The sequence below is a fragment of the Ochotona princeps genome, chromosome 9 (genome assembly GCF_030435755.1).
Source record: "Ochotona princeps isolate mOchPri1 chromosome 9, mOchPri1.hap1, whole genome shotgun sequence".
NCBI lineage: Eukaryota > Metazoa > Chordata > Mammalia > Lagomorpha > Ochotonidae > Ochotona > Ochotona princeps.
The window spans coordinates 57,007,557-57,079,645 of NC_080840.1; the positions used below are offsets into that span (position 1 = coordinate 57,007,557).

Sequence of the window (72,089 nt, forward strand, 5' to 3'; positions counted from 1 at the left end):
TGAAATTCACATGACTTGAAATCCTGTCATGTAAAGTACACAACTCAGCAGTTAACAAAAATAATCACAAAGTGTAAAACTGGACCCTTTATCTAGTTCTGAAATAATTTTAGCCCCAAAGGAAACCCACAGTGGTTGCCATCACTGCTCATTAACCACTTTCTCCATTCCTTGGCAAGAGCTAATCTATTTTTCTCTCTAAAGATTTGCCTATTGTGGCGCCTTCAAAGGGGACCACGCAATATTTTGCCTTCTGTGTGCTTTTCTTTTACTTGGCATAAAATTTACAAGGTCCATTCACTAGTAAAGGATACCATAAGTCCTTCATTACATTTTTAGGGTTCAATAATACTCTGTACCATGGATATTCTATGTTTTGTTGGTCTGTTCATCCACCAATAGACATCTAGTGTTAAAATATTATGAACAGTATATGTATGAGCACTTGTATATAACTATTTGGATATTCATGTCCAAATTAAAGCTTGAATTCCTGTAACACCTAGGAGTAAAAGTTATGGTCATATAGTGATACTATGGTTAAATTTTTGAGAAGTCACTAAACTGTGTTCTACATCATATGTTCATTTACTTATGTGGGTGTCATCCTTACCTTCTGATATGTATTTTTTTTAACCAAACCAAAGCATATAGGTATACTCTACATAAACTTTTAAAAAAAGATTTATTTTCTTTTTATTGGTAAATTAGATATGCAGAGAGGAGAGACAGAGAGGAAGATCTTCCATCCGTTGGTTCACTCCCGAAGTGACTGCAATGGCCGGAGCAGTGCCAATCTAAAGCTAGGAGTGCAGAGCCTCTTCCAGGTCTCCCACACAGGTGCAGGGTCCCAGGAGCTGGGTGGGATATGGAGATGCAGGGATTAGAATCAGTGCCCATATGTGATCCTGTCATGTGCAAGGCAGAGGCTTTAACCGCTAGGCTACAAGGCTGGGCCCCAAGATAAACCTTTGAATGATCTGCTGCCCCAATCTTTTCAGAGCAGCATAGAAGCAGCAGCAGTTTTCTGCTCCATTAGGAAAGCCTTTCCAGAGAGACTGATAATGTGGAAAGTGGTTTAATTTGCTTTGAAATTCAACAAAGATTCCAAGTGTGTCACCACAGAAGAAGACATCTGTCATACTAGGCAATTGTTTCATCAGTGAAAACTTACCACCACATGGCTTTTGAAGCCTTTGGACTAAGGTTAGAACATCTCTCTCTTCCTTCAAAATTGTGTAGATCAACAAGAAAAGTTAAGGTAGCGGAGAATGACTCAAGTCCTTGAGCTGCTGCACCCAGCTGAGGTCCCATATGGCTTCAGATCTGCTCAGCTCTGGCTATGGTGACCATTTGGGAAATGAACCAGAGGTTGGAAGATTCTCTCTCTCCTTCTTTCTATCTCTCTTCCTATCTGTAACTGTACCTTTCAAATAAATATAAAATAAATCCTTAAGAGAAACTTATGAATTAAAAACATCAAATCCCTGGGACCACTGAAATCCTTGAAATCTTTGTGATCTTGTGTTGATGTCTATGTCATATGAGGTTGTCTTCCTGCTCCTTCATTTGTCCAATGTCTGGAAGAAATAGGATGAAGCTTTCCACGTGGGCTTCAGAAGAGAGTTCCAGGCAGAGGAAATGGCTGAGAAGCAGCACATAAGTCATCAAGGGGCATAGAGGAGGAGGACTCATGAAGAAACCTGGAATGCTATCAGAACTCAATGTGAGCATTGGAATAGGAGCTCAAGTCCTATTGAGAAGCAAAAGCAAGACCCTTGGAATTCCACGTGAGGCAGGGATAGCTTTTCCTCAGTTTTACCTTTCATTTTTTTTTTTTTCATTCAAAGCTAGAAAGCTCCTCTACTTATTCAATAACCCAACATAAAACTCTGAACTTCTGAGAACTGTTCAATTCTTACATGGATAACTAGATATATGAAACCTTAATATTTTGAAAAAATCATCAAAACCATTGTTTAAATGTTGATGCCACACTTGTTGTTTTGTTTTGGTTTTTGTTCAGTGTTTCCAGAAACTATCAAATAAAAATTAGCAGTCATGAACTTTCTGTGAGACACTTGGGTTAGAAAGTGTCTCCAACCCTTAGTTTTCCAAGTGTCTATTTACTTTGCAAATGACTTTGGCACTAATATTCTCTGATCCTTTGAGTTTTCAAATGGGTTGACATTTCATGTTAAACACATGTTTAAGAAAGATTTCAGCCTCTCTGGTTTCAAATCAAAGTGATTTCTCTATCTCTGCTCAGGGATCATGGCAAAAACTTTCATCTCATCTACTTTCTTGAATCTCAAGGAATCAGATGCATGGCTGATGCTATGCTCCAGTCCATGGACTAAGAGGACCTAGGTGATACTTTCAGTTGTTTATTTATGATTAAAGGCCAAATCAGAACCCAGGGTCTTACTTATTGATTTTTATCTTAAGAATTATTTCTTTTTCTTAGCTCAACAGATCAGCTATGATTTGTACTGATAATATTTCTGTTGTCTGTGTTTACATTTTATATTTCTGTGGTAAAGTCTTTGAAAGCCATGCCTCTGAAATTCTTTCTCTCATTCAATAACTTTATTAATGAGAGCAGAAATTTCAGGTGTCATTTTTTTTCCTTAAAAAAGTGGAGCATGTATATTTGGGAGCTATGCTTCCAAAGGGATTGAAAGGAGAAAAGCATGCTCACGGATCTTCCAGAAAAAACAATGCGGTGAATTGTGTGGTTTTTGTTTTTTTTTTTTTTTTTTCCACAAGAGGAACAAAGTTGAGCTAAACCAGGAACTAAGACAGGAGAAAATACCCAATCACAAACCATCCACAGCTGAGTTCCCTAGAAGGAATTTAGTTCACTCAATTACAGACCAACCCACACTTGTTGGATATTTTAAAGTTGCAGTGCTAGATGACTTAGGCGAGGTGCTGCTGGTTGAGAGCTCTGGTCTGGGGTCACGTCCTATGTTATTACACGTTTGAAAATGTAGTTAAGAGGCCAGTGGTTTGAATAGAGAAACTACCAATCAAAGGCGAGCTCTAATGCCCAAACATGCCATCTTTGAGACTCTTTCACACACTGCTAAGTCAGGTCTTCATATGGAGTCTCTTGTGGATGGCAGACAGTCTCCTTTTATTTTAAAGGGGTCATAGATTCTATTTAGCTTTCCATGCTTTTTCCTGAATGTGTGCCATAGTGTTACTGTACCTTTCCCCAAAGTGAGTCAGATGTGCTGACCATTAGAATACCGAAGTGGTGGTTCCCATGGCAGCCAGAACCACATGGAAGCAAACAATAAAATACCAACCCTGCTCTCAAACCAAGTGGAGAACTATGGTCACTAGAGTGAGTCAAGGGGATAATCAGAAATGCTGCGCCTTTCTGAGGTTGACATTTCTTTTCCAAACTGAAAGAGTGATCCCTCCTTCTCTGAATGCATCTTCACAAAGTGAATATTAAAACTGCTCCAACATTCCATGAGAGGACACGTTTCTGTTTCCTTTTGTATGCACAGTTATGGCTAGGGGGACATTATATGGTGGACTTCCATACAAGACCCTTTTGTGGACTTTCAAAGTAAATCCAGATGTTAGCTGCTGCTTCCATAAGGTTAAATGAGGTTTCAGGTAGATCAGATATACACATGATTATAAATTGCATGGTCCATTTCATTGAAATATACACTCTGTGCAAAAGGTGATCTCTACGGGACAAACTTAGAATGTTGAGTAGAAAATATTTCCAGCTTACATAGAATTCGTCTGGATTACAATCATATTAGCAGATATCGGTCTCAGAATATTTACATTTGAAACAATGAGACGGAAGAAACGTCATATTCTTAGAAATATAACCAAAATTATTTTGATTCTCTGTAAATGAGAAATGGAAGATAACAATGACATAGCGAAAGGTAAAAAGGAATGTTTCTAAACTGATGCATTAACATGCACAGTAGGAAACAATACAGCCTAGGGGTTTAAGAGAGCAGCCTTAGACTATTTGATGCTGCTGTAAAAAAAAAAATCTTTAGTTTGAATAATGCATAAAGAAAAGATTTGCTTGGCCTGCCATTGTTTAGATTAGAATGAAAAGTCTCCCCTGGCCTAGATGGCGTGCTGGAGCACCATGCTGCTCCAATGGCCTGCGTGCTGGAGCACCTTGCTGACATGGTGGACAGCATTGTGATGGAAGAGCCCACAGAACAACAGCAGGCAGCTCAGCAGAAAGCCAGATTCAAGAGAGGTGCTGGGGTAGCCTGATGACAATCCACTCTCATTAGCTTAGTGGCTGGAGAATGAGAACTCACTCCAGAGAGGAAAACAATAACTTATCTTAAAGATCACATACTTGAATACTCTTACATTTTGACCCAAACTTTAATGTGAGTTGTGCTAAACTATGGCAGGCCAATTCAAACCTGCATAAGTTACCACTTCAACAAAGTTAGGACTTGAACAACTCCAACCTTTGCTGGACTTCCTTTAAGAGAGACTTTACAATGATAGGCATTATGTCAGGTGACTGACATTCATTATCTCATTTAATCCTGAACCCTGCTTTATGACAAATGTATTATTGTTTGAATAAAATTTAGGACACTTTAGTAAGAGAGGTCAATGAAGCTGACCAATTACCTCAAAGGATTTGCCTGTGAATTAAGCAGCTAGCATAGTGTCTGAGATATATTAACTCTTAATCAATAATCTCTACAATAAAACTGGGTACAAAAGTACAATGTCTGTCATTTAAAATTCTTATTTTGAAATGCATTTTCAAAACCAATTTTTATTTTCAAACTCATATGTGACGTCTTTGAAAATGATCCTTATAGCCACAGGAGAGAAGAGATAGATCCTCAAAAGAAAAATTTCTTATCCTAATTTTCCTCTAGCCACAGTTACCAAGGGACAGTTTCATCTTTTAAAAGATTTATTTATTTGAGAAGGAGGATAATAAAGAACAGACTGGGGTCAGGGTGGGAGGGAGAGATCCCCCAAATGCTGGTTCACTCCCCAATGGCTGCAATGAAGCTGAGAACCTGGAACTTTATCTGAGTCTCTGGCATGGCTCTCAGGTCCAAAGGACTTCCTAGGTACTCTACTGTAAAGACAAATTCTAAGCAGATAAGCTGGGGCTTGAACCAGTGTTTAGATTGGGATGCCAGCATTGCACTAAGCTTCTCAGTTCACTGAGCTGCAACAGCTTTGAGACAGCATTATTTTTAAAAGATTTTTCATTATGCTACTCAAAAACTGGTCCTCCATTTCTGAGCTGTTTGTACTTTTCCTTTGTTTGGGGGAGAGTATTTTACCATTGGTTTACAAAGATTTTCTTTCTCATCAGTTGTGGGAAAAGTATCGAAAAAACGTTTTTGAGAATTTCTTCCAGCGAAAAGCAAAGTCTACAAATAAATATGAGCAATTCAAACATCCATGAGTGTTCTAAAATATCAGAATCCTCATATTTAATATACCTGCAAGCATATACATATACATATATTCTCCAAGATTGGATAACAGCCTCAATTCTGACAGTTTCAGTAATAATGAGGACAAAAATAAATGCATATAAAGCCAGGATATTGTGAAAATTCCCATAAACCTTATTGTTTCATGCCAGATAAAACAAAAATGACTTAATTGGGAAAGGATTTCTAATAACAGCAACACCATCAAATGATTGGCTAAAATATCTTCTATTAAAATCAGGATCAAATTAGATCATCACAGACTTATTACATAAAGAATGGTCTGTCCTTCATATGTATGATTGTGACTTGTGAATCTTGGGATCATTTTTCTGGTGGTGGGGACAAATGTGCACCGACCCTTCTCAAGATCTTGCCTGGACCCTTTTAAGAGGAGGACCAGGAATTTATGGAGAATAGATGGGGCTTGAGTAAATCCAGAACACAAATACAAGGCTTGACATTCTTGTCTGTCTAAATTGCATCCTGTGATACTGTGCTGGCTATGTCTTCAGACCAGAGAGGGTATACCTAAGAAGCCGTTGAACTTGACTGGACAATAAGATGCTGGACTCTATGTTTGGTATATGCTTGCAATGGGGGAATCTCAACTGAACTTGAACTGTGGTTATGCAACAAGGTGGAGGAATCCACCATGGTGGGAGGGTTTGGGGAGGGGTGGGGAGAATCCAAGTACCTATGAAACTGTGTCACATAATACAATGTAATTAATGAATTAAAAATAATAAATAAATTTAAAAAAGAAAAAAATTGCATCCTGGCTGCCATAATATGAATCTGAGGCAAAAAGAATGACCATGGGAAATGGACAGCTTCCACATGCTTTATTTCCAGAGTTTCTAAAAAGATAGCTCTTGTCAGGGCTGACACTCAGCAGGTGTACCTAGAGATACCTATATTTCTTCTAAATAGACTATCTGTATCTGCATTTTTAATTTCATCCTATATGATTTCATTGTACAAAGCTATTTGATAAACTCCACATACCAATAAAAAGTCCTAACATAGATTGTATGTCTTATAGTCCAATGCATAACCAGACATTCAGAATTTAATACATGATTTTCTGTTGTTCTATTCAATTTCATGTAGTATTTTTCATTTTTTCCTTTATAGACAAATCTCCAAAGTTTTCTCTTGAGTGTTAGTAAACAGTTCTAATGTGAAGGCATATACGTCTGTTCTCAAAGAAGTGATTCAAATGCACCTTCCAAGATTCGAGGATCTTCCTGCTTAAACCAATCACCGAGTCTTGGAAGGACCCAGGTTTCCTAACAGTTTTTAAGTCTATACTTAGACATTTGCAATTTTGAAAAATTTCTAATACATTTGCCAAGTGCCTTCCTCCCCCATATTTGAACACATTTAAAGGAAATGTAATCCATCTGTTTCAAACTCGTTTACATTTGAATCAAAAATGTATTCTTTTCTAGGGGCATTTAATGTTCAACAGCATTTTTTTTGTCACATACACACACACACACACACACACACACACACGCCTCTCCTCAAGACAGAAAATAAACCTGAAATGAGCTAAAATATAAAATAGGTGCAATTCTAATTTGAAGTTCTTGCTTTTGAGCTCATCCAACATCTGGCATAGCAAGTTCCTTACATGTTCACAATTTGTTATGTTACTTCAGAAGCATGCCAACTTCTCATTCTTTTACCATATAATTATTAACTTCAGTACCATTGTGGTTCCTGTTAACTTATTCCACACGTTGAATATACTCTGGAGATTTTCGTATTTCGACTATCTTTAAGCTTAGGTCATTTGGGGCTTAAGGAATAAAAGAAATGGGGCGGGAGAGCAATTTGCTCGTTTTTGGAATGTGAACAATTTTTCATCAAGTCATACCTTAAAAAGGCACATACATTGTGTGATCCATAGCCAGCTCTGAGTTATTTTTCTTGATTTTGAATCTAAGTAAATAAATGCCAGACAATACAATCATTCTAGGAAAATCCAAGCAATCTAACAGACATGAATACAGTTCTTGAATTAAAAGGTGATTTAAATAGGAATCCACTATTTCCAGTGTACTCAGGTATAAAAAGGAGTGAAAAATCACTATTTTTATACTCAGGTATAAAAAGGAGTGAAAGACTGGAACCTCCAAAACTCCTGTATGGCAGCCAAAATCCGTTGTTGTTTCAGCAAATATTATTTTTTCTCTTACTCCAAAAAGTTCATCTTGGTGAATGCATTTCAGCAATGACCAGAGATATGCTTCTATTTCTCATTAAAAATGTTTCTATTAATTGCTTCCATGTGTCCGCATCTGGGTTGAAGTAAAGCAGAACATGTTGTGAAGCACTTGGTTATTTACTTTGACATGACCGTTTAGGCATCCTACCTTTCCCTTACATTGATTTAACTGCTCCATATACTTGATGTAGTGCAACTGCCGTCAGATTTAGAAATTCATCTAAAGAAATAAAATGCAACTCCAGAATCCTCAGATGAATACTTACTATTGACTCTATGAGACACATCACGCATCTTCTATTATCTGGCAACTCATCATCCAATAGATGCCTAATGTGGGGTAAGATTAACATGTGGCAAGAATATCTAGGTACTGTTAAGCTATTGAATTTGTTATTTTCAATAAAAATGAAGCCAAATGCATTCAAGTGTATCTTCAAGTAGTTGTTTTGATTAACATATACATTAAAGATTCTTAGAATAAGGAAAATAACTCAGAAAATGTCTACATGATAGACTCATTATGGTTTCATAATGGGTGAACTTATAGTAATTTGTGATAAACAAAAATAATGTAGCAAATAAATAAACGATGGAGTTGACCTTACTTGTACCCAGATCAATTGTTGATCTCATTTTAGAAGACGTTTCATCAAACCATGCATTTGAATGACAACATCTCAGGACATTCTTTCTTCACATGTTGAATTCTGTCTTTTTCTTTCTTCAACTTGTCCTAGTGTCATATCTTACTCTCTCCATTACAACTGAGACATCTTACTCTCTCCTGTAGCTCCTATAGGCATACACAGAGATCTTGGTTTGTATTGTATCTGTTCACTCATGTAGAAGAAAGTATGCTAATCTTTTAAAAGCATTCATGGTTATTGAGGAATTTTCTATCATTTTCCATAACTGATGAAAGTTGGTGAACACAGGAAATATTTAACCATCAATAAAAGTCTAATGTCATTATATCTTGTGTAGTTAAATATATTTCTTGGAGAACTGACTCTTTGTTAATCTGCCTGGTGTAGTTTCCACTAGGGAATGGATGCTTCATTTAATCACAGTATTTACATTATGCTGAAATGTGAATGGCACATCAAAGAAATCCACAATTGCCAATTGAATGATTAACCTATGTTTTAGAGCCCTGTTCTTATCATGGAAATGAAAATTACTACTTTGAGTCCTACTTGAGACTAGAGAAGCAAAAACAAATACTTTGGCAATATCGGACAGTGAGCAGGAAGTCCCCCAGCAAAAACCAACTAACTCAGGAGAGCTGACATTCTGAAGGACCCATGGGCAAATGTTCAAGGATTTACCTTCTGGAAACTGACACTTACCATTGGCTTGGAAGAGAATTTCCAGCAAGCCATCCAGATATCAAAGCTTTAGGAAAAAAAATAACATGTTAGCCTGCACGATTTAAATAATTAAGAAAATCTGAATGCAACTTCCTGTATCACATATCTGGAGAAATATGAGCACAAGAAGGTTGCTGAAGTGAAACAGCCATATTTACAGAAACAGCCAATTGCATTACTAGACAATATCGTCTCAAAGTAGAAGTCATAGAAATGACACCAATCACCTATAACAAAACAGATAAACAGATTAATGTTTCCTAATGTGAAAACACCAACTAATATACACTTCTCCCACAATAAATTTTCATGATGAATTTGCTATAGACTGACTGAGAGTCCAAAGTTATGAAATAGAAAGTTCATGGATCACACTATAAAATACCTCAGATCACCCTCTAACACAGCTATGAGTATCAGACCTGGGACGCTTGGCTTTATGATTTGACGAATACGCCTGCCCAAAGTCCCTGTTGATGACTCTAACAGATGCCCCCCGACTCACTGCAATATTGGATAATAGCAAATAGGTTAGAATCCTAAAAATGTCACAAATACAGGTATGTATGAAAAAAATGGAATTGAGAAGTGAAAATCTCAAGGTTGTTCCATGTTATGTTATCTTGAAGTAGTTACTACAATTCACTGAGATTTGGTTTTCATAATTTTAAATAGGAATAATTGTATTACCCTGTGAGATGGTTAAAATCTTCAAGAATTTGTGTTAGTTATTTATTTAACAGGTAGTGAGACCTGTCATAAACCAACAAAGTGCCATTAGGTTGCTCTAAGTATTAAAGAAGTTGTGTAGTTCCTTATCTTCACATAATTATGAGGCAATCTACCAGAGAACATAAGTGAACAAATAGGGAGATAATAAAAGAGAAAGAATAGAATAGAATAGAATAGAATAGAATAGAATAGAATAGAATAGAACGGAATAGAGAATAAAGTATGGCCAATGTTAGAACAGAATAAAGTATAGCCAATATACTTGTAGCGAGAACTATTTATTTAGAAAATCTTTAAAATTGAAGTCATAAATGGTCTATGAATTAATAGACTCTTCATTTGACACGCATCCACTGAAAGCATGCTGGATGCCAGATTCCTTTGATTCTTGGAAACTACCAGCAAATAAAAATAAGATCCTTGCTAGGGAGAAAAAAATCGCACTTAAAACAAACAAATGAACACACAACTTTGGCCAAGAGTGCAGGTTTTCTCTGTCTCTCTCTGCCCCTCTCTCTCTGTCTTTCTCTGTCTATCTTTCTCAATCTCTCTCTCTGGGTGTGGTCATTAGGGCAATCAGGATTGGAGCTACTGAGAAGTCGTGAGAAAAGACATGTAGCAAGGGAAAAAATGAAGCTTGTGACCATCTGGGAAACAACCTAGGGAAAGGCCAGCCCCAAGTCACAAGGTGAGAGTGAACTGGCACCTCTTAAGAACCACAAAGGAGCTGGCATCAGGGGGATAGAGGGGGTGAAGAGAAGGCAAGGTTTGACAGCTTATTGGTGCTCTCCAGTTGGATATTTCCAGCCTACATATTGCGGTTCTACACTGAGAAAGGAGTTGAGGAACCATGCCATGTAGTTTGAAAAGATCACTCTGGCTAGCCAGTTGCCCTCTTAAAGTGAAAAAAGGAAACTGGGTCTTTAAGGGGGGCAATAAGACAATGAGGAGCGTGTAGGATGAGAGGCAGCAGTCAGGCTCTGTGGAAGGAAGCTGGAATTGTGAAACTTACAAAATTCCCAGTTATGGGAAAGGGGTGACAATGGGCTTTTACTTTTAATTTTAGCTTTTGGTTCTACAGATTGTTACTACAGGTTGCTCTGGTAGAAGTATCTTTTCTTAAGATTTCTTTTATTTTTAGTAGAAAGAATTATAGAGAAGGAAAGACAGAGAGAAAGAGGTCTTCTACCCTCTAGATCACTCCCCAAATGACCAGAACCACCTGAGCTCAGCCTTCCAAAGCTTGGGCTTCTTCCAATTCTCCCACGTGGGTCCACATGCCTACAAACTTCAGGCATAAGCAGGGAACTGGATTAGAAGTCGAACATGAGGGATACACTAGGACCTATATGGGATGCTAGAACCACAGAGGCTTAGCCTATGACCCTAGGTGCTGACCTCATGACAGAAATTGTAATTCATACCTCTCCAGACCCTCAGGAGATTCAGAGGTCCTCGTGCACCTGAGAAGCTGGTTTAGTAGGTACCCTAAGGACCATCCCTCCCTTGTGCTGTGCAAATGAGAGGTATCCTGTCATACAGAGTCCCCTAAACTGGCCTGAGATGACCAACAGGGGAGCTCAGAGTAGGACAGTTAAGTCCCAGCTCAGAACTATAGAAGGAGGTGACCAGGGACAATGTGAAAGCAGCCTCCTAGGTATGTGACAATAATTACAACCGAAAGACTGTCAGATAAGGAATACAACTTGGGTGCTTCCTCCTGCATTGGGAAAGGCACCAACTAAGAGGTAATTTTTGAGTGAAGATCTGAGAATACAGAGACCAAAGGTTTAGGGTTTAAAAACGGTGGGGTCCAAGTGAAAGGGCAGCAAATCATCAGGCCAAGGCACAATTGCAAACGCAACAGTAAAGGAACGTGAGGCGTGAGACAGTTTACTTGGAGAGTAGCCAATGAACTGGAGCTCAATTGAAATGGAGTCTTAACCATGCTCTTGCATGTGTCCTCTTCTTCATAGCCAGACATTGACATGCTTACACAGAGGGCTGGAAATCTCACTCTGGTGACACAGTTTGTGGAGTTTGGGGTTGAGGGAAGGCCCATGGAAACCAGAAAGAGTTTGGTATTCTGCCAGGCTTGAAGGGAGGCCACCTCTTATGGCACTGCTGTATCTGGAGGCTCTCCTGACTCTCACAGTCATAAAACAGGATAAGGTCACCAGTACTGGCAATAGTTTTTTTTTTAAAATACTATTTGATTTTATTTTTGATGATGTTTACATAGCTGGTCAGGATGCAAAGGGTCAAGGGTTGGGGGAAAGTGGTTGAGAACTTTGTTTCCAAATTTTCTTTTATTTCTTCCTGTATCTGGGGGAGGGGAGGAGATAAGGGAAAAGTTGCACCCAGTCTCCCAATCACCCCAGTACCCGGGGATGGGGAATGCCCACCCACCATCATTCCAGGGTCCCCAGTAACGAGCATGTTATGAGAGTTCTGCTCAAGTGGTTTTGATAGTTCTGAAATGCTGTCCATCTCACCACACCAGGGATGAGGAAATCCTTCCAAGGTCCATTGGCTGACATAGTTCACCTTAGAATTTCCAATCACCCAGATATTTGCTGTCATTGCCTGGCTAGGGTAGTTGACCAATTCGTTCTGCCCTCCATCCTCTGCTGTTTTACCAGATGCCCCCTGAAGGCCCCAATGGACTGCTATATCCTTCAGGAATGGTTGCTATCCACTACTCCATCTAGGCATCTGAGGAGGCCCAGTTCTGACACATGCTGTCCACAGCAAGTACAGTGGCCTTTCCGATGGAAGTCCCGCAGACGTCGCTTCTCACCTGCAGCAAACTCCCTCAGCAATCCCCCTCCCACACATGCCCTTGACCTTTTCCCTGGTCAATCCACAGTCCCTGTGCCCGGGAGCACATGAGTCACCCACTGCCAATGGCACTCACATGGGCCAGCCCTAGCAAAGTTGGGGGCCCGCAGCTCCAAATCCCCTCACAAGTCTTTAAAACAATTAATAAAATAAAATAAGATAAATGAAATAGGCAACTATGCTGGCCCAGTGGTACAGTTAATGCAAATTTGGCACTAACCAGGCCCAGGATGCAGCCAACTTTTCTGCCAGCTGCGCAGCACTTGTCTAGGTACAAGGCAACCTAGGTCATTGTCTACCACTGGGGTTGCCAATAGTTTTTTAACTGGAAAATCAATTGGGAAAACTAATGGATGCATCTCCAGTGCACTACATTCTAAAGCTAGAATCCTAATCAATTAACAGTTTTTGGCATTTGATTTGCCTTTGAGACACTATTCATACCTATTAAATTGTCCAAAGTATACCAGGTGATTAGTGCTGTAAATGATTGTATTTTCTTTCAGATCATTTTTGGAAGTGAGACAAATCGTTCAAATTCTCAGCACATTTTTCAGATATCCTAATGTGACAGTGACTCTGTACACATTGCCATGGTATTAAGTCACAAATCTCTCCCATACAGCTAAGAAACTGACATAATCACGCTTTCAAATATCATTTCAAAATGCATTCCTGAACCATTCAGCATCTTCACAGTCTGTCTGGCTGTACTCTGCTTTTTTAACTGTGGCATCTGGCAAGGACCATCGGAAAACCTACGGCGGCCATAAAGGGAAAGGATAGGAGAGAGAAGTAACTTGAAATATCAAAAAAAGATCCGTTAATCTAGAAAGGGAACTTTGCTTGGGTTGGAGAGAACCAAGTTGGGCCCAGGCTGGGGAGAATAGTTTTCCTGTGGTTGTTATTACATCAGATTGTGGAGTTCCTCCTCACAGGTTAGACATTCATTTTCCACTGGAAAAACATATTTATTCCACTCACCACTCCATGGGACATGACTAATAAATAATAAATGGAAACAATAACTCCATTCGGTGCAATTTATTTCAGGGGGTCAAGGCAGCTTTTTATTGCTTGCTGTTGCAGACATTGTGTTTGGTGTGTGCTCATGCATCTATGTATCAGCAGACAGGTACTGACATTGGCGGAAGAGGGAGACCAACAGGAACTAATCAATTCCAACCTCCGTGGTTTCTTCAGTTGCCAACGCACAAGCTGCATTCAACGTCTGGAGAGCCGCGGAAACCACAAGCCTGTAAAAGCGACTTTTCTCTTGTAGTTCTATAGCCTGTGGAAGAAAAGAGTTCCCTGGCTTGGGGCACACCGTGACATTCAGTGGTGAGAGGGAGGTGGGGCCGCACAGGCTGGCACTGGTGACGGTGGAACCAGCTGTCCGGAGTCACATTACTTAGAAAATGACCTTCATTTTTCACTCCCCTGAAGATGGAGGGTGGTAATTCTTGGCCTCATTACCCTTGTCTGTAAAATACAGGAATGTGAGAATGCGCTGGAGTAAATTTCAAAGCCATTAGACTTTGTGGTGGTGACATCTCCTTGGGTGTCTGGATTTACATTTTATAGAACTATCACCTTGGCTGTTTTGCAGCTTTCAGGTGGGACAGATACTTTGCTGCTGCCAAAGCTTGGGTGGACGTGGAGTGACCAGATTATGATGTTGCCTCTAGTGAAAACTCCACTTTCATAGACATACGAATAGGCTATGGGTCAATATATTTTAAAAAACTAGATTAGAAAAGACAGACATATATCTGTACAGATAAAAATAAATGGGATATATAGAATTCACAAGGAAAAAACCTGGAAATCTGTCCAACAGCAAAATAAGGAACAATTATTTCTAACTATTAGCACTTGCGTGAGGCTTCCTATGTCCACTAACTGCATTTTCTAGCCTTGGAAGAGGGCTGACTCTAGGTTTGAGTTCTTTCTCCACCACCTAATAAATGCCTGCATGATTTTACATGTCAATATCACCAACTTTTAGGTTTTCCCTCTTGAAAAAATCTAAATAGTATTCACTTAAATGAGGTTGGATATATAAATTAGATAAGGTTGAAAATACAAAAAAAAGCTTAATTCAAGTCTTGTTACACAGTAAGTACTCAATCGTTGTTGTTCAGAGTTCTTACATAGAAGTTGTTATTGTTTTTGATGGAACTAGTAGAAGCATTTCTTCAATTCTCATATCACCTGCTTTTATGTGTGTCATTCATGCCCCTGAAGGACCAGGGAAGGCCCACGTCTCCAAAGAGGACAGGCTCAGTTAGTCCCAACAGTCCTCACACTATTTATCAGAATTGTCCCATGTTTCGTCTGAGAAAGCATGGGACAACTATCTTCATGTTTTTCCTCTTGTAAAAAGAATCTAACTTTTAAGATCCTTTAACTAGCATACGTACCAGGATCTTTTAAGTTATCTTAAACCACTTGGATGACATCGAATGCTATAGGCAACTTTATAATGGAGATTCTATGGAAATAATTCTCGAGTGAACATCTCAAATCTCTCATCTTACTGAAACAAGAAAACCAGTTCCTGGGCACTATTCTTGCAATCTGAAAAGTTCTGAGAATACTTGGACAGCAGGTGAAGGTCACAACTTGGAATGCAGGTCTAGTTGTTATACTGGCAATCTCAGCATCTTCATAAGCATCAAAGTCAAGCCATTCAAGCAGTGCTGCTGTGTCCTTGGATCAGCTTCTAGGTGTTTTGAGTTTCTATGCAAGGCTCAGGATACTTGACCTGAGTCTCCTGTATGTGGAAGCCACATGGACGAAGTACATATTTGTAAAACGGCGTTTCCTGGGAGCCTCAAGCTACTGATAAAATTCTGAAAACCTCAACCAGTCATGTGTTGCAAGATGCTTTCCTCCAGCTGGGTCTGGGATGTCATCAAAGGAATCCTTTTCTTGAACTAGATATCATCATCTCTAGAAAACTGTCAATTTAATGAGGGAAGTTAAGATTTTAACCCAGCATGGATAAGTTTACTTGATGAACTTCTTTGTTTATACAGCACTTTGAGGTGTGTGTAAAATACTTTCAACAATTGACTGTATTTGGTAGATACAGATAATACCAGGAAGTAATCACAATCAAGGTTGCTTAGACCTGGTGAGGGCAAGAAAGGGCTAAGGGTTCCAGGAGGCTGAGCCTTAGACATGGGAATGGGAGTTAGGTAGGGAAGTGTGTGTGGTGGAGTAAAAAGGCAGGGATCATGGTGGCCACTGTGCCAACAGAGAATGGGGAGAACCAAATTCAGTCTACAATAATTTCCTATTTTTTTTTTTGCCTCACACTGAATCTTCTCTCTACAACAGGATTTTTAAAAGTCTGTGGAAATGGGAATAAAAGATAAGCTTAGGTGTTGTGTCACTGCAAGGTGAGGCACCACTGTGACACACATGTCCCATATTGGAATGCCATTTCGAGTTCCAACTATTAGGTGCTCCATCCAGCTCCCTGCTAATGGGCCTGGCAAGACAGTGGAGGATTTAACAAATGCCACTCATGTGAGAGACCCTGATGGGCTTCCAGAGTCCTGGCTCTGGCCTGGCCCAGATTGGTGGTTGTGGCCATTTTGGGAACAGATCAGTAGATGAAAATTTCTCTCTTTCTCACTCTTTCTCTTTCTTTTGCTGTTCCTTTCGGGGGGGAGGGGAAGCTTTTTTAAAAGATAAGTTTATTTTGGTGAAAAAGTTTTATTTTGTTTGTTTTTATTTTTGTTTGTGTGTGTGTAATTCAGGTGTAAGTATTGGCAGTGACTGTCTAGTGCCCTCTGTCAGTCGGGAAGGGTGGGAATGCTGGTGGTTGCCAAAGGGCATCACTCAATAATAGTTTAGGTATCCCTCCTGAAAAGTCGGTTTGATTTGATACAAGAAATGTGAAGTATAATTACATGGGGAAAAATGATAACATTTACGTCATCTTTGAGACAAAACTAGGTACTTGGTCAAGGATGTCTTGTTTTCTTTATCAAGCTTAGAACCAACTACACAATCAACTTCCTTATGTCTCTTTTCTAGAACTTTTTAAAGTACACTCCTAATAATTTCATTATTGTTATCATTATTATTATCATATTTCATTATGATGAAAGGAAATAGGCTTATTTTGGCTCACTGTTTTGGAGGTGTACCATCTAAGGGCAGAGCCGTGGGGAGGCACAGAATACTGGGCAACAGGAAAGAAGACACATCTGCCTAGGTCTCTATTTAAAAACCACCATCAACTCATCACAGGGGCACCACCCCCTAGCAACCTAATCTCATTTAATCACTTCCAAATGCCACAATTGGATTACACGCCCATGGTCTTTGTGCCCTAATGGAAGAACCTTAGCAACACAATCTTTGACTATGGCTACCTGGGGATAGCCAAAGGAATTTCTAGAACCCCGTCATGTGGTGTAGCACCCTCAGCTTCAGCTCCTCTCTGAGGTAGATGTTGACCAGCGACAACTCTGCAGGTTTTCTATTTTTATCCAAATTGTGGTAAAAAAAACACCCTGGTCCTCAGACAAGGCTGTCAGGGCATGATTTAAATCATCCCACATATTTTGCCCCTCTCTGATGTCTCCCAGGCAGGAGGGGCTTTCCTGCGGTTGCTCAGCACATTGGCTTGGGCCCCACAAACTCCCCACGGAGAGATCGCGGCCTCAAAGATTCCAAGTGAGAAGACCTCGAGGTCCATGGTGAGGCTGCAAGACCCATAGTATGGGAGCTTGGCCTTGCTCATTCTCTGAAAGGCCTTCTGAAGCCTGTGGGGTCCCAGGTGAATCTGAAAAGTAGATGATAGCTCCTTAGCTCATTCAGCCCAGGGCTCTCAACCTCCAAGATCTTAGACTTGGCTCAGGCTAAGTTAGAGTGGCAGGTATGATTGGAAGTTTCACTGTCCATCTCCAGGTCTCTTGAGGGAAACCTCACCTTGAAAGTATAAAACTTTGCCAGTGGCATAATAAAAATGTATAAATAGTATAAATAGTTTTCAAAGAGAAACCCTCCAAGTACAGATCCAGGTAAATGAGGGTCGGTGTTGTGGCATAGCGGGTTAAGCCATCATCTGTGACAAAGTTGTCCCATTGAGGAGTGCAGGTTAGAGTATTGGCTACTCTGTTAATCCAGCTCCCTGTTCATCTTCCTGGGAAGGCAATGGAAGAAAGTCCAAGTACTTGGGTTCCTGCCACCCATGTGGGAGACCTGGGGAGTTCCTGCATCTTGGCTTCAGCTTGGCACATCCCCATTGCAGACATTTGGAGAGTGAACCCATGGATGGAAGACCTCACTGTTTCTGTGTTTGCCTCTCCATCTCTCTTTCCTGCACTCTACCTTTCAAATAAATACATTGTCTTTATTAACAAAGAAGTTAAAGATCTGACATTGTGGCACAGCAGGTGAAGTTGCCACCAGCAACAGCAGCATCCCACATACGTCTTCCACTTTAGATCCAAATCCCTGCTGATGTAAATAGGAAAGCAACAGAAGATGTCCCAGACAGGGAGCCTAGACGGAGTTCCTGGCACCTGCTATCCATGTGGGAAATCCAGATTGCATTTCAGCCTCCTGCCTTCGGCTTGGCCCTACCCAGGCCGTTGCAATCATTTGTGGACAGAACTAAGCGATGACTCTCTTGCTTTCCCCCTCTATAACTCTGCTTTACAGTAAATAAAATGAAACCTTCTTAAAAATGAAGTTGAAATGATAAGCTATCAGAAGATATTATAAAAACAAAATGAAATCTTCTGTTCACAGATTTCCATATTTGGCTGCCAATCTTACCATTCTAATTGTCATGCAGATCAACAGAATTGAGAACCGAAACATAATCATGCTTTCCTTTGTTCTTTGTTCTTCATTATAGAGATATTTTACCATGTTGAGAGACTGGTTTGCTCAGGGATTTAATACACGTTAAAGCTGATGACAGAATATTAAGGTACCTAATTCTCAGACACTGGCAGAATTCTCCCTCCTCCTTTCATCCATGCCTTGGTTGATTTCTTAATCTTACACTTACCTGTTCACCTGCTAACGGAGGTCTAGGTGCTACATCCCATTCCAAAGTAACTTTAACCTGCCTTATCTGTCTTCTTCTCCAATGTTGGCCATCTCTGTTAGGGGTATTAATACCCTGTGCTTTCCTGGCTGACTCACTGGTCCCCAAACACTCTTCAAAATCTAAGTCGGGATCCACCTCCACTGTGGGTAAGAATGCACACATTTCTCCTTGAATTCTCCTTGAGCCTTATATTAGGTCAGAAAACACGTTCAATAGAGATAGAATGAATGGGATATTCCTCCTCTAGTCCCTCACACATCTGTATCTTCCATTGACCCCCCCACTGTAAGTCAGATCTGTAACACTCAGGGGTGGAGCTGATGGCATTGTTGACCTGGTCTTACATTCCTATTGGCGTTCCAGGCTGCCTGCTACACTGTCTTCTTAGGATTGCTATCAACTCCCCACTCCCTCTTGAACTTAAAGCCCTCACCTTGCCCTTCAAAGCCCTCCACGACTTGGCATCAACTTGTCTTCAGTTCTGCCTCCTGCTGAATTCTACCGTACACTCCCCAGTCCACAATACTGACCTTGGCAGGTCCTTACCTCTTCTCTATGTCCGGAATGTTTCATTCACACTCCAGGCTCACTCCACTTCATCTCAACCAAACTATGCCCACCTTTGACACTTCACTTGTACAGAGCCTTAATGAGCATTTTCCCATCCCCTCAGGGGAAATTATACTTGCAGGTTATCTTGTCACATTCTTACTCACATGTTGCCTATTTTGCTACCACATTTTATGAAAAAAGAAAAAATTCATGAAACCAGAACTGAAAAAAACAAATTGATTTGGATACTAAATAATTTTGAAGTCAAGCGTAGCTTTTCCATAATATGTATTTTCCGTGGATTTAATTTCTGCAAATTTACTGAAGACTTCATTACACAATGAGAGAGAGGGAGGGAGGGAGAGAGAGAGAGAGAGAGTGAGAGAGAGAGAGAGAGGTGCTCCCATCTTCACAACAGCAGAAACTGTGCTGGGGCTCAAGCCAGAAGCCAGTAATGCTACCCTGCTTTCCACATGAGTGACAGGCCCATCTCCACTGCCTCCCAGTCTAGCAGGAAGCTGCAGTCACAAGCCAAGGAAGGGAACTGAGAACATTAGGATCTTAGGTGCTAAGCTAAAGCTCACCTCATAAAGTTTTCAAGACCCCTTGTGAATAAGTAAATTTCTTAATTTTAAATCATATTTAAATCCATTTTCCCACCAACACGATGAAGTTCCTTAATGTCTCGCTCCACTAGGTGACAGTCCCAGCTATCCTGCCCTTCAGGGGCCAGCAACTGGCCTGTATGTTTCGGGTGTGCATTAAATGGCTTCAGTTGAGCAGAGTGGAACATAGAATCGCAAAAGAGAATCCTTACTCACAAGAGAAGTGGGGGGGAAAGGAGAAACGTGAAAGAATGTGATAGTCTAACTTTCCGTTTATGGACCTGGAAATATTTCACTACAAGTTCAAAAATGAAGCTTTATACCTGCTGCTGCTGTTGATCCTCATGTTAGAGATGGAGACGACGGGATTCTCTGAGATACAGGCTGTGGCACACATAGGTGCACCCATACAATTTTCAGTTCATGGTGGACCTCTTTCAAGGACCTCTCATTTCAAACAAAAGTTGAACAAAACCCGGGGTAGTTAGTAACATGCTTCTCCATTCGTCACGCGCCAGGCGCTGTGCTAAACGCTTTAGATGAGATTTACCTGGGACTCTAATCGCCCCATCAGGCAGACAGTGTTATTAATCTACATTTCTTAGGTGAGAAACATCGGGCTCAAAATTCTGAAGGCCTTCCCAATATACATACAGTAACAACAAGCAGATTAAATGTCTTTATCTCCAGATGCAACAATATCTTTTTTTACGTGGTTAAAAGAATATCTCCAGGACCTTTCAGTGGGTAAGCAATAAGCCCTAGATGGCAACCCCAGACTCCCAACTTCGGTTCTAAGACTCCTTCATGCACTGCCTGCAGTAGACTGTTGGCAGGTGGCACTAGCTTCCCAGTGCTACAGAAGTGCAACTTAAAATTCCATACAATTTGCTGTCACATCTCTGAGTGGGACAAACTCTTCTTTATCTGATTTTATGTCTTCATGGCTTTTTTTGATGTTTGTAGTTTTCTGTAATTTAAACATATCTATGACAAAAAATAAAGCAACATGGATTGACCATCCTTTAACACTTGAGAATCATTCTGCAGAGGAAGGACAATTCCCAGAAAGCTTTTATTTGTTCTAAAAGCAATTTCCGGCAAGATTATTTCCTACTGAGATCTGTCTAACAATACAATTGCAAGTTCAGGTATTGCGTTTTCCGGCCCATACATCTGAAAGAAGAACGGAGGGGGTCTGTGATCCGCTTTTTTCCCCTGAGATTTGGCTGAAGCAAGCGGAGCGGGCGATCTGTTCCTTTCACAGGCACAGGCTGCCCCCTGCTGTTCAAAATAGGTTTTTACAACTGTTTGAAAAGGACCCGTCTGTTTCAGCCGTGTCACGTAAAATGAAGAGCCTAACGTACGAAGTGCAACATTTAGTCATTAGGTAGCATTATTTTTGCTTTAGGGGGTAGAATTTGGAGAGCCAGTCTGGTGAGTGAAGGGAATGAGATGAATTTCAGATGCGCTTTATAAAATAACTCCCTTTACTTCTTCCTGACTCCTTAATTAAGCAAATCTCATTTCATGAGATCAGAGCCATTAGCTAAAGCACTACTTGTATGCCTTTCTCAGAAATGTGGTAACTTTTTCAAAAAGATTTATTTATTTTTATTGCAAAGTCAGATATACAGAAAGGGGGAGAGACAGAGAGGAAGATCTGTCCGATGATTCACTCCCCAAGTGACTGTAGTGGTCAGAGCTGAGCCGATCCAAAGTCAGGAGCCAGGAACTTCTTTCCGGGTCTCCCACGCGGGTGCAGGGTCCCAAGACTTTGGACCGTCCTTGACTGCTTTCCCAGGCCACAAACAGGGAGCTGCATGGAAAGTGGGGCTGCTGGGATTAGAACTGGTGTCCATATGGGTCCTGAAATTCTAGGTGAGGACTTTAGCCTCTATGCTACCGCACTGGGCCCAGAAATGAGGTAGCTTTGAGACAAGTTCCCAGAACTTGAACCAGGGTCTAGGTTAAGCGGTATGCAAGCGCTCTCACGCACAAAGAGAGTATGTAGTGACTGTTCAGTAACCAAACCTTCTCATCCCAATCTTTGTTATGATCCTATATAAAGGAGAACATCTAAGCACATCTGGAGTGCCCAGACAGCCTGCCTGCCTCTTCCCACCGTGTAGATCTGCAGCTGAGGAAAAGGAGAATTTGGGTAAGATTGAATGGCCCTGATTCGGTTATGATTCACTAGTGTTCCTGGCAGAGGACTGAGGGGTCTGGCATTTCATTTACAGAAAGATTTTCAATAAGGCATAGAGCAAATGATGCCTACTGCAGAGTGGGGTTGGAGAAGCCCTGATTCAAATCAAAGCAAATAAGCAAACAAAGGTCCTCGATTCTCACAACCTTTTGGCCAACTGAACTTCCACTTTTTAATTTGCTGGTGATTTCATCTCACGTCTTTGGGCTCAGAGGATCCTCGCACTGCTGAGCAGCAGGAGGCAGCACGCCCTTCATCCTTCCAGCACACCAAGGACATCAAGGCGACCCCCATCCTAGGCAGGAGGTCACCCCGTACTGCGAATCAATGTTATATTAAACCCACAGGATTATTTTTTTGTCCTCCCAAATTGTTTTTCCTTCTCAGATCACTAAAAATCTAAAACACTCTTGGAATATTGCAAGAACTACAATACAAACCACGGTTTTTTAATATCTTTATGGATTTCATAAGAATAACAAGTGCAAGTAGCTTGGCCAGAACTTCCACTTTCACCAGGCCCCACTGTTCCACTTCTGTTCAAAGAAAAGTTCAGGAGAATGGAGCAAACATCTGTATCATTGCTGCTTAATTAGTCGGGATTTGCTCTTGCCTTTGGGGGCAAGCAATCGCGATTGGAAGGGGAATACAGTCAGAGTGGAGACGTGAACGCTGCGCTTAGATCAGCAGGCACTGTCTTCTGCCACTTCCTTTCCCTAACACTGGAAAATACTTCATCCGCAAGCAAAGTCTCAGTTTGATGCTGTAGCATACTTCTCTTTTGAAAAATAACCATCTATGGAGTTGTAGAAATACTTTTTATTCGCCCCAAAGGATTCCCATCACTGTTGTAAAATGTGGCACAAACCTTGGAAAGCCCATACAGTCAGTAACCTCCTGGTACAAGTTCCAGCTGCTCTACTCTCTGTCCAGGTCCTCCATGAAAGCACCTGCTGCGGCAGCAGAAGATGGCTCACGCGTTTGGGCCCCTGCACCCACATGGGAGAACCAGAAGAAGCTCTGGCTCCTGGCTTTCAGCTGGCCTAACCCCAGCTGCTGTAGAATTGTGGCAAGAAAACCAGCAAATGAAAGATGTCTGTTTTTCCCTGTCTGTTTGTAACCCTGCTTTTCAAACAAATAAATAAGTAAATCTTTACCAAAAAAAACCCAACAAGCCAAGTGAGCATGTTTCGACCATAAACAGTGTTTATTGAGAATAGATGAAAAGAAGGAAAGGAAGATACATTATATGCAGATTTCCATAAATTTATGAGCAACTAAACACTTTAACTTGTATGGTAGAAATACTGCCGATAAATGTCGATAAATGTAAAATTCCTGTAGACCAAAATGGCAATGTTTCTATTCTTTTTCTATATTCTTTCTTCACTATGCCTTCCTCTAGGAAACAATCATGAAGTTAGTGCATTTTTTATGCATAATCAATATTGACAGAGACTTCTTGGATGTTTCCTACATAAACCGATACTAAGCTTCAACGTGACATGAGTGATTGGTAATGTGAGACATTCCTCCAAAGTAGAAAAAGCCCAGCAAGAGGAAGAGATCCAGACATTTGTAATCTTTGTGTCTGCCACTCAGTTGAAACATGAAAACCATTTTGGATAAACTAGCCTTTGTATTTCCTGCATAAATCCCATCCATGTCTTTCTCACAAAGGATAACTACTAACCTGGTTTGGTGCGTAGGATCCTGCTGCTTTTTAAGATTTTTTTTTTTTTATTATTATTATTGGAAAGCCGGATATACAGAGAGGAGGAGAGACAGAGAGACAGAGAGGAAGATCTTCCATCCGATGATTCACTCCCCAAGTGAGCCTCAACGGGCCGGTACGCGCCGATCCGAAGCCGGGAACCAGGAACCTCCTCCGGGTCTCCCACGCGGGTGCAGTGTCCCAATGCATTGGGCCGTCCTCGACTGCTTTCCCAGGCCACAAGCAGGGAGCTGGATGGGAAGTGGAGCCGCCGGGATTAGAACTGGCGCCCATATGGGATCCCGGGGCCTTCAAGGCGAGGACTTTAGCCGCCAGGCCACGCCGCCGGGCCCCCTGCTGCTTTTTAAATATTCATGCTACATGCTAGCGTGCATCACCACGTCATACCATTAACTTTGCTTGCCTTTAAACCTTGTAGCAGGATCATTCTGTGCAGAAATGTGCTGTCTGTAGCCTATCAATAAAAAGTTTGACCACATTAAAATTAAAAACTGGGGCTGACACGGTGGTGCAGGGGTTTTAGCCTCTGTCTTCAGTGCCAGGACCCCATATGGGACCCAGTTCAAGCCTCAGCTGCTCTACTTCTGATGCAGCTCCCTGGTAATGGCCTGGGACAATAGCAGAGGATGGCCCAAGCGTTCAGGTCCCTGCGCTCATGTGGGGGCCCTGGAGGAAGCCGCTGGCTCCTGGCTTTGGCCTAGCTCAGTCATAGCGACTCAGGAATTGAACTAGCAAATGAAAGATTCCCCGCCCCCCCGCCTACCTAGCCCTCCTTTTCAAATAAATCTTAAAAAAAAATTCTATTCATCCAGAGAAACCCCTCAGAAGAAAGCGAAGTACTAAGGGGGAAATGGAAAAATACCAGATGGGAGAACATTTTAGCAGAACTCACAATTAATAGAGGTTCATCATCCAGAAATGAAATGCATCATTTACACTGGGGTGAAACTTGAAGCTGTGGTATTAAATTCTTCAGCTCTGTTCCCATCATAATATCGTTAGCAGTCGATCTTTCAACACATTCACTGTCACACCCTAGCTGTTCAGTGACTGGCAGGGGTGGGTGGGGAATCCGAATTTAAGACTGAGGTTGGATAATATGTCTGTCCTATAAATGTATTGTCTGTGAGGCAGGGTGAAAAAATCGGAAGTGACGGATGGGGTTAAACAGCAAAACTAAGTAGCCAGCGGGAGCATCAGGGCCTTGTGGCCTGCGCTGGAAGGCTGAAGTGGACCCCCAAAACGTATGCTCACATCCTGCTTCCTGGTACTTGGCAGTACAACCTAATTAAACTTATGATAATAATCATTTGAAACTCTTTTAAAATATATATATGATTCGGTAAATTAGAGACAGTTGAAGATGTCATTTGTATTTTTGGAAGTGTCTTCTGAGACATGTAAAGATCTGCAAAGCCTGGCTCCCACGCATAGGAAGAAAAAGGAAATGTTTATTTGAGGACAAGGACATCACAGTTATTATGTAAAAAAAATTTTTTTTCCTGTTATAAACTACTAAGAAGAACAATGTCTGGTTTGTTTATGAATTTTGGAAACTTTAAAGCTCATGCGTGCATTTGTGTTCAGAGAGAACTAGAATTTTTTCGCATGTGCAGCTACACACGTCTGCATGATGTGACAGTGGGATCCAGAAAGAATTAAGTTCTGTCCCAGGGCAATCACAACCGTGTTACATGCAGCTTTCCAACAAACCTGCGTTTCTGGTGTACAAGCATTCCTGTGATAACACTGTCGACCAGCAGAGGGCAGTGTACTTACGGATTGCAAACACCTGCTGCCAACCGCCCAGCTCATCCATCAGAACTAGAGCGCAAGAATACAGGCTCGCGGCATTGCCCACACTTCTGCATCCCTCACCGTGGGTAGCTTGGCAATGAAGAACCGACCAGGAAGAGGTGAAGAGGCTGGAGCCAGCTTGTGGATTTGCGTTTTTAAACTCAGACACGGACTTCTTATGACAAGGTCTAGAAACACCCTAATAGGTTTCAGAAAGATCCGCAAGTGAACGCCTTCCATTCTCACACAAAGGCAAGGTGTGGTTCATCATCGCGCCCCTCCCTCGCATGGGGAACCAGCGACTGGCTGTGCGATGGAGTCTGTTTAGCAAGAAAGGTTCTTGTAGTGACTTTGCGGAGCTCGGTTCTAGAGGCGCCAGGAGGCCGACAGGTGCTCGGGGCGTGGGGGGGGGGGGGGGGCTCCGCAGGAGGAAGACTCGACATCCCCGAGCGTGAGTGTCCCTTACCGCTGGCAGGCGTCTCTGCTCCCGGAAGACCCTTGCTTGCAGCCCAGCAAGTGACTCCCCGAGAAACAGCCAGCCGAGGGAGGCCGTCCGCACCCCACCCGACGCGGAGCTCCTGCTGATCGCGGCCGCGCTCCGGTTCCCCTTTCCTAGGGAGGCGGGCGAGCTATACACGCGCTTTGCACCAGGCTCCGATTCTTAGGGAATTCAAAAGAAAACAAACTATTGGATGGTAAAGCTGAGGTCAGGACGCGCAAACCAATGTTTGTGCTTGTGCCCAGCGACCTAAACCGCTTGAACCTGAAGTAGTCTGCGCTTCACCGGCGCGGCAGGAGGGTTTAGCGCAGTTTGTATAGTGACCACCAGATGGCGAGCCAGTGACGTCCTGCTCTGACCCTTGCAGGCAGGCTGCAAGGAGAGCTGCTAACCCAGTGTGGCACTCAAAGGAGACAGTTGCTCTTTTCCTGTCTTTCGTAAAGATAACGGAAAGCAGATTAGCCATCGCGAGGAGAAAGTCATTTCTTCCTACAAGCTTTTGCTTAAGAGCACATAGGAATGGCAGCTGCGGTAGGCGGAGTGGACAGACAAGAGGGGCACACAGTCATGGCTTTCTTTGGCTCTTTGAGCTAGAAGCCCTAACTGAATAAGGTTAAGTCAGGTCTCTGCTCATCTCAGCATGTACGCACTGGGTATTTTTCAAATCATCCTGCTTAGGAGGTCAAGAGGAAAACTAGAAACAGCAGCCAGTGTTCCTAGTTGAGTGCCTTCCCTGGGTGGCTTCGCCTGGTGTCACCAGCTCGCTTCTTCACCTCTGCTGCCCTGGAGGCTCCCGGAGCTGGGCCGATTCTGGGCCTCCCCGTGGTCCCAGCGTGACACCTGAGGCTGAGCTAATCCTGCTGATGGGCTCATTTTCCCCACTCCTGCCTTTCACCCTTGCCTGCATGCATCTCTTGGAAGAAGCATTGAAGAGGAGTTGGTTGCAGGCTCTGTGAACTAGAAAGAATCAGGCTTCTACTCAGTTACACTGAGTGACTTTGAGCAAGTTACCGAAACTTGGGGTCGGGGGGAGAGGACTAATTTTTCAATCTGTAGTGAATGAAGATAATTTCAGACCTACTGGTGGTTCTAATGAGAGGCTTAAAATGGGGTATGTGTGGAATATATTGATTGTATGGGGTTCAGCCTGTCTACTATCTTAATTCACCCCTTCCTATCTCAAAGCTTTTGTCCAGTGAGCTTCATTTTGGCCTGAGGGATCTCTTGAATCATCAGGGTGTGTGCAGAGTTGGTTTAAGCCGTGTGGGATGACTAATAACATCAAGCAGTGGTTAAACACAGTTTTCCAGGGTGTCTGTGATGACCATGTGTCTCACGTGGCTCCAAATTCAATCACCACCATTTTACAAGAGAGAAGAAACTTAGACCAAAAACTAGAATTATAAAGAGTAACTCATCAAACATTTATTAAGTGCTTCGTATCAGACAGGATTATGATTTCAGAAGATGCAAAATGAAAAACCGTGATCCCTGCACGTTAAGATGTTTAGAATTTCATATTCACATGCAATTGAGGCACTTCTTTGTGTCCAAGCTTTTGATTGCTGTGGTCCTAACTCTCCATTCAAGTGTTTAGTTGTTGGTATATTCATCCCCCTTCAAATGAATTTAAACCCACAGAACAAGTCCGTGAAAAGCAGAATTCCAAAATGAATAATATAGTTTCCAAATCCTGCACTCTTCTAAAATTTGCCCTTTTAAGCTTTGGTGATAAATGGTGATTCATGATGGGTTTGCTGCCTACTGTCTAGCCCAGATTAGAAACCCTGTATCATCATTACCTTATTCTGGTCTTTTATCACAGACTCTGTGAGTCGGGCAGTTAAATGTATCTTGATTGTATCATTGGGATCCCACCACCACCTTCCATCAGTCTCTCTTCTGGTCTGTGGAGTTCATGCCCTCTTCTGTCAGCTCTGTTCATTGCAAGCCAAAGTGGGATTTACATGAGTTCATGTTCCAGCAGGTGAATTACATCTGAATCACTCTGGAGGAGCAAAATTTATAGGGATGATCCAGGAAGGGTCAATAGTGTATTTTTTTTATTTCATTTTATGACACAGTTTCGTAGGCTCTGGGATTCTCCCAACCCCTTCCGACGCCCTCCCCCAATGTTGGATTCATCCACATTGTTGCAGTAGTACAGTTCATATCCATTCATGATTCCTTCATTACGAGCATGAACCATGTATACAGTCCAGCATCTTATTGTCCAGATAAATTCAACAGTCAACAGTATATTTTGAGAAATATTGGATGAAGATGCAAAGTGCCACAGAAACACTGGAATTCTCCTACCTAAAGAGAGAAAACTCACTAGGTTCTTGAAATATTCGATCACATGTTAGCATTTCCCAGGCATCCACAAGTTTAAGAAAACCGGTAGTTGTTTATACATCATAATTTTTGCTGTGAGTTCCTTCATTTGTGCATGGTGTTATCCCACTATGATTTTATCCCTGGGTTGACCGGGTCCAATCATAGAAAATTATTCAAGTCTGAAAATAGTTCTTGTTTTATGAGTTTTAATACTGACAAAATTTATTTATAGAATGAAATAACTTTACGTACAATACTTTCTGTGCTTACTTCCTGTAGCATGTTGAAGCTTTCCTTTATAAGATTATGTACTAAAAACAATCTGTGGTGAAGTTTATAACTAATAATAAAATCACATAAAACTATCACTGATCTTTTGTAGAACAAATAAGAGAGCATCTGAGAGGTTATTCTAAACTAAAACATGCAAGTGTAGGTTAATTTTGGTGTTGAGTTGAATGTGTCCACTCAAAAATATGTTGGGAACTTAATGCTGTAACACAGTGCTGGGAAGTTCCCAGGGCTAGGCCACAACGTTGGGAAGAGGAGTCCAATGGAAGGTGTGTGCTTCTCTCTCAAAGTCTCTACTCTCTTGAATAGATGAATTCCAAGTGTAAGTGAGCTGAAGACTACAGGTGCATTGCCTCTCTCCTCTCAATACAAGACACTTTCCGCTATAGGGTGACACATCACAAAAGTCTGGCCACCAAGGGACAATTACACAAGTGGCAAACAGACAGATATTCCAGGGGAGTTGGAAAGCAGCAGAGCATCATGGGGGTAAACCAGATTTGGTGCCTATTGTTGATGCTATTTTGAAGCCTGGTATGTTATAAAGTCCAAATCATTTATACACATACAGCTTTTCCCCATTCATTCCATTCAACTCTTCTATCTACACATTTTTTTTTAAGATTTATTCATTGGGTCCAGCATGATGGCTCATTCTCACCTTGCATGTGTCAGGATCTCAAATGGGTGCTGGTTCATGTCCTGACTGCTCCACTTCACATCCAGCTCCCTGCTTGTTGTCTGAAAAAACAAAAACAAAAACAAAAACAAAAAAACAGAGGAGAATGACCCAAAGTCTTGGGACCTTGCATTCACGTAGAATATCTGTAAGAAATTCCTGGCTCTTGACTGTAGATTGGCTCAGCTCTGGTCATTGCGGCCACTTGTGAGGTAAATCAAAGGACAAAAGAGCTTTCTGTCTCTCCTCTTTATAAATATGCCTTTCCAAGTAAGTAAATACATAAATCTTTGGAAAAAGTGATTCATTGACCTCCTTGGAAAGACACACATATATATTCATTTTCTTTTTTTGGAAAGGCAGATATAGAGAGGAAGATCTCCCATCCGATGATTCACTCCCCAAGCAGCCACAACGGCTGGAACTGAGCCAATCCGAAGCCAGGAGCTCTTCTGGATCTCTCACGCCGGTACAGGGTCCCAAAGCTTTGGGCCGTCCTCAACTGCTTTCCCAGGCCACAGGCAGGGGAGCTGGATGGGAAGCGGGGCTGCTGGGACTAGAACTGGCGCCCATATGGGATCCTGGCATGTGCAAGGTGAAGACTTTAGTCGCTACGCTATCGCGCCGGGCACGGAAAGGCAGATTTACAAAAAGAAGTATACACAGAGAAAGATCTTCCATCAGCTGGTTCACTCCCTGAAAGGCCACAGGAGCCGGAGCTGAGTCAATCTGAAAACAGAAACCAGAAGCTTCTGGTTCTCCCACATGGGGAGTAAACCGGTGAATGGATAATCTTTCTGTCCGTCTCTCCTTCTCCATGTAGATTTGCCTTCTCAATATAAAAATAAGCAAACCCTTAGAAGTTAGAGATTCTCATAGAGCATTGTGCACGTCAAGGTTAAGGGTACACAGTGTTTTCAGAAATACCTAGGATGTGTTATTTAGGAGGATGAATTGGTCTCTCTGGTCAGGCAACAGGTATACTCTTCCTATGGCCTCCCTGCTCCCCTCAGCTCTTTCTTCTTCTGAGTGTATCTGGTTACCCATTCCTCTTTCTGATGTCCAGAGCTTTGCTTCCATTGCTTAGGGCATTATCATTGGCTGTTTCAGTGCTCCTTACTGGGAGTTAGCTTAAGCCGTCCCCGCTGTCGTTTTTGCACAGGGGAGATTCCTTTCTCGCCTCAAGTTCTGGGACAGTTTTCTAAAGGATCATCCCAACTCTTTGGACCTCCTGTCACTGATCTTGTTATTGGATGTCAGGGACCAAAATACCTGGGCCATCCTCTGCTGCCTTCCCAGCTGCTTCAGGCAGGAGCTGTCAGAGCAGGAGCAACCTGCACTGCTATCACCATCCCACAGATAACACCAGTGTCACAGGCTGTGCCACAGTGCTGGCCCCTGTGTCAATGTTAATGATTAAAAACTCTAAAAGCTTTTCTTTACATTACTGGCTTATGCTTAATTCTATTTACCAGATTAAAATTCAATAACCAAATAAAAATATTTTTACTTAAAAATAATGGTGGTGGCCCAGTGGCTAAATCCTTGCTTTGAACATGTCAGGATCCCATATGGGTGCCAGTTTGTGTCTCAATTGCTCCACTTCCCATTCAACTCCCTGCTGGTGCCCTGGGAAAGCAGTAGAGGACAGGCCAAAGCCTTGGGAACCTGCACTCATGTTGGAGACCCGGAAGGAGCTCCTGGCACTTGTCTTTGAATTGGCTCAGCTCTGATTGTTGCAGCCACTTAGGGAGTGAACCAGTAAATATATCTTTCCTTCTGTCTCTTATCATTGTACATCTGACTTTCCAAGAAAAATGAATAAATCTTTTTAAAAATGCAGGTAAGCATTTTTTTAATGAAAAATAACTATGTTGTTCATAACATTGTGGTGGGAAGAAAGATACAGTATCATGTTTGCAAATCTCTTTACTATCTGACTTAATAGGAGATAGTTGGCTTCTCATATGTGATTTCTACTTTAGTCAGTTGTGATACTGAAAGTCAAGTTTCGTATGGACTTTCATAAAGGACAGGAATATCTTAGTGGTCATTGCAAGTGCTGGTGAATATTTTTTGATATCTCAGCAAAATTTTACAAGCGAGATTTGGAAAAGCTTGGCTGCGGCATGGATTCTGAAATCATGGCAATAGACACTTTGTATTCCATAACATCAAAATCTCTCAGTCTGTTCATGCACTCTGCAGTGAATTTGTGTTTTATCTTATGCAAAATTTTCGTGACAAATTTTTAAAGAGGAAACTGAATGACATTTTCTTGTTAGTGGCAAAAGCAAGTGATGGGGCACTTATACAGACAAGGATCAAGGAAACTTAGACCATTCTAAGAGGAAAAGAAAATCAAGAATTTTTAAAAGATTTTTAAAATTTTATCGAAAGGTAGAATTACAAACAGAAATGAAGAAACACACACACACATACACAGAGATGAAAGCCTCTGTGCCTTTAATTACTCTATAACCTCCTTGCCAACGTTGATAAAGGATCTTCCGGGTGAGTCAGAACTTTCTTACTGACAGTAAAAGCATTAAGGGACAATGCTGAGGCAATTCCACATCATTGCACCTCTGTGATGTGCACTTTTACAAGATTAATATGTGGATTTCTGGCTTTGGCTCCTTCTTGAACCTTCACAAAATCTCTCTGGGTTAGCTAGCATTCACTATGGTGGGAGAAAGAAGAAAAACAACACTGAAGGGGAATAGAATAGAGAAAAATATGGATGGTCAGTGGGGAGTGTACAATGCAAGTAGCCTGTGTGCCTGCAGGTGAGCAAGCCACCTTCCTCCACGGAAAGACAGTACAGACCAGGTGCTCAGTTGCAAAGGAGAGTCACCCTGGTTACTCCTGGGGTATTCGTCTTGTTAAATAGAAGCTAGGGCATGAAAAGCCAATTATAAATTGATTTTATTTTGTTCTTCTAAATGTAACTAAAATTACTATTAATTTTTATTTTTTTCAGAAGTAGACATGGAATTATCAGCTTATTTTTCTCTCTTAAAATAAGTTATAGTCCACTTGGTTTTTTTATGGGTGGAAAAAATTTTTCTTAACGTATTTATTTAGTTAGGAGAGAGAGAAGGGCTAGCACCATGGCTTAATGGTTAAATTCTCACCTTGGAAGCACGGGGATCCCATATAGGCACCAGTCCCTGCTGCCCTACTTCCCATTCAGCTCATTGATAATAGCCTGGGAAAGCAGTTGAGGATGGGAACGCCTTGGGACCCTGCACCCACACAGGAGACTCCAGAGAAGCTCCTGGCTCCTGCTGCAGATTGGCTCAGCTCTGGCTGTTCTGACCACTTGGAAAGTGAATCTTGGAAGGGAAGAGCTTTCACTCTTCGCCCTCCTTCCTGTAAATCTGATCTGCCTTTCCAATAAAAATAAATACATCTTGAAATAGAGAGAGAGAAACAGAGACAGCCAGACAGTGATCTCACTTCAGCCAGTTCACTCCCCTAGTCCCTGCAGCGGCTGGGGCTGGGCCAGCTAAGGTCAGGAAGCCAGTCCTTCAGTCCAGGTCTCCACATCGGTGGCAAGGACTCAAGTATTTGAGTCATCACAGAGACCTTGTAGAAACTGCATTAGCAGGAAGCAGAGTCAGGTTCAGAGCCAGGACCCAAACTCAGGAACTCCAAGGTGGGCCAGGGGTGTCTCAGCCACGGTGTTAATCACTACGCCAACTTCCTGCCCTGTCTCCTAACATTTTGGTTGTTAACTTTGAAGCATTTGTTATCAGCATTTTTAAAAAAGAGTCTCTACAAACCCGTTTGTAAATTGCAAAGGTCAATGTTATTATCTTGAAGGAACCAGCAGATGAAAATGAAATCATAGCTTGAAGCTCAGTGCACAAAATTCGTGCAAAATCAATTCAACAGCTACCATCAAGACAAACGCCCGAGTGTTTCAAAATTACAGTACCGAAAAGCGTTTCTTTTAAACCATTCATGTTATGAAGAGTCTGTGGAGGGGGATTTTCGTTCTCTTTGGTTGAGTCAGTCTCACTAATAAAAATGCTTTGGTCGCTCAAAAAACCCCCAGGGATGTATTTTTCAATTACTCATTTTGTTTACTCATTTGTTAGTAAGTCTTTTAACACTCTAGGCTTTAGTTTAGTCCTCCTTTCTCTCCCAGCCAACGTGCAGCAACCCTAAGTGTATACTGGTCCTGTCCTCTGAGCAGCTCCACCCCCACCTCTGCTCCTCCAATCCCAGAGGAAAATGATGCCGGCTCTGAGACGATTTTACTACATACAGCTCATTCCAGTTATAGGAGACGAAGAAATGCCTGTTGTGAGGTGCTTCCATGCTTCCCAGACAATAGCTTTTGTCCAGAAGTTTCAGCAATTTACACTGACTCACTGGGACCTCACTAAAAAGAACAATAACATTATTCTTGACATTGGACTTGTTGCAGAAATCACGGAGCAGAACATTTTTAAGAAACTTCTTTTTTTACTTCTTAAATTATAGGATTATCTGGTGGTCATAAAATGAGTTTATAAGGTGTAGGATTTATGCAACCATCTATATACACAAGAGCCCCAGAACAAGGGAGGAGAGGAAAAAAAAATTCTGAGCCTCCTGAAACACTCCTGGGGAATGTTATTACAGAAGCAAATAGTTTGAATTTTTCTTTTGCTTATGAAAGTTTGCCCAACCGTTTCCTTGTTTCTTCAGAGGCTTGATTTTCTTCTTGAATTTGTGACAAGTAAATGCATTCTTTCTGTTTTCTTTTGCAGGTAAAGCCTAGGGGACACTTCCCTTTCTTCCTTGTAGTTCCAGCTCCACCACAACAGAGTACATCTTCAAGGCTGGACCCCCAACAATGCCCCATCTGGCTGAAGTGCCTCCCTTTGCCAAGATGTTTTCCTCTGATTTCCTTTAAGTGGCCAGCCATTGGTGTAGTGCTCATTACGTACCAGAAGGCTGGCTTACCTAGGCATCTGTGCTTCCTCCAGAGACACTGCCCTGGGTGGGCACTGTTACAGCCTCCATGTCTGATAAGGGAATGAAGCTTTAGAGGGACTAGGTACCGTGCCCACGGTCACCAATCTTGTGGTAGAGCTTGGATGTGTAGTGGGGTGATTAGACATTAATGTTTTCCTTCATCATCAGAATCAACCGAAGTTTACCAGGAAAAATGACCTAATTTGCTAGAAGCTTTGGAAATGTCTTTGACTAAGATTTGGCCTCTACCAGACACCCTACTTTCATCCCAGGGTCAATCTCACCCCTGGAGTGTCTTTGTTGGTGCTAGGGTTTCCCAGTACTATCTCCAACCAGTTCCCTCTTCCAGGGAGCCCCAGGGCTCCCTCCCTTCCAGCCTGGCTTCTCCAGATTGCATCCTGGATCCTGGTTCCCCATATATAAACAAAAACCCTGGAGTGTGGTGTCTGAGAGTTCCCCTTTAGAGTTTAGGGTCACTTGTGAGCAAAAGGAAGTTATTCTTCCCATCTCTTCACTTCCTAACTAAAACCCAGCCACGCTAGTAGTTGCTCTCTCAGCCCAAGAAACCCGCTAATTTGGTAAAATAACAGACAGAATCTCAAGCTCCGGCAGTTGTTTAGGTAGTTTCTTCTCGGTTTTTATATTCTCTTAAGAAAAGTATCTGCTTTTGGAAGTATGGAAGTATCTTTAAACATTACATTGTGAGTTTTCATTGTTAATATAATTTGCAAAAATTGCAGTAAAAGTATAGTGTGTGGGGGTGTCATTCCACGCTGGAAATGGGATGACCTATATTAAAGACAGAAAAGATAAGAGAAAAACTGCTGGAATATACACAGGCTTTTTATATTGCGGCCTTATTCCATGAGATCTGAGCCTAGAATGTGGGGCGTGTTAAGCAGGCTGGAGAAGGCACGGGGTGGGGGTTGGAGAAGAGCTTGTAGGCAAAAAAGGTGGTCATCTTTATCAATGACTCAGTGTAGCTTTGGCCTAGGAAGACTTTTAGGGCATAATTAGGTATTCGGTTCTTGCCTTCCAGGGACCTTTGTACAAGAAACAGACTTGGGGAAATGAACAAAAATGCAGCGTCCGGAATGTGGTCGTTGTCTTCCGCCAGGCATGAGCCAACGCCTTGCCCAGAGCCAGGGACAGCACTGGGAGGGCAATTCTCAGACACAAACTCTTTCAGTTTTAGGGCAACAAAGACTTCTCATATCGCCGCACCACACGGTTTCACACTCGTTTTATTATTAATAAAAAAATAAATTTATTTACATATGTTCATTATCATGGTATAGGACAGCCTCATGATAGCTGCTGGCGCCTCCCCAGCGGGGTTTCCAGGTACCGACCGAAGGGGGCCGGCGGCTCACCTGTGGCAAGGGGAAGAACTTGGGCGCCGGAAGAAAGGGGTTGGAGATGGGTCGACCACAGGCAGCTGCAGGGCCAGAAAGAAGAGCCAGGGAGCCGTGTTGGGGCTCCTGGAGGTCAGGGAGTGCTTATAACTTGGGTCTAAAAAGGCAGGGGGGGAGGTTGAATTGGGTCCTGAACCTGGGCGGAGTAGGAAGCACTGGGGCCCCGGGAAGGGAAGGATGCTGCACAAGGGTGGAACTGGCCTAGGAAGGTCTGGGAAGCGGGTCTCAGCCGCACCCATTGCACCACCAACATTGCTGGAGCCGGTTCGCCAAGCTCGTCTCTCCGTACAGTCGCGCGCCCCTACGTGGACCTCACGTCCTGGGTATTCAAAGCGGATGAGAAGGCGCTCTAACCTCGCAGTTTGTGCACAGCTCAGCCACTGCGGTGGCTGTGCCTCTGGCTCCGCTGGGCTCCCACGGCGGGGCCGGACTTAGCGTCCAGAGCGCAAGCCACAGGTTGGCTCCAGGTTCGCGTCGTCCAGGAAAAAGGAGCTCTTTTCTGCAGAGGCGAAGGTCGTGAACTAGCTCCGGCGGCCTCCCGCCCGCCCCTCCCCGTGGTGTCCGCAGTTCTGGAGACCCGGAGAAGGCTTGGCAGAATCCTCTGCCCGCCATGTGGCAGTGCTCTCCCTCTCTGCCTTCCGTCCGCAGCCTCCACAAATTTGGGATGAACGTATAATCCCAGGAAGTGAGTTCCAGTGCGATCTAAGCGGTGGTTCCACAGAGTCTGCCGGCAGCAGCAACTTCCTTGGTGTCGGGGTCAGGTCGTCCAGAGACTACGAATGGCCACGTCTGTGCAAACAGAAAAGAGAGTAAACCAAGAGAGGAGAAACTGGTGTCCCAAACGGAAATCGTGCTGGTAAGTGAACCCCAAAAGTCTCGTCTTGGAGTGAACTCAGATTATATCCGCCTGCAGGGAACTTGCATGACTTATCTCTAAAGCGGGATTTTAATTGCACTGCAAGCTGATTATGCCAATCGGTCCATGCATCCTCCTGGACTTTGCCCACAGGATGATTAGGGCGAAACTTGGAAGCTTTGAGGATTTCGTTTCATTTGCTTCCCCTTCCCCCCCTCCACCACCACACACACACACACACCACACTTGTTTCCAAGCAGGAATCAGAGCTTCCATAAGCTTGGATGTGATCTTTCCCAAGCTGAGAGATTTGGCAGGCCAGAGAGGGACTTTCCAAACAAACCCCGGCTGGGGACACCCTGCTATTCTACAGCCATTAGAAACCCCAGAGCTGGGCCTTCCCTTCCCCTTGCAAAAGTGTCGGACTTGCTGATGCAAATCATCAGACTCCTGGCTGGAAAAGTTGAGCCAGTGAGCCTTGTCCGGCAATCTACAACGGGAAAGCAGACTCCGTTGGGGCCAAGGTTTGGCCCGGAAGTAGGATATCAGCTAGTTGCTGTCCCTGGACGAAGAACCATGTGAAATCATCACAAGGATGCAAATCCAGAAAAGTGGATGGTTGTGCTGCAGGAAAATGGATGGGCCTCCTTCCTTGATTTAGCGAACACTCACCTGGCCTCCGCACCTACACCTCCCGTTATAGGCTTCTCCTTGGCCTTCCCACCCGTTTGAGTTCCTCCCCACCTGTGGAGCCTATCAGGCTCCCGGTCCCCAGGCTCTCGCGCGATGCCCCTACCAGGTTCACCGGGTGCACGTAGCCATTCTCGTAGCGGTCCTCCTGCAGCAGCTGCCGCAGGTGCGCAATGTAACTGGAAGCCAGCCGCAGCGTGTCCAGCTTGGAGAGCTTGGTGTCCGGGGGCACCCAGGGCAGGCTGGTCTTGAGCCTGGAGAAGGCTTTGCTCAGCACGCGCATCCGGGCGCGCTCGCGGGCATTGGCCGCGTTCCGTTGAGACTGCTTGCACTCGGCGGCCGAACTTTTGGCCGGGAGGGGCTTCTTGCCACCGGCGCCGCCAGCACCGCCACTTGCGCCGCTACCTCCAGTGGCACGAGACCGTTTCCTTTTGCAGCCTCCTGCGCCGCGCTCCTCTTCACCGTCCGGGTCCTCTTCCTCCGCGGACGAGTTGTCACTAGGCGAGGCGTAGCTGCGTTCGGATCCGCGCAAGGGCGGCCTCTTGGAGGCGGGGACCGGGTACCCCCGCTTCAGTACCCGCACTTCCATCTCCTCCGGGTCGCTCACGGAGCCCGTGGACATTGTGTCGTCCACGCGCGTCCACCTTCCTCCCCCAGGGCCAGTCTCCCGGTCTCCGCCTTCCGCTCCCCAGCGGAGGCGGGGACCTGGGAGAGCTCGCAGGGGGACAGGAGACCTGGGTCCCCGGGTGCCAAGAAGCGAGGAGTGTAAGGTGGGTAGTGAGAGCAAGCGCGCCCTGCCTCTGACCCCGGGGGAGGGAAACCCAGAAGTTGGCGCAGGGTCTCGGGCTCTGTGTGCAAGCACCACGACTGAGCTGAGCCTTTTGACAGAACTATTTATCTACACTCCTTGGAACAAACCACCCGGGGAAGACAAGAGGGGGTTACAAAGGGGGGCAAGAGGTGGGGCAGGGGCGTGGAAGGGGTGGGGAACACTCTGAGAGCCCAGAGGAGTGGTTGGTGGAGGCGGGGCGGGTGGGGGGAGGAAGAGTCTCTGCAGAGCTGAGATCTGGGGCGCTGATACCTGATGGCCCTTGGGGGTGTTTGTGCGGGACTGAGTGTTGCAGAAGTGAGGGGAGGGGACCTTGCTAACCACCCGCAAAGCAAGCACCTCCTCCATTGGCTACTGTAAATGGTGGCAAAAATGCCCAGACACTTGGATTCTCCCCCTTCCCCCATTCATACTTCTGTCTGATTATTTTCAGCAGGTATGTCTTTTCACATTGCTTCCACAGGAACGACACATCCAAGGTTTGCCCTAAGTAAGGCAACCGGAGAACCAACAGTAAACAATGCACCCCATAGACACCTCTCATTGTTCCTTGATCCTTCTTCAGTATCTCCTTGTGATTTAGGAAACCCTGTTACCTCCATTGGTTCCTAGCCTTGTAAAGCAGCATCTGTAACCTACATGCTGTTTTCGCATTCCAGATTCTGAGGTTGAGCTGAGTACTAGATGGGAAGTAAAGGCCCCAGAACAACAGGTTAGTGAGTAGTAAAAAGACTTTAAAAATCCATGTTTAGGATCCCAGCCCTGTTGGTGCCCCTGCCCTAGACACTACTGAATATTTTATCAGGTGCTTTCTGTTGTCTTCATAGTTCTTTATCGTTCTCATTATTATAACAAATATGATAGAGGGTCCTGCCTAACGCTTTGAGTTTCCCGATGACGAATCCGTTGCTATTTTAGATCATGTTTTGGTGGACTGGTCCCTAGATGTCTAATGTTCAATCAGAACAGTCGTCACAGCAGTAGAAAGTGACAACGCAGAACTCTGTCCTTTGCCAACCAATCACAAAACACCCTGCCCATCTCCCCAAAGTAAGCAAAAGGGAGCTTAGCTAGGAGGGACTGTGTTGCACAACCTTCAGGGGCTGAGTGCTTTGTTTTGGAAATGGACACCAAGAGCAGCCGCGGGTCTCCTGCTGTGCTTGGAGCGCAGGCCTCTGAGCTCCTGAACGGCTCTGCTTCCCTGCCCCCTGGGTTCTTTCTCTAACTCCCCACAGGCTCCCAAGCTGAGCAAAGTCCAAAAGGATGCTTGTGGAGCTAGTGGGCTTAAAGCTGCGGGGCTTCTCTCGCTCTGCGGGTTCTTGCAGCACAACAAACACTGCCGACTTGGCGTCTGAAGTGCTACAACAGGTGGCTGGCTGGCTGGGATTGACTTCATCACTCAGGCACCATTCCGCCTTGGTCTCCCCCAAGCCTCTCTCCTGGGGGATGTTTCATGCAGCCCCTCCCATTCGCTTCCGCGGGTTAAAGTTTTTTCTCTGTGTAAGTTGTGTTTGTCTTTAGTTAGGGGTTGGACTCAGTTCTGGGACAATCTGATTAACACGATCAGAGTTCTCTCTGGATTAGGGAAAGGCAGGGAGCATTGACCAAGTGTGGACATCCTTCTTGAAGAGCTTGAACTTGAACTTGACTCTAGGTGTGACTTGCCAGGCAAAGCAAGAAAAGAGACAGGGAGTATAGGGACATGTCAGCTTAGCTTTTTTTGCATTGCCTATTGATGACTCGCAGCTATCAGAATAAATACATAGTCTCACACATTAGGGGCAGGCATATAGGTTTTTAAAATCTGGCTTGTTTATACAGGTGCAGAACAAAGTCTTTCTTGGAAAAGATTAATGGTGGGGAGAGCGCTAGATTTCTCTAAACAGTCGCAAAAACTATAGCCAGCCTCAACACTGAGGGTCATGGCCAGTTTCTTTTCCTTGAAGAAACTGGCTGACCCCAATCCTATTAGCTTATTTTTCATAGCACTTGCCCTCTCTCGTTCTTTTTCTCTCTAACCCTCCCTTTCTCTTCCTATCTTTTTTCCTCTTCCCTACCCCCATCTATTCGCTTTCAAGACATTCATCTATTTTATTTTTGTTTCCTCATTTCTATTTTTCTTATTTAATTATTTATTCTTTTTTTCCCCAAATTGCCGCTTGGCAATGAAAATTGAGACATGTAATTATTTTATATTAGCATGTAGTTTGCTGTGACGTGTTTTTATTATCTAACATCAGACATTGATTTACACTTTCAAAGCACTTTTACTTTCCCTTTTGCTTCAATAACTGCAGTAGCACACACCATCCTCTCCTGCCCCAACAGCTAACACATGTAAGTTTAACAATCTCTTTTGAAAGTGCAGTTTCTAAAAATTATTTTAAAAAGTTACTATGTATTGCAAATGAATGATAGAACCTTTATTTCTGTGTTTAAAAAACTACACTGATTTCCAATTTGCCTATGCTTAACATAGTTTTAAATTTGTGACAGGTATCTGCTGTTCTGTATCAGCCACAGTAATGGCCATGTAGCCTTTTAGAGATATGCTTTGTAGACATTTGATGACATTGCAGCTAAAGTCACAAACCTCAGTACAGCATTTCCTCCTCCTGGATTTCCTGCTTACTGGGGTGTTTTGGGCAATGTGCTTTTTTTGAGTCTCGGTTTTCTAATCTGCAGTTTGAATTTATCTTTTTGTGAAGAAGATACATTTATATACATATTACATGTATAAGATATATTTGGAAGAAGGCATATTTTATATATATTATATGAGAAACATATATAGTATACTACACATGTATGGGTATACTATATGTCATATACACTATATAAAAATTATATACCATATCACATATAAACATACAATATATTTTATAATATTATATATGATATTAGATAATATAAAGTTATATATGAAGTCATACAATTATAATAAATATATGTTTACATGTATTGTATGTTTATATATAATATGTTTCTATTATAATTATATACACTATATATTGTGCACTATATATTATATATGTGTCATATGTTGTGTATGTTATATATTACATATTGTGTGTATATATGTATATAATATATATGTGTACCATATATTATATATTATGTAGAATAAATATACACCATCATAAGTCCATCATTCTGTTATTTAAGTGTATCCTAACGTTGTAGGTATGGGCACCGATTTCATTCCTCCAAGCTCCTTGTCACCTTAAAACTTTCACTTTCCATCTTGCCCCAGATAGCCAATATCTAAAATATATCTGAGACGTATTAGATGCTATATCTATCTATGTATCTATCTATATTATATGCCCTAGGTCATAGGAGACCTGGTTGCATAGCTAGACCTTTGCAGGTAGATCTCTCTTGATAGCAGGTTAATGATTTGTTTTGCCTTATGGGCTGGAGGAATTGCCCATATGCATTTTCAAATTGTCTGTGCCCCTGGTTTAATAAAACAGAGTTCATATCAGCCCTGGCTGACATGGAAGTCAAGTAGAACATAATATTACTGAGAGCTGGAAATGTGGCTACTCATGTACTGTAGTGTAAACACAGTATGAATAAAATTATTAAATTATAAAATATTTTATTAAATATTTGAAATGTTAATTATATGTCAAACAATGATTATACTTTGGATATACTAGGATAAATGAAATGCTTTAATCAATTTTACCTTTTCTTTATATATATATTTCTTTTTATTTGAAAGAGAGTTACAGAGCGAAGGAGAAACAGAGAGGGATGTTTTTTCTGCCAGCTCACTCCCCAGACGAGCAAAATGGCTGGAATTGGGCTTATTTGAAGCCAGGAGCCAGCAGCTTCTTTCAGTTCTTCCACACGGATGCAGCTGGCCTAACATTTTGGGCCATTCTCTTCCACTTTCACAGGTCAGGTTAGACTGTGACCAGACCAGGAAGACAGAGGCTCTCATTTACAAGTCACATTGTGAATCAGTCACATGATGTGCTGGTAAAACACAGAACTTCTCATATGCATGGCACAATGTCAAGTCAAGGTCTACCTCCTTCATCTGAACAAAGACCTGGACCCTGATCCTTGTTGAAGGCTACTTCTAGCGTGAGATCACCCACCATGTCATTTTTCTCTGGGTTAGGGAATGAAGGGAATTATTTTTACCCTCTCCCCAGAATCCAGAGTCCCCTGTCATTCCCCCACAACCAGTTCTCTGTAGATGGTTTAAGCATCCAAGAGTTTGTGACAAGTTTGCATCTCTGTCTCCTCATCTTGTGTGGGTATAACGATCAGTTAGATCAGTGCTTGGACACCTCAGGTCAGAGGAGGCTGAAGGTAGGACAACCTGTGTGGAGAATGAAGAATGAGAGGCTATTGACCCAGCATAGTGGTTAAAACCGCTACTTGCAATTACAGTATTCCAAATGGGTGTCTGGTGTCCTGTGGCTCCACTTCCCATCTTGCTCCTGTTAGTGGTCTCAGAAAGCAGTGGAAGATGGCCCAAGTGTTTGGATTCCTGCAATGATGTGAAAGATCTGGAGAAAGCTTCTAGCTCCTGACTTCTGAGTAGTGAACCAGAGGAAAGAAGTTCTCTTTTTCCGTTTCTCTACCACCTTTCTAGTACTGACTTTCACATAAATAAACACTTTCAAAAAAAAAAAAAAAGAATGAAGTTGGTGGAGGGACAATGAGGGAGGAGAACTCCATCTGCGTCTCCCCTATGGGTGTCAGAGACCCAACTTCAGCTGCTTTTTAAAGCTCATTAGCAGAGAGCTTCATCAGAAGTCAGTGGCTGGGGCTGATACTGCTACTCTTATACTGGATTTGGGCATCGTAAGTGCTGGCTTACACCATAACACTGGCCTTCTTTTGCTGCAGCTTTTCCCAATATTGGGTCCTGTTCACCTGCCTTCCTAAGCCCATCTCTATCCTCATCCTTATGGTATCCCCTGTGGGACATCATGTCAGAACTCAATGACTTCCTGGCACCAGAAAGCAGTCCTCATTTAATAGATATCTTGTCGTATGGGAGAACAGGGATTATGTACTCTTTGAGAATCTGTCCCTTAACCAACTCTTCTTGGTTGAAACTATGATGGGTCCTTAATACTCTTCACCATCTCCTGGAGACTGTGCTTTCTGAAAAGCATGCTATCTTTCACAACACTCAAGCAGCACTTGACTATTTCATGTTGCAAGTGATGAGGATGCCTTGTAACTCAAGCTTGCTGGGCCTGCATGGACTGTGCCTTGCCATATTGGAGGGGTTGTTGGACAGAGTCTGCATAAGTTGAGAAAAGGAGAAATGTTTCCTCACAGTGGTTGGAGTCCTTCTAATCAACTCCTCTGAAAAAGAAAAGTTATTTATATATGAACTTTATTTCCCTAGTTCCCCACCTCCACTGGCTTTGGATTCAAAAATGAGTTGTCACTGACGATAAGGGGGAAATATTGTGAAATGTGTTCATTTTTTTCTTGAGGTCCTCTCCCTTCTTTGGCGTATGTGTGCTACTGTGCCCAATTATCAGAGAAAGTTCAAACATGATCCTGCTATATTCCTCTTTAGGTTTTAGTCTTAAAGGAGAACTCCTTGAGGACAATGGAAAGAGAACTAGATAAGGTATCTCCATGCCTTGTTTTATTACCTTGCCCCTATTTCTTCTTAGATTGCCTTGCTTACGCAGTATTCTTTATTAGGATAGACAGGAACAGGGTAAAAACAGGACATAAAATGAAGACCATACTAAAAAGTCAATTCAGGCAACAAAACAGCATCTTGTTCTAGAAACTTATGACAGGTACTACCTACAGATATTATAGTTGAAAACATCCATAAAAACATAAACATGATCTAATCTACACCCATGATTAATGTTATAAACTTAACCCTAATCCCTTATTTGCTCTTTTTTGCTCTTTTTTTTAACCAACTAACTCTTTGGCTATGTACCCATCTTTACTGTCAGCACTCATGAGGACCCAGTCAGATTTCTCAGTAACCTGATGGGTTTCTGAAGATCACTTTCCATTTTCATGTGACACTTAATCTGTCTACTGATCATGTACTGTACTCACCACAACTCCCAGTAATTATAAATAACCAGAGATATATTTGTTATAAATATCCCCAAACACTGCTTTTTTCCTTATAAAAAGGAATTCAGTTTTTAAACACTATTTGTAATTTGCACTCCCCGCTTGAAAAACATTCTAAATTTTTGTAACATTCCAAGGGATCACAGACTTGCAGCATCACATTTCAGAATCTTTAGCATAGAGTAAGGAGGAGAAAGGGCCAAGTGTGGAGTCGTTTAGTTGGTGAACCAACATGGGGTGCAGAGAAAGAAAGCCAGTGGTCAGGGTGTGAATGTTCGTGAAAGCAACAGACATGTTCCAGGAAATAGTGGTAGGGACTTCAAGTCAGGGTTTTCTGCAAGATCACAAATTTAAGTTATGCCTGTCCTCCAGACTCATTGCAGTGAAAGTTTCAATGCAGAAATACAAAACTAAAATGATAGAACCATGTTTCACAGCAAGAAAGGTATCTGCAGGACAGAAAGTGGATGCTCAGTGGGGCTCAAGATTCTTTGAGGCTGCCCTGACAGAAGCATTCAGGCGGGGAGTCTCTTTGCAGGTATAGCAATCGAATGGATCCATGTGTGGACATGGAGTGAGCTATGCCACAGTTTAATTTAGGATGTTAGAGTCAGGCAGGAAGCAAAAGGAAAGCAGGCCAAGGCCGGCTGGCATTTCAGCTCTGTGACTGTGTCACAGTTCCAATAGATTTCTTTTTCTTAATTGTAGATAATGTGGTCTCACTTCTTTGCATGCCTGGTTGTTCTGGTTAAATTCAAAATATTGTGAATTTTGTCTGTGGAGTGCTGGGTGTTTCTCTGTCCATCGAATATATTTGTCTTTGTTCTGGGATGCAGTTATTGCTTAACTTTTGGATTTTGCTTTTAGGATATATGGAAGGAATCAGAGTAACCCTCAGACGAGAGATAATTAGTCTTCACAACAGAGGCAGTGCTCTTCTGAACACTTGGGTGATTTTCTCTAGCTTGGCCAAGCAGGTGTTATTCCTAGATTTGTGTGAATATTGGCTATGGTTTCCTTTCAAACTTTCCGGTAATTTTTTTTCTTTCAGTTGCTATAGAAAATGCTCAAAACTTTTAGAAAGAATTGCTGTAAACTTTTAAGCCTGAAGCCACCTACCTGACAAACTGCAAGGCAGTTACTTATGTTGGGGTGCTGAAAGAAAGAGGCTATTTATTGCACAGAGCAGGCAACTGTTTCTGAGTTCCCTGAGTGTTGGAGTAATTGTTCTACAAATTGAAATTGAGGTGCTTGTTCAGTTTGTACACAAGCCTCTGGATGCTCTGCAGTGAGCATGACCCATATATGTTGGGTGTTTTTTTTTTTTTCAGGGAATTTGGTGATAGCAAAGCAGGCTTGAGTTAGTGTAGGAGCTATGTTTAAGTGATAGTTACTTTTTATTATAGGCTTGGGGAACCTGGAGAAGAAACCAGGTTTGGGGACAAGTGTCATGGCAAACTCAAGAATGAACATCAGTGTGCTTCTCTATGGGGAGATAAATGACCCCATAAAATGAGGAACTCTATAGGCATGGATGCACCACCCCGTCAACTCAATGACGTTGGTTGCTATGGTTTAGATTTGTTTGCTCGAAGAGTGAGAGCTGCTTCTGCGTACGTGTATTCTGAGGGGAAGTGTCTGTAGAAGAGACAGAGATTAAAGGTGTTATAATATGGGAAAGAAAGGAATAAGTATGGGTCAAAATGCCACCAAAGGTAGGCAAGAGTTATCTTGGAGAAAGAAGATATACACTTGTTTATCAGAAATAGAAGAAAATAAATAATGCACAATATCACTGCATGTAAATAGAGGTTTGTGATAAGGATTTAAAGAGAGAAGCCATTGATACTTCCTGTTTTATCTTTGGTATAATAATTAAGTGATCCACCTAGAACATTAGACAAGCATAAGCCCTTAGAATCAATAGAAATGGGAAATGTGACAGAGACACCAATCTGGAGAATACAAAAAGGATCTGGCCATGGATAGGGGAAGCTATTTCAAATCAGGGTGAGTGGCCCATTGAGGTTGGGAAATAACCATTTACACTCACTACTATGAGTAGGCACAGTGGTTGACGTTCAGTTCTCCATTACAAATAGCTGAATTTTGATGAGATGACTGATTTACATGTTTGATGACAAGAAATTGCAAGACTGAGTCATAAATAGATTCATTAGGTTTTGATCAGGAAGGGAAACAAGTTAGGAGCAGAGTTCAGCAGAAATACTTAGAGCTTTAGGTGAAGTTTATGTGGTATTGTGGTTCACTTTCTAAATGGCTACAATGGTTGTGGCTGAACCAGACTGAAGCCAGCAGCCAGGAACTCTATTGGGTCTCTCACATGGGTTTCAGGGGCCCAGTAACTTGGGCTTTGCTCTGCTGCTTTATCAGGTGCATTTGCAAAGAGCTGGATTGGAAGTGGAGCTAGAACTAGCACTCAAATGGGATGCTGACATTATAGGCTGCAGATCAACCCACTCTGGCATAACACTTGTCCCCAAATTAGTCTATAAAATTTAGATTGCAAGTCTGGCATGTTGTTGTAGCAAACAAAGCTACCACCTACTGCACCAGCATCCTACTTATGTACCCGTTTGAGTCCTGGCTGCTCCACTTCTGATCCAGCTCTCTGCTAATGTACCTGGGAAGGTGGCGGAGGATGATCCAAGTGCTTGAGCCTCTGTAACCACATGGGAGATCCAGGTGAAGCTCCTGGCTCCTGGCTTTGGATTGACGCAGTTCTGACTACTAGTGCCATTTGGAAAGTGATGAAAGACCTTTCTTTCTGTCTCTGTTACTCTATAACTGCTTTTTAGTATTAAGTATGTGTCAAATAAATAAATAAATAAATACATTAAAAAATAAAATGTATCTTATATTACAAAACTGTATAATGAAAAATAAGAATAAAAAAAGCAGAAAATGGCATGTGATGAGTGATGACAGAGGACCTTCCAGGCCCGTATTTTCTCATTCTGGACTCCAACCTTCAATATCCCTACACTGAACATCTCTTCAAACTTAACAAGGCAGGAGATGAATTTCTTGCTGAAAGTGGCAAAGATAGTGAGTTAAAGGAGTTTTCAAATATCCAGAATTAGAACCCAGTACTCTTATTAGGACTGTATGATGTTTCCATGTTTTATATGTTATGTGGTTATCGTGACTCTAATAGCCAGCACTTTATGTGCTGCTTAAGCCATAATACTAGATACTTTCTCAATTCTTTTTCTAGCTGTTTCTAGGTGTTTCTATGACGCACTGTGGTATAGTTGGATAGGGTTCCACCCGCAACTCGTACATTCCCCATCAGGGTGGTAACTTGAGTTCTACCTCTTCTGAGCTTATCAGCTATTTAGGAAGTGAACTAGCAAAGGGAAGACCTCTCTGTATCCACCCCTCTTCCATTTCACAGCTTTCTCTCCCTTTCTCTTTCTACCCCTCTCCTTCTCTGTTACTTTGCTCTTTAAATCCATAAAAATAGATAAACACTCTAAAAAGAATTATGTCACAGTTCAAAGTGGCATGTTGGGCTCCTTTCAGCTCCTTCACTACCAGACTTGGCAGGTCTGCTTTCCTTTTTCTGCCTTCCCTTTGTGGTCACCAAGGTATAAAGTTATTTGATGCAATGAGCTTTAACTTTACATTATCATTACTTTTTTTGTGAACTTGACATACATGGCATTCTTTTGTCTGACTGTTAGTAGGGCATTTTTGATTTTCTCAACTTTTCACTGCATGGCAAAGAGTCTTGGAACAAAACCATGGACTGGCATAGCAAGAGATAGAAAAGCGAAGGCAGAAAAAAAAAACAGTGAAGATATTTTTAAATGATGAGACTAATATTTGAATTATTAGACTTTCATAGTGTGTGGAGGTCTCATCCACTCAGTTGAAATCCTCAGTAGAACAAGATTAACTGCACAGGAAAAAGAGGGAGTTCTGCTGGCAGAATGGACTTCTGACTGGATCTGGAATCTTTTTCCAGGGTCTCTCAGACTGCCATTATGCCTTATGGATTTTCGTTTACAGATGAGCCAATTCTTAAAAGAAATCTCTCTTTCTCTCCATACAGATATATGATATGGTGTGGTATTTATCTGTGAAGGATTTTTCAAAAGTTCATGGAAAATGCATATTAAAAAAATAGTGTGAATGGATTTCAAAGCTTTTTCACATCAAAATAAACTTGTCCTTTAATTCTATTTTCCTCACAAACTTTTTCAAGTACCCTTATAGATAACCCTGCCCTCTCCCCCTCCTCATGCACACAGATGCATGTTCTGTTAGTTGAGTCTCTGTAAAGGACCTACACTAATACAATGCTCATGGACCAAGAATGCTAAATCTTAAACAGGCCTGTGAGCACGACAATGTGCAAAGCCCGGCACTCTGTGAGGTCAGGAGTATTCTATTTAGGTGAGGGCAGAACCGTTCTCAAAGTTTTTGAAACTGAATACACTTTAAAGGTAATGGAAAAACACGTTTTTTTTCAAAGAAAATACTATGAATATGCAAATCAACATATTGATTTTTCATATTTTATTTTACTATTATGTACTTTATTGAACAGTATTTTAATTATGTTTTTTCGCTTCATTTCATTTGGGTGGATTTTTTCTTTTTATTGAAATGTAATTCTCATTCCTTAAAGCTTGTCTTTTATGTATGCAATTTAACGGTTTTACGTATATTTAAAAAGTTACACAACTGTCATGACTATTAATTCCCAAGTATTTTTATCATTCAAAACCCCATGAACATTCAGTCATTGCCCATTCCTATTTCCCTGCAAGCTTTTCTGGAAACCACTAATCTTATTGTTTTCAGTGAGCTGCCCATTCTAGATAATACTGCATAATTGAAACCACAGCATTCCATTCAAAAGCCATCTGTATAATAAGTCATATATATATTTTGGACCTCATTAAGTTCATTGGATGTAATTTTTTCAAGGTTCATCCATATTTTTAAAATGTATTAGCACTTTATTTTTAGATGGCTATATAATATCCTGTTGTATGTATATACCAAATTTTGCTTGACCACCCATTATCTTGTGTATATTAAGGTTGCTTCCAGTCTTTAGTCATTAGAAATAATGCTGATATAAATGTTTGCATATGTTTTTGTGTGAGCATATGACTTTAATTTTCTTGGTTGTATATTTGGCCAAAGAAATGGTGGATCACATAGTAACTATATTGTTAACAGTTTGAGAATGTATTGGCACAGCGACTGTACCATTTTTTTTTTAAAGATTTATTCATTTTAGCACAGCCAGATATACACAGAGGAGGAGAGACAGAGAGGAAGATCTTCCGTCCGATGATTCACTCCCCAAGTGAGCGCAACGGCCAGAGCTGCGCCAATCCAAAGCTAGGAGCCAGGAACTTCCTCCAGGTCTCCCACACGGGTGCAGGGTCCCAAAGCCTTGGGCCGTCCTGGACTGCTTTCCCAGGCCACAAGCAGGGAGCTGGATGGGAAGTGGAGCTGCTGGGATAAGAACCGGCGCCCATATGGGATCCCGGGGCTTTCAAGGCGAGGACTTTAGCCGCTAGGCCACACTGCTGGGCCCGCGACTGTACCATTTTACATTCCAAGCAGCAGGGTAAGAAGGTTTCAAGTTCTGTATTTCCTTACCAACACTTATTGTTCTTTATCTGGTTACTTAGGTAAAATCAGTGGCCCTTGTCAGGCAGAGGGAGTATCACCTATTCCTGGTTTGCTTAATACTTTTAGTATGAAATGTTGAATTCTACGAAATATTTTTTATGCATTTTTTGAGATAATCGTGTGTTTTTATCCTTTGTTAATACAGTGTATTACATTAATCGGCATTTGGATATTAAGTCAATGTTGCATTCTTAAAATAAATCACAATTGTTCATGGTGGATAATCATTTTACATGGTGTTAGATTTTTTTCAGTAGTTTCTTTATTGAGGAGATATGTTAATATTAATATATCTGTCATTACAGGAGATTGGTTTTCTTACATGGTGGTGTTTTTCTGTGGTTTTGGTGATGGAGTGACGTTGGCATCACAGGATGAGTTAGGAAGCGTTCCTTTCTTTTATGATTTTTATTATTTTTTTTACATTTGTAAAAGGTACAAAACTTATTATAAAACAGATAAAGGTCCAACATTTAAACATTAATTAAACTTATTTTCTTTTCAATCATGAATACATGATTATATATTAACTCAGGTTATTAATAAAATCTAATAATTTTATTCAAATAACTTTCTTCTGCATTTTATTCAAATAACTGTTTATTCAAATGACTTTTGTATTCAAATAACTTTCTTTTTTTGTCTGTAAACATCTTTATTTTACTTTTTAACCACTTTGATATGTTATTTTTTCATGTTAATATGATATAAGCACAAAGAGATACAGGTCACATACCAATTCTAAGAATATAACATCTTCCTCCCCTCAATATATATATATATATTTAATAATCTCACTTAGTTGATTAGGGTACAAAGGGTCAAGGGCTACAGGGTGAAAGTGGGTAATACCATTGTTTTCACACTAATATTATTTTTCCCTGTGTATGGGGTCAGGGGAGAAACAAAGGGAAAAGCCCTTCCCAGCTTCCCACCCATCTCAGATCCCCAACGTGAGGCGCGCTCTGAGGGTCGTGCTCAAGCAGTTTTGATAGTTCACCAGTTCTGGATTGCTGCCAATCTCACCGTTCCAATTGCGATGAAACCTATTCAGAATCCACTGGCTGACATAGTCTCTTCATGGTTGGGGTTCTGAGATCAGCAGTTCAGTTGGAGGGATCTGCAAAGAAACTTCATCTGAGATGATCCCAGACCTGATTCTTGAGTGAGTTTGCTAGTACAAGGTCGAACACTGTCGCTCAATCAGCTTTTGCAAATGCTGGTCGTTGCTATTGCTGGGTCAGTTCTGTTTCCAGCCGTGTGTTCCTCGATCCTACCCACTTGATACTCGGTCCTCACACAAACCAGTGAGAGCTGCAGTGAAGAACCGGTGTCAATTGGGTTTTTAATGTTAAGTAAAATTCACTAATGCACTGATTGGCTTTTCACAGTGGGCAATTTTTAAGTTAAACTACATATGATAGGTATATTCATAATCTTATTTCATCTTGAGTCAATTTGACTAGTCAGTGAGTATCTGAATTAATGCACTTTATTTTTTTTAATCTAATTTGTCCACACATACTACATCCCTTTATGTATTCTGCATTTCTGTAATGCTGAAGTGATGTTTTTCTTTAATTGCTGTTATTAGTCACTTCAATCCTTTATCTTTCTTACTTTTTTTGTTTGTTTGTTTTGTTTTGGCCAGTTGACCCAAAGGTTTATTAATTTTGTTAATCCTTTCAACGAATCAACTCTGGTTTCCATCTTAAAGGAAATATTCCCCTGACCCCTTCTTTATTTCTCTGTGTAGCACACCTTAAGTATCATTTGTAGGCTGGATGGTGGATTTGCCTGTCTTGGAAGGTTTTTATGTCATCTTAATTTATGAATGAGAATTTTGCTAGATGAAGTATTCTTTTTTTTTTTTTTTTTTAATTTGGGGACTACATCCCTTCATTTTTCCTGGGCTGTAGAGTTTCTGTGGAGAAAGTTGCTATCAGTCTGATGGGAATTCCTTTAAATGTGATCTGATATTTCCTCTCTTACGGTTTTAGGATATTGTGTTGATGCATTACTTTTGCAACTTGGACTAAAATGTGTTGTAGTGAACGTCTACTTTGAGGTTCCATGAACTTACTGTATTTGGATATCTATAGGTTTGTGGATATGGGGAACTTGTCTGAAGTTATTTCACTAAATACATTTTCTAAGCTATTTTTTTTTTCTATACTTTCAGAAACTCCTAAGATTTGTAAGTTTGGTTTTTTGATGCCATCTTATAAATCTGAAGCACTATCTTTGGTGTTTCTAATCATCATCATCTTGTAGTCATTAATATTGTTATTGTCCTTCTTTTTCTTCCTCTTCTTTTTGCTTTTCCTCCCCTTTCTCCTCTGTGTTCTAGATCAATTATTGTTTATTCGGACTCACCAAGTCTGTTAAGACTTTCCATTTTATTTTTTATTTGAATTATGGAGTATTTCATTTCTACTAATTCTGTTTGGTTTTTCTTTAGTATCTCAATGTCTTTGAAGAATTTCTCATCAATGTCAGATATAAATTTCCTTAGTTCATTTAATTGTTACTGTGTATTATTTTTTATGTTTTATTTTTTTTATTGGAAAGGCAAATATACAGAGAGAAGGAGAGACAGAGAGAAAGACAGGAAGATCTTTTATTTTCTGGTTACTCCCCAGACAGATGCAGTGGCCGGAGTTGAGCTGATGCAAAGCCGGGAGCCAGAAGCTTCTTCCAGGTCTCCCAGATTGGTGCAGGGTCCCAAGGCTTTGGACCATCCTCTACTACTTTCCCAGGCCACAGCAAGGAGCTGGATGGGAAGTGGAGCAGCTGGGAGACAAAACGGTACCATATGGCATCCCAAGCATGCAAGATGAGGATTTAGCCACTAGACTATCACACCGGCTATTTTACTGTGTATTTTTAAGTAACTTTATAATCATTCTTTGGAATGCCTTTTCAGGCATTTCACTGGTTTTTCTTTACAATTCAATATTGATGTATTATTAAGTTCTTTTTGGGGAGGCATATTGCCTTCCTTGTTCATGTTTGTTCTGTTTCTGTGATTATCTTAATACATCTGGATGATTGCTTGCTAGTATTTTATTTCCTCTGGGAAGTTTGGTTTGTTTGTTCATTTGTTTTTAATTGAAAAATTCTTGTACATGTGTGTATGTGGCAGAGCGTAATGCCTGAGACTTACATGGGAGTTCAAGGCTGTGTACTGTTTGTATGTGGCACGAAAGGGTTCTGGTCACAGTTTGTGTAAGACTCCAGAGTTACATCTAAGCTGCTTGTGGTAGAGCATCACTGGTTACAGTCAGTAGGGGAAGAGGGTATTGGAAATGGCTGGCATGTCTACCACGCCATTAGAGCAAGCTCACTGTACATTCATACTCCATCTACGCAGGCATGCACCCTATACAGTGAGCAAACCCATTCTGTATTGTTTCTCCTGAACCCCTATGAAATGTGTCTAGAACACTCAGGGAGTTGTGTGAATTTCTCCAGTCAAATAGGGCACACATGCACAGACCCAGCCCTAATCCGTCTCCCTGTCAGCTCTGCAGCCTTTGCCTGGAACTCCCATGGTCACAAAGTACAGTGTGTCTGCTCTCCACCCTGCACACTTATCCTTTTGCAACATAGGCTGCCTGCTGTTCCTCAAGGCAGAAGGGATTTGAATGTAGCTCCACTTCGGCAAATTGGGTTCGATGCTTTCAATAGGAGAGGGAAGGGAAGTAACATGGCTTTCTTTCTCAGACCAAAATAGTGTCCCAGCCTCTCATGGACTCCCATGGCTGGACTCAAAGGCAGGGGGAACAGTGAATATGTCCCTCAGTCACTCTGCAGTAACAGGTCACAGCAGCCTTTTTTCACCTTGCCCAGGGAAAATGATGCTTCCCAGCCAGGTGCGGACTGTGTATATGCAGGAGTGGCTGGCAATGAGCAGCCAGTGGCTGTGTGTCTGTCTTCTCTCCTCACTGCTGTGGTGAGTCTCTGCCATTCTGTCCATTTTCTGCTGATAGTTTCTCTCAACATCTCCTGTTGGGATGTAGTCCTTTCCCCCCCACACTTTTTTTTGGTAGTGTTTTCTAGTATCTTTCAGGGATTGTCCTGTTGATTGTGAGACAAGTGTGGTTTCTCACTAGTCAGCTTGGATCCCCTGTGTTATTTCAGTCTGTTTTTTTTTCTCTGCCTCTTAGATATGACTCTTTAGATTGCCTTTCATTGGATCATATTTGTTTATTCACTATGTCAATCTCTTCTTTTGAAAGTTAAGCTATTTTCATGGGATTAAGTGAGCAGTGAGGTAGCTAATGTGATTGCCACTTTGCTGTTTGTTTTTTTTACACATCTTTTAATAAATTTTCCATCCATGTATTACTGCCTTATTTTGTTTTAAATGCATGTTTTCTCAAATTATTCAATATTTTGTTTTCCCCTACCCCGAATGCGATGGAGAAACTACATGAAAAACTGGGACATTAAGTGACAATAACCTTTTTTTTTTTTGCAGTTCACACTACTTCCTAGAATAAGACAGGTCACAATAGAAAATGGCTGTCAGTTTTTTATCTTTCTCCTTCACTGTTTTATTCATAAAGCAGAGATATGTATGCTCAGATACTCACGTGGGTTATTGTTATTCTGGACAAATTTCCCCCTGAAAGTTTCCATCTCTATAATAAATATGAGCATGGTATCATTTTCAAAAACATTCCATCAATTTTCTTTGTGGCGCTCACAATGTCCTGGGTTGGTCCTCAAGGTGGAGAGATTGCTAAGATTTGCCTGTTTACCGTGTGTCACTTTGTTTCCTCTTTTTACACAAGCAGGCATACTCAGCATGTAGCTTGATACTCCCAGTTCTGTGCGGGAGGGTGGGAACATCGACAGCTGCCCAGAACTGTTGCAGGGGTGGATGGCTGGATGCAGGTGCATGGACTCTCTCAATTTGACAGGCTTAAAGGCTTGCATTATCTCTAGCGATATCCAATATCCTATCCAATGAGGTACTTAGAAACAACAGAAATAACGCAGTTATGCATATTCACTAGGGCTTATGGTTGCATAGCATTCACTCAGATCTATGTGGATAAAACATCTGTAATGTGTTATTTTTGTGATTTTTATGATCATAGTGTCACAACATCTTAGGAATTGAATCACACCTGATATAATAATACTTCCTTATACACAGATTTCGACTTTGCCTGTACTCTGTAAGCTATACAAATATTGGAATTATTACATTTTTTATAACAATTTCTCGCAGAAGAACTTAAAGATATATAGTAACTACTGCATGAGTAACTCTTCTGGTTATATTTGGAAAATGGAATATGTTGATATTCCTCCAATATTTAGATTCTACTCTTAGTTTCTAATTATCTTGGATTAGAATCACCCTATTAGTAACTAATTATAACATATTAGGTTACTTGAATTTCTGTTTCTCTTGGCTTTAATTTGATTGTATAATAATTTCCCAGCAGTTATCCCAGAGTAATTTTACAAATTAAGTGATAAGGATGCATATGAAAATGACTGATTTATACCAGTATCATGCAAATCAGAAACTTACCTCTACCAGGTTCTAACTTATAAAAAAGATTAGTTGTCAAAGGAAAGCTTGAAATATATATGTTTGTTGGACGAGGGGGGAACAGCCAGTAAAATTCAGGAATATGTGACATGTATATTGAAATGTGTAACTTAGACATGAATTCAAATCAGATTCTACTCCCTCCTACCCTGCCCCTTATCCCAGATTAAAGCCTCTGTATTTGCAGTTAGCTGAGTCTACTGTGTCACCTAACAGACCACCCACTGCAGGCTCAAGAGCTGCTTGGAAAAAAGGAGAAATGAACATACTGGGAGCAGCAGTGGAGCAGGTGCTTGCTTTCTTTCTTTCTTTCTTTCTTTCTTTCTTTCTTTCTTTCTTTTGTCTTATTTTGCTTTAAAGCAGTTACAGAGAGAGAAAAAGAAGGGGTGGAGGATGGGGAAGAGAGAGAGAGAGAGAGAGAGAGAGAGAGAAAATGTTCCATCCACTGATTGACTCCCCAAATGACCCACAATGGCTGGGTCAGTCTGAAGCCAGAAGCCAGAAGCCAGAAGTTAATTCTGGTTTCTCCATTTGGGGTATAGGGGCTCACGGACTTGAACCATTCTTTGCTGCTTTCCCAGGTCATAAGCAGGGAGTTGGGTTGGAAGTGGAGCAACAGTCGGGACTCAAACCAGCATCACAGGAGGAGGCTTGGTTGCTGTGCCACAGTGCTGCCTTCTGGAGCAGGCCCTTTTAAGAGAGGTTAGTGCCTACAGACAAGAAGTATAAGTATACACCAGCACAGAAGAGGGATCTTTTTGCATGAGCAAAGCGACCATCAAAGGGACCAGACACCAAGCTGCTGGTGAGCAATGAGCTGTAATTCTAGCAAGTAAAGAAATAGGCTGCTTTGGTGGTCAGCCTGCTGCAAGCAGTTTAATGCTTCCCATGTCTGTGCAGAGGAAAAGGAAAGAGATAGAGAGACTGGAAGTGGGGCTGGTATTATGGTTCAGTGGATTAAGCTTCCACTTGCAATGGCAACATTCCATATCTGTGTGCCAGTTAGAGTCCTACCTGTTCTGTTTCTGACCCAGCATACCTGCTAGTGTACCAGGGAAAGCAGTTGAAGATGGCCTGTATACTTGGGTTCCTGCCACCCATGCAGGATATCTGGATGTCATTCCTGGCTTCTGGTTTTGGCCTGGCCCAGCCTTGGCCATTGCAGCCATTTGCAGTATAGTCAAGATTACTCTTTCTGTCTCTCCTTTTGTCTCTTGCATTCTGATTTCCCTCAGTGTTCAGAGTGAGAAAGAGACTGAAGTTTCTCCTTCTATATATGGGTTTATGAACAAAAGCCAGTCTCTCCTATTCACTGCAATGGGAAACATGAATGGTTTAGGGTTTGCCTTTATACTATTTGTTTCAGTAGAAAGTTTAAAGAAACTGATTCTATCAGGTGCCCTCTTTAGAAGAAGAAGGGGTCTAGGGCAAATTGCTGCCTGGGTCATACAGCTGATGACCCAGCTCTCAGAAATCAGGACAATCACCAAGAAAGAGAACCCTTTAAGAGGGTCATGCTCAGAAACAGGAGAGTCGAGAACAGGAGGGTGTGGAGGGGATGATGATCATCATTTTGTTTGCAAAATTTTTCTTACAATATTGAGGTATGGCTCTCATTTAGACTACCATGATAAAACAGGTAACGAGAGGGAATTCAACTGCATGAAGAAACAAAAGGTGTTTTCTTCCTCACTTTCTGTTACCCTCTGGTTCTGCTGATGGTCTTGGAACTCTCAGTCTGCTTGGTGAGGATTCTGACCTGGCCAGCAAGAACATCTCACTTCCCTGACCACAGGGACTGGTTCAGGAAAGAGCATGTGATACATTCCAAGTAAGTGGCAGTCTCCCCTGGATCTGATAGAAGCTCAAATTCCCCTTCCTGGGAGCAGTGGCTGAATCCTCACCTTGTATCACACCTCTGGGATCCCATGTTGGCACTGGTTTGTGTCCCAACTGTTCCACTTTCCATCCAGCTCCCTGCTTGTGGCCTGGGAAAACAGTAGAGGATGGCCCAAAGCCTTGGGACCCTGCACCCATGTGGGAGACCCAGAAGAATCTCCTGGCTCCTTGCTTCTTTCGAATCAGCTCAACTCCAACCCTTGCAGCCAACTGGGGAATAAGCCAGGGGATGACAGAGCTTTCTCTCTGTATCTCCTCTCTGCAAATTTGCCTTTCCAATAAAAATTAAGAAAAAAATATTTTTAAAAACTCCCTTTCTTGGAAACTTTGTAGCTAAGACGATCTGATAGAAACTTGGAGATGCAGTAGACCATCTTGTTAAGAGGAAGATGCTGGTTTGCAAATAAAGCCAGTGCAGTGAAAAGAAGGTGGAAAAAGGCGGAAGCTAATTTTTTTGAAGACTATTTATTTTTATTTGAAAGACAGAGGTCAAGAGAAACACACACACGCACACACACACATCTTCCATCTGCTAATTCACTCTCCACTGGCTGTAATGGCAAGAGCGGAGCTGGTAGAAAGCTGGGAGCCAAGAGCTTCTTCTAGATCTCTAACCTGGATGTAAGTTCCATGGACTTGAGCCATCCTTTGCTGCTCTCCCAGGCCATAAGCAAGGAACTGGATCATAAGTGGAGCAGTGGGAACTTGAATTGGTGACCAAATGGGATGCTGGTGCCTTGCAGGGGAAGCTTAGCTCACTACCCCATGTTGCTGGGCCCTGGAGCAAGCTGATTCAAATGTTGTTGTTTGCATCTTAATCAAGCCTGTCTAAAGTCAGAATCCCACTACAATTTTCAGTTGCATAGACCAATAAATCTCCTAATCTTATTTATTTGTATTTGAAACAGTCAAATCAAGTTTTATGTAAGTTGAAGTCAAAAGAATTTTAACAAATATACATTTTCTTTCTCTTTGGTACATCTTAAACATGAGTCTTTTGTATTCGCTATCTGCTTTCTCCTCTATATTCATACTCTGATAAATCCTGGCTAATACGTTCTAGTATAAATACTAGATACCATAGTAGAAATTCACTTCCTTTTTCAAAGATCAGGAGATTTTTGTACCTTCCCACTGTTTATGAACCTCTTCTCAATCCTCTCTTTATACTTACAGTATGGTATTAATGCAGGAGAATTTTTTCCCATTATTTATTGTGGCATTACTGCCTAAAGATATTATGGCTCACAGCAGGAATCATGTTTATCATGTCTCATGATGTTATCTGTGAGGAATTCAGTCAGGGATTCGATGGATCATTTTCCTTCTCCACGTGGCTTCAAGAGCAGTTACTGAGAGGCATTTCACTGCAGACTGGCCTGGTGTGTGTCCAAGAAGGTTGACACCTGGTGTCTTAGTCCGTCATGTACTGGTGTCATAGAATATGGATTGGATCATTTATAGAGAAAAGAAATTTCTGTCTCATCATTTGGGAAGTTAGGAAAGTCTATGTCAAAGGACCGGCAACTGATGAAAGCCTTGTTTCTGTGTCATCTCATGGAAGGACATAAGAGGATGGGAGAAGAGAGCAAGAGTGAAAGAGAGAGAAAGAGAGAGAGAGAGAGATAGAGAGAGAGAGAGAGAGAGAGAAAGCTAGCACACTCACAACCTTAACTACTTTAATATTCGGTATTAATCCCTTCATGAGAGTGTGGCCTTCCTGGTTCAGTCTCCCATAGGTCTCTTCTCTTGCTCTGTTGCATTGGGAATCAAGCTCTTAACACATGAACTTTGGAGGATACAATCACAACTTCCGATCATAGCTTAGAAGGGTATATTTACATTTAAATGTTCCAGGGAGGAAGTGGTGTGCAAGTCTGTTTCTCTTTGAAAAAAAAAATTGAGATGTCAGAATTTAACAGCATTCACTGGAAGAACTAGAGACATGTGTGTTGTGAAATTGTGATTGAAGAGGAATGTGATTCAAGATTTGAAATCAATGGGATGAATGCAGCATCCTAGTTTTTTGGATTTCACCACCTAAGTCTTTGATTTAGGTTTTATGTTTTTAGTTGTATTTGTTTAATAAAACCAAGTACTACTAAAAATGTATTAATTCTTCCAATAAACAAACACAGGTTGTCTTTAAAAATAAATAAAAGGGTGTGTTCAACTGTAACCCCTTTCCCATCTAGTGTCAGGACTTCTCTTCATGTATTATTTCTTCATGGCTTAGGGTTACATGAATGAATGATTAGTCACAGAGGTCTTGGGTGTAAGCTACATGAACACTTATGACCTTGACTCAAACGTCTCAGGATGTCCTTTCCATGCCATTTTATCAGTGAAGCAAATCACAGAAGCCAACTAACCTTCAAGGGCACAAGGAAATAGCTTGTAAACAAATAGCAGGTAAGACTTGTGGCCATTTGTAATCTACCACAAGGTAATATACTGCACTTCAAAGAGCTTGACCTCTGGAGTTAGAGGAACCTGACTGAGGAGGATCTCATCCTGACCAGGCTACGATTGCTTTGCCTCATTTTGTAAAATAGGACAGCGCCTGGTTCATAGCACTCAGTAGATTGCCGTTTAATATTTTTAGGGAGATTTATCTTTTTAATAAATGTAAGTTCTCTTTCTGTTGAGAGTAGAATCCTTTTCAACTGTACCACATCCTTGCCTTGCTGAGATTTTATCACTGTTTATTAACTCTCACTGTGTGGAAGCATTTTGGGTGGTCAGCACCTAGTTCATGAGTCTTGAGTGTCTTATCTCACTTCCAGAGCGAACATTATTGCTGTTAATACTCTTCAGATTTTGTTATGGGTAATATCAATCTGCAGTAAGAATAATCTATTTGGTAGAGAAATGGTTTCATAGAAAATTAAATTCAGTTTTTTTTTTTTTTTTTTTTTTTGCTAGAGTCAAGTTCTCATTCAGTATAGGGTTTATTGGTTCACTAGTGCCCCTGCCACTCACTAGACACAGCAATATTAAGTACAATTCAACTGTGGACTATGATTGAAAGCTAGTAGAACATCAGTTGATACCTCAACAGTCTACCTGTATTGAAATATCATCGGTAACACCTGGGATCCCCAGCCGGCTTTAGGATTCCTTTGCTATTGACATCCACACAAAGAACTTGTACTACTTTTGAGAAGTCCCTTCTTCTTCACCCACAAACTCCCTTCCTTTATGTCATTGCACTTGTAATATGTTGGCAGTGAATGCTGGTTGCCTGAAATGGAAATAAACTTTATGATTACAGCATAATGGAAAAAAAGAAGAGACATGCATAATACTCATATTTAGAATTACTAGACTCTGGAAACCATCAATATTATGCCACAGCCAAGTCTGTGGTTTTGTACTTGGCATATAAATTCCTAAATGCTACTGCTGAAAGTTGTATGTGTGGGTGGGTGCTGTTCATAAATGTTGAGTCTTCTATACTAGTAGGCTTAATATGTTGTTCAGCATTTTTCATAATATTGCTGAAAAGTGTCACAAGTCTTCCCACTTTTACAGTGGTTTGGACAAACTCGCAACTTTCAAATGCTTCCCATCTAATAGTTTGTACAGGATTTTCTTTGATCATCTTTTAAGATATTTATGTTTTCACTTCTTCAAGTCATCTCATGTTGCAATATTGAGGCAATCTGGAATGTGGATTTGCAAACTCTGCCCTGAGCTGTTGGCCAGCTGGGAGCCTGGCACAGAGAGCATGCTGCACTGCTGTGGGAAAATAAAAACCCCTCCTGCTACTAATGACCCCTAGAACATCCAAAAATTCAAATAAAAGTATTCTTTTTAATGATAACTATTGAAATCTCACTGTGCTTTACAGGAAAATGTTCCAACTCAACCAGAGAAAGATGATAAGTCATTGCATTAGAATTGATAAAAATACTAGGGGATCTGCAATAAATTTTCTTATAATATTTTCTTGATAAAGTTTTGCAAGTACAGAAATTCATTCCTCTTCCTCTTTTCTAAAGATTAAGAGAAGAAGGAAAAAGAAGAGAAAAGAACCTTGCACCCATTGGTTCACACACAAGATGACCGCAAAGGACTGGACTAGGTTGGTTGAAACCAAACGCTTTAACCTGGTCTCCCACGTCAGTGCAGGGTCAGGAGACTTGGGCCATCCTCTTGCTTTCTCAGGTACATTAACAAGGAAGCTGGGTCAGAAGTAGAGCAGTGAGGACTCTCAGACCAGCACCCATATGCGATGCCAGTGTTGCAGTTGGTGCCTTAATCTGTTACTGCATTGCACTGGCCCCAGTACATTGTTAAACAACCTATTATATGTCTCATTCATACAACTTCACATTTTAATGTGAGTTTAGACAAGGATGTTGCTTTGAGAGGGCAGATATTAGATTGACATGATATTCATTTACCAACTGATGTACTACCACATTATTTTTATGACAGTTCAGGCATAAAATAAATTTTCAAGAAGGAGAAAAATCCAGACTTTGTTTCACCTCATGAAGTGCTTCATAGGCATCAAGTCATTTGAATTGTATTTACTCTGAGATCTATGAATATAGAAATATTTTCCTCTTATTATTACACATGGAAATATTCACTGGCAGATATTTATACAGTACTTTGAATTCCTAAAAAACATTGCTTCCCATATTTAAACATGCACTAAAAAGTCTCATAGTGAGCAAAAAATAATTTCCTTCATGACTCCTTTGCAATATCATATTGTTGAATAGATAATGAATCTTTTTAAGTGAGCTACCTACCTATTTGCATGTTGTCAATATTCCCACTTTCCATTCATTTTCTTTGGGAACATTTTTATCACACAGATATAGTATGTATTTGTACAATAATGGAAAATGTCATACTGAACCAATTAAAGCAAGTAAAGAAAAGAATTAACTGAGAAAATCCATGGCGTTTTATGGATGAGATGGCATGTACAATGTTGTACCTCACATTATCATAACTTACAGACTTTCTTAATGAATGACAATAGCAAATCTGGAAAACATCTGCCTTGGAAAAGAACACTAACTACTCTCAACATAAAAAATGTTGTTTTTGCTATTACCGTATGACAGCCATGCATATCATATTGTAGTATGAAATGTCTTGCTTGCAAAATATAATATTCTCATGTTTGATTTCAAATCATCCAGAACAGGATCTTGGCATAATTCAAATTATTGCAAAATTATAGTTGGAATATAGATCATGATTTATTATTAGCAAATCTTCAACATTGCTGCTCAATTCCCCACCCCCAATCCTTATGTGGGTGAAGAAAATCTAGCAAACTACTGCTAGTTTTGTGCTATCCTAAAATCAACTCTTCAATAGGAAACAAAAATCTGAAAACCACCACTCACTTATATAGATGACATTTGCAATTAGCAAGCATGTTTTGGGTGTGGAATGAAATATATTACTTTAAATTTAATGACTACTGTAGGTGCAGGTACAGCCAAAATCAGTTTATCAACATCCCCACTTATGTTTCTATCATGGGCAATGATATTCTTTGTTTCTTCTCATTACCAGTTTGTAGGTGTTTGAAAGATGAAAGATTGAGATGTTTAAAAAAAGGAACAAGAGATAATTCCAACATTTATGTTAATCACCCCTAACTTTCCCAAGTTACTAAGAAGTAGGTCTTGAGGTTGTTTCATTCATGCTTAGTTTCCCTTAACCTGGGAGATTAAGTAACAGTGAATACATCACAATGGATGTAGTGGAAACACATGTTCCTATTGCACTAGGACTGTATCTTAAATTTCTAAACTCTGGCAAAAAGCATTGAGTTTGGCAAGATGTTAGTAATTTCTTTTCTGGCTTGAAAGATAATTTTAACCATGAAAAAGAATTCATTTCCAGCCTGTCTCTCATATTTGTCATCATCATCTTATTTTATTTATTTATTTATTTTCATTTCAGTAGTGATACATTATTATTTCAAAGTATGAACATTTTTATTCAAGGGTGATCTTTTTGAACATGTTATGTAATAGAACTGCTGGTACTCTTGTTCAGTTTGACCATAGAAAGGTTTGCATGCTTTACAGATCTTTGATTTTCCATTTTGATAAGCAGATCGGGGTCTGGGTTATTTATTTTAACCATTAACCCTGTCTTCCATAGTTACAGTCAATCAAAATAATACACATAAATGGAAAATAGAGTTTTTCCAAATACCAAATTAACTTTGACTTACACATTTGGTTTAATCTCAGGAACTTTTAAACTATCCGGAATGCTTTCAAATCCTGTAGTTCATGATTTTATTTATGCATTTCTGTTTCTAGGTTATTCTACTGTTTATCCCCAAACTGACGCAGAATCGAATTTGTAATCTTTTTAGTTCCAGAAGAAAAGTCTAGCATTGTATACAATAAACTCAGCCAAGTTTGATGATAGCTTGTGAACATTTCCGATTCCAAGCAGAACCCTTTAGTGTTTACAGTTGTCTTTTGCAGGCAGGTGCATTGTGGGAAAGTACTCCACCACTAAAGTCACACGAATCCTTTGCTTCAAGTCCTTTAGTTCCATAGTAAGAAATTAACAATGCTGTATTTGTATTTTTTTCAAATATTTCTCATATTTCTTATTCTCATTCTGCAGGAATGCAATCTAATCCAAGGACACATTCTCATACATTCATTAATCCTTGTGCTCCGAAACGATTCACATGGAAATCGAAAATCAGATGGTTTCATGTGTTCCAACTTAGCTTTTGCGAAAACAGGCATCATCCTTGAACTTGTCATCTGCTGAGGTATTGAATTCCCTATTTCACTCAATTATATGATCTTAAGAATGTGGCCATTTGCCATATCTGTCCCAACTTTGAACACATGTTTTTGCATCTAGCAGTTGAGCTTTACGATCCCCTCAATAACAAATGACTCACTGGAAGAAAGAGTAAATCATTTAAGGAGCTACCTAAATAATACATAAAACTGTTGTTTATGTGTAAAAAATAAAATACTTTTAATGCAATCTTCCTGAAGATAACTTGCAACTCATTAAATCATGTCACTGCAGTATCTAACATACAAATTGTTTAGTGAGTAAAATATTGTTTTGTGGCAAAAAATAAACAGTTCAAACAAAAAGTAAAACCAAAATTCAAGGGGGATATAGGTAAGAGTTATGAATAATAATCAAATGAAAAATGTCTCTTTCACAAACATACAGTAAATTTTTAGATAATCATAGATCACTAAAACTATAATAGTGCATTATTCTTTTTTTTCTTTTTATTGTATTGTTGTTGACAATTTTTACATAGTTAATTACAGTTAAAGGAAAAAGAAGAAAAAGAAAAAAAAAGGTTCAGGGGGATAGGAAAGTGGGTAATGCTATTATGTCCATATTGTTTCCATCATGTATCTGAGGTAAAGGGGGATTTGAGGGAGAAACCCCACCCAAATTCCCACCCACCCAATTTCCCATGTGGGGCATGCTCTGAGATATGTGCTCGAGTGGTGTTAATAGTTCTCCAGTTATGAATCGCTGCCAGTTTCGCTCGATGAGGTCGTCCACCGATTGATATGGTCCATCATAAAGTCTCCGTTTGCCCCATAATTTGCTGCCAACATATAGCTGAGATGAATGATTGTCTTGTTCTGTCTTCTGTCTTTTCTTGGTTAGAGTTCTGAGTCCAGCAGTTCGATTGGGGAGATCTCCAAAGATACTTTGAGGTATTCCCAGACTAGATTCTTATATGTTCTAGCAAGCACAGGGCCCGGCACAGTCCATCACCCCGATCAGCTGGTGGTTTCAATTGCTGGGTTGTTTCTGTTTTCAGTCCCGAGTTGCACTCGAACCAATGGGTGTTGCAGTCCAGTCTGGTTCGGCCCTTACATCAACCAGTGGGAGCTGCAGCCTAGTTGGGGTGACCCATAATAACCCCCACCAAGCCTGCCCCCTACCCTGGTTTGCCAGTATGTGTAGCAGAAGACCAGTCTGTCCCCCATCCCATTTGGCTCTGGTACTTGTCAATGGGTATTAAAGCTTAGTTCTATCTAACCAACTCAACCATCCAGCCCTCACAGATGTTGTTGAGTGCCTCTCTATCTAGCCATCCCAGCCCCCGTCCTAGTTTTCATGCCCTCCCACGGGAATAGTGACCCAAGAAGGGGGAACCCACTTTTCCCTCCCAGGTCTCTCTGTCCCGGTTTATGCACTCTTTAGGTGGTCCTGAGATTTGACTCGACAGAATTAGTCCCCAGTGCCAGCTTCTGCCAGCTGATGCTGCGGCCCTGATCTAGTCCACATGCAGCGCACAGGTGTTATAGCCTTGCTTAGTCGGGTCTGTCTCTATCCCAGCCAAAACTCTCCAGTGGGAGTAGCTGACCGGTGAGGGGACCAGCCCCTTAATCCCCCCGCCAGCTCTGCCCCTTCCTTCCTGGATCTCACGTGTGCTGGATGGGTGCTGCATTCACATCCAGTACAGGCAACCACGCCCTGGCATTCCATAATGTGTACTGGTTTTGTCGCAACCAAACCTGGCCCATCCCACACTCTGTTCTGGCGATCGGATTTGCCAGTGGTTGACATGAACTGATTCAGCCCGGTCTGCTCCTGACCCATGCCGAATGTATGCCAGTGGGAAACTTTCCATGGCCTATTCTGGGCTGTTTCCTATCATGCTTCTTGCGCTTACCTGCAGGGACTGTGTCCTGCCAGAGGGGTTGCCCAGGCTCCTCCATCAGAACCCCTCCCAATGCCAGATTTTGCGCTTGCCAGGGAGTCCATGAGCGAGACCTACTCAGTTCGCCTCCTGTCCTAGCAGGAACAGTGGTTTTTCCTGGCTGGCTTTCACCCCATTCTGGTTCTTGATGTTGGATGTTTCAGCCCAGCCATGGCTCATCCATACCCACATACAACTCACACATGGCTCAGAAGAGGAGTGAGACCCAGCCTAGTCAGTCCCACATCTACCCTGGTTCTCCATAACACCAGATGGTGTTGGGATCTGAACCGGCCTGGTGCATCCAATCCCAGCCCACACTAGTGCTTCGGGTGACTACAACTGTTTCCTAGATAGAACGCAGCCCCCATTCCAGCACATACACTCCTTGGTGGGAGCCTCATCCAAGTTGTGGTGTCCCCTTACCTCCCAGATTGGGCCTGTTCCTAGCCTGCCCATGGTTGCTCTGAGGGCAGGTGCGAGATCATTCTTTTTTTTTAAGATTTTTTTTTTTTTTTATTGCAAAGTCAGATTACAGAGAGGAGGAGAGACAGAGAGGAAAATCTTCCATTCATTGATACACTCTCCAAGTGACCACAATGGCCAAAGCTGAGTGAATCCAAAGCCAAGAGCTTCTTCCTGGTCTCCCACACAGGTGCTGGGTCCCAAGGCTTTGGGCCATCTTGGACTGCTTTCCAAGGCCACAAGCAGCGAGCTGGATGGGAAGCGGGGCTGCTGGGATTAGAACTAGCACTCACATAGGATCATGGCACACTCGAGGTGAGGACTTTAGCTGCCCTGCCTGTAATGTTTATTTTCAAAAATATGTTTTGTAAACATAAAAATGGTTTTAAAATGTATTTGTCTTAGGTCAAACTATGGCCATAAAATGTCAGAATGGATGCTTTAATGATTGATTAACTTTGCACAGTTCTGAACACTGAAAGTTGGAGATGAGGACGCCAGCATTGTCAAGTTGTTGAGATCTTTGTTTCTGGCTAGTGGCAGCTTCCTTTTTCCTCTACTGTCATACACAGAGTGAAAGAAGAATGGAGGGAGGCAGGTGGAAAGGAGGGAGGGTCAAGGAAAGGAAAAGCTCTCTGGTCTTGCCTTCAAGTGATGTCGTTCTGAGTACGTCACTATCATGAGCTCATCTAAATTAACTGCCCAAAATCTGTATCCTCCCAAACCACCACTTCAGGAGTTCATAGTTTCAATATTCAATTTGTCCTATCTTATACACTATGCTCAATTTCTTTTTTTTTTTAAAAAAGGATTTATTTATTTTTATTGGAAAGGCAGATATACAGAAAGGAGGAGAGGAGAGACAGAGAGGAAGATCTTCCATCTGCTGGTTCACTCCTCAAGTGGCCGCAACAGCTGGAGCTGAGCCAACCTGAAGCCAGGAGCCAGGAGCTTCTTCTGGGTCTCCTACACAGATACAGGGGCCCAAGACTTTGGGCCGTCCTCAACCGCTTTGCCATGCCACAAGCAGGGAGCTGGATGGGAAGTAGGGCTGCTGGGACTAGAACCGGTGCCCATATAGGATCCCGGTGCGTTCAAGTTGAGGACTTTAACAACTATGCTACCACGCTGGGCCCACTATGTTTAACTTTCAGCAAACATTCTATAAGGTTTACAAAGAAGTAAGCAAAAATTAACCTGAAGCAACAAAAGAGTTGATGGGGCCAGAGCATGATTGGATCTTGATGTTGGAAATATCTGATAAGAATTTTAGAATTCCTATGGCTAAAATGTTTGTTAATGGCATAAACAGAAAAAGTAGACAGCATACATGATCACATAGATGTTTTAAAGGGATTTATTTATTTTTACCCGAAAGGCAGATATTATACACAGAGAGAAGGAAGGACAGACAGATCTTTCATCTGCTGTTTCACTCCCCAAATGGCTGCAGTGGCCGGAGCTGAGTTGATCCAAAGCCAGGAGCCAAGAAACAGGAATTTGTCCCATGTCTTCCACTTGGGTCCTGAGGACCTGGGCCAGTCCCCTGTTGACTTCCCAGACAGGCCTTAGATATGGAGGAAATATGGGGGGAACTTGATGGGAGCAGAGCTGCCCAGGCACAAATGGCGCACATATGCAATGTTAGAAATTGAAGCTGGAGGATTAGCCTGTTGAGCCACTGCGCCAACGCTCAGGTAGAGTCATGGAAAGTTTTGTTTTTTGTGTTTTGCTTTTTGTTAAGATTTATTTATTTATTTTTTTATTGGAAAGGCGGATATACAGAGAGGAGAGAGAGAGAGGAAGATCTTCTGTCCAGTGGTTCACTCCCCAAGCGCGGAAACGGCTGGAGCTGAGCCTGTCTGAAGCCAGGAGCCTCCTACGGGTCTCCCCATGGGTGCAGGGTCCCAAAGTCTTGGGCCGTCCTCAGTTGCTTTCTCAGGCCACAGGCAGGGAGCTGGATGGGAAGTGGGGCCACCGGGATTAGAATCAGCACCCATATAGGATCCCGGAGCGTTCAAGGCGAGGACTTTGACTGCTACCCTATCACGCCGGGCTTGAGTCATGGAAAGTTTTTAAAATCCTAGGAAAGAATATTCATTAACAGAGATGAAGAGTTCAATCAGTAATTTCATCAGTAGATTTGAATTTGGGAAAATAAGTCGTGATCTTTAATATGGGAATAGACCAATGGAAATAACCCAAAGTGAAACAGCTTAAATAGAGTGATTAAAAAACAAAATATATCACTCAAGGTCTGTAGGACAGTGTTACATGAGCTAACTTACAAACAAATGGAATTCCAGAAGAATACAGGAAAAAGAGGGCAAAAATATTTGAAGAAGCATTGAATAAAAACTTTTCAGAAAACTCATATTTGAACTTTCAAAGACCAAAGATGAAGAATAAAGCTTAAAAGTAGCTAGAGGGAAAATGGCATTCAATGTTCAGTGTAAGAAGGATAAAAAATATAGCAGATCCTCATTAAAAATTGTGTAAACAGCAAAGTTATGTCTTAAATGTACTGAAAGAAAAACATAAAAATTGACTTGTACCTAGTGAAACTATTCTTCCAAAGTGAAATATAATTAAAGGCTTTTCAGCCACAAAAATCAAGGTAATCCATACCAAATAATACTCTAAAATAATTTAAAAAATAAAATAGATTTGTTTACTTATTTGAAGGGCAAAGTGACAGACTGGAACAAACCCACACACCCACACCCACAAATACACGTCCCTAACTCACTCTCACTCTCTCTCTCTCTCACACACACCCCTTCCTTCTGCTGGGTTATTCCCTAAATGGCTGCAATTCCATGTGGGTCTCTGACACAGTGGACAGCAGCACAAATGCATGGGCTGTCATTTGCTGCATCCCAGAAGCTCATTATCAGGAAGCTGGATTGAGAGTAGAGCAGCTGGGACTTGAACTAGGCATGCCAATGTCAAATGAGGGCATCCCAAGTATCGTCATATCCCACTCTGCCACAATTTCTATCCATCTACAACATATTTAATGGAAGTTCTTTAGACTTGACTTGCATAAGGAATGAAACACAAAGGTAAAAATATGTATTTTTTATTATGGAAAATTTTCACTTTTCTAAAAATGAACTGACTAATAGTAGCAGAATTTTGACATATGTTTGCATCATTGATTAAAATGAAAAGAATAACAATGGAATGGCAAGATTAAGGAGTATACTTTTTCATTGTGTGTGACATAATATAGTATTATTTGAAGCTAGGTTCATTAACCATTACAAAGTTAAATGTTAAAAAAGATGTAAATACTTCTGAATAGAACAACTTACCACTGTGTTCTGCAGTCCCTGCACCTGCCTCACCAGCGTTCACTCTTGTCAGGGAACAGTTAGTCAAGAAGTCAGCCTTGCTACCTGTCTGCAGTAGCCGAGCACTGTGCGGATTCCTGAAAGACCCTAAGTTAGGGTTACTTGATTAGCCACAATATACAACCCTTGGAGAAATGGTGCTGACTTCTTTAGAGGCTAAAAAGAGGAAGAACTTCAAAGTGGAAAGACGGGTTTAGAAGCCCACCAAGACTTTGATAATCACTATGGGAAAAAATAGTGGTGAAGTTGCTAGCACTTGGGATTTTTCCAGATGAGAATGCAGCATTCATTGATTTCTATTGTCCTTCTAAGATTATAAAGCAGATCAGTTCCATTGGTATTGGTCCAGGAGGAGAAAGTGAAATAACCATTGCATGTGCTTATGTTAAATATTAAAATAAATTCATTACCATCTGGTTATTACCAGTTGCATAAAGAGAAAATAAAGTGTAACATAAGGGCACTGAATTACACTCGAAAAAAGAAAAAGGCAGAAAATAAGAGAAAGTCAAGAGGGAAAAACAGAGTAAAAATTTGAAGATCCATATGAATGAGCCTCTACAGAGTTTAGATATATACTACAGAGTATATATACATACTCTTTGCTTTGTGAGACAAAGGTCTGAAGCAACAACTTTCCAGTAACAGGTACTCACAATCCAGATTTTGGTTTCTAATACCATTCTCCAATAAAATGAACCAAGTTCACTTAAAGAAATGACTGATTCTAACACTGTGGCAGGAAATATACAAGATGAGTGTCTACATCCTAAAGAATATGAAATCAGCAGCGATGGGATGCATCTAAGAGATACTGGAACGAATGGATTGTGTGAGCCACTCAGAAGAGTTATCAATGATTAAAACTAAAACAACTTAAACAGCAAAATAGAATGTGAGGTCAAAATCTAATTATTCATGAAGCCACTGTGATATAAATGTTTTAATGAAAAGGTAAATACTAAATAAGAAAAAACAAATATTCCAAGCAAATAAACCTCACTTAGCAAGTTCTACCCCAGACAATTAAATAAGAATCATCCACATACATACTTGACAGAGAGGGAGAGAGAGAGAGAGAGAGAGAGAGAGAGAGAGAGAGAGAGAGAGAGAAGCAGGTGGAATTTCCTTCCACTAGTTCACTTCCCAAATCCTACACCAGGCTGCAGTCAAGTCAAAGCTGGACACTAGGATCTCAATCCAGGTTGCCCACACAGACTGCAAGGACTCATGAAGTTAACTTGACCTGTTACTTCTCACATGCACATTAGTGGTAAACTGGGGTCAGGAATGAAGCTAGGATTCAAACCAGTATGCCCCAATATCAGACGTGGTCCTCAACCTCGAAGACAAACAACTTCCCTTAAGGCAAATGTTTTGAAAACATGAGATGACTCTTCTTCAATCAGATAAGCATTATGTTCAAGAAAGAAAGGATGTTTGATGTAATTGTATAGTATGTTAAACCTAAATTAATAGATTTCTATATGCCCCAAGATTCCTCACATTTATGTAACAGGCATCAAAATTATGCATATAATATAAGGAATGAAAAGACTCCATATCATCTTTCAGGAAATTATAAATTATGAAAAAAGTCTTATTATTGTAAATAGCTTATGATGTATGTATGAATATAAACATATATATATGGTCAAATAAAGAAGAAAGAGATACCTTGAACATCTACTTCTGAAAGTAAGAAAGAGAAAAACAGGTAGCTCAAAATTTCCATGGAATTTGTTGTAGTAGAAACTTGTTAAGAATCATTGCATGTATTTTCTTTTGCTTGTCTATATATCTAGAGATTAAGATTTGTTATCTTGGACATAATGATGAATTAGCATATTAGATAACTTTAAAATAATTTATATTAACGATAATTGTACATATCTAAAAGCTACAGCACAATGTTTTACACAGTATAATGTGTATTGGTCAAATCAGGATAATCCTTGACATTACTTTTTCTTGGGAATCCTGGAGCTATAATCACTCCACTATGCCATGTATTAGCAGGAACTTATTTCTTTAATTAATACATCAATTTCTGTTATCCAAACACCCCAACTCTTGTGCTTCCTCTCCTAGCCTGTAGTAATCATTATTCTGAGCTCATAC

The 72,089-nt window shown here is 41.4% G+C and overlaps 1 protein-coding gene across 1 annotated transcript; it reads right to left on the minus strand.

Annotated features, from left to right (window-relative positions):
• Positions 1-36,048: 36,048 nt before the first annotated feature.
• Positions 36,049-38,227, minus strand: MSC (musculin). The gene is made up of 2 exons (XM_004588041.2): positions 37,487-38,227; positions 36,049-36,623 (listed from the first exon to the last, which is right to left on the minus strand). Exons 1-2 carry the CDS (start codon positions 38,000-38,002, stop codon positions 36,537-36,539), a joined length of 603 nt encoding a protein of 200 aa, XP_004588098.1. The 5' UTR covers positions 38,003-38,227; the 3' UTR covers positions 36,049-36,536.
• Between the last annotated feature and the right edge of the window lie 33,862 nt (positions 38,228-72,089).

Coding starts and splice junctions, on each gene's coding strand:
- MSC (XM_004588041.2), bottom strand. CDS start 38,002: ATGTCCACGGGCTCCGTGAGCGACCCGGAGGAGATGGAAGTGCGGGTA. Junction 36,624..37,486: donor ACGTGCACCCGGTGAACCTG/GTAGGGGCATCG, acceptor CTGTTTGCACAG/ACGTGGCCATTCGTAGTCTC.